We start from the raw sequence: 72,089 nt of genomic DNA, 5'->3' as shown, positions 1-72,089 counted from the left end.
GAGAATACAGAGGAGCTGGGTTGAAATTAAACTGTCCATTCCATCCATGTTCCTAATGTGTAGTTCCTTAGCATGTTAATGATGAATCAACGGGAATTAGCGTGGATTAGCTTTTGACAGTCTTCCCAGGGGTGAGCTCCAGCTTGAAATAAAAGTCAAAAATCCCAGCTTCTGGCTGACCATTGCCACCAACTAGTTGCAGTTGACTACAGATAAGTCGTTTCACCTCTCTGAACATGGGTGTACACCTTAACTAGGGAAATAACGCTGCCCCCTGTAGATGTTGGGGAGTCAACCCATCCATTCCTTCACTACCAGTGTTTGTTGAGTGCCTGGTATACACTGCAGGGCTGGGCACGCAGCCAGAGGGATAAGCAGAACCAAGACCCATCAGCCCTTGATCTTGCCTTGGGCAGGGACCTTCTTTATCTCGTCCACTGCTTGTCTTTGTTTACATTTTCCCAGAAGCAGATCCTGACGGGAGGATTTGGTGGTCATCATGGGAAACACTGGAGAAGTGGAGAAATGGGGAATGAGACAGGGATAGGAAGGAGCCAATGGAGTGTGATACCATACAAGTTACTGCTGTGGGCAATCGGGGCTCAGTATGGCTGGGGAATGCCAGGAGATAGTGTAGACCACACCCCAGAGATGTTCCACCTGAGGAGCCAGGAAGTGGGGCTACTTATCCACCCCACCCCCAGTCCTTATTGACCAAGAACTTATTAACTGGGTGGGGAATGGGAAGAGAGAAGCAGCTGCTTGCAGCAAGAAGCTCTTGGCAGAGGTGAGTACCAAAGGGGTATGGAAGGAACCACAACAGTGTCTTCTCCGCAACTGTGACCCTGATACGATGCCTGCACAGAGTAGAGGCTCAGGAACTATATGTTCCGTAAATATTGTTAAGTGAATTATAGGATCACAAAGTTCCTAAGAGTGAGGGGGTGTTTACTGAAAGGGGACCCCTTCTGTTCCCACCCTCCCAAAATTCAATATTTGCTTTGGCCTCTAGATAACGTACTTTTCAATGTGTAGGGTTGGCCTGGCCTGAGCCCAAGCCTTTCCTTCCGCTGTGCCCCTTGTCCTCCCACGGCCACCCCCGGCTGTGCTGTGGAGACTTCCCTTTGACCGCACACCCCTTTGAGCCCAGGAGTCACCCACCCTCCACCAGGCTGGCTAGGGCTAGTCGGCCTCCTCCCCCTCCCAGGTGGTGGCCAGCCTCTCCAGACACTGCTGCAGCCTGCGGACCCTCTCCTTCACCCCACTGGGCCTCATCAGGGTGTTTCAGCCTTGCCCTCTGCCTAGCTGTGTCTGGAAAAAATCCAGAACCCCCACCAGGACTAGATGGACAGGGAATGCCTGTGGGGAGAGCAAGGGGTTTCCCCCAGGCTCAGAGGCAGGCTCCTGCTGCCTGGGGCTGCCAATCACACAGCCCCCCAGCAGCCCCCAGAGATCCCAGCTCACAGTCCAGCTGACAGGCCACAGCTGTTCGGTGTCAGGGACCAGGCTAGAGCCTGGGGAGCAGGTCCCTGCTGTCCCCCATGTGACAGGCCATTGAGGGGCTCTCACAGGTAAACAGGTAACTGCAACCCTGTGGGTGATGTGATCCTAGGGAGAGGCCCAAGCTAATGGGGGTGGAGGGGTGGGCAGAAGGAGGGACAGTGGAGACGGGAAGGAGAAGTGGGAGTTAGCCACCAAAAGTGGGGGGAGGTTGCACCTGGGAGGGGAACTGGGGGCAGAGTAATGGTTGTATGAGACAGCCTGGCCCACGGGAGACAACCATGCATTGTTGCATATTGCCCAAGTCTGGCAGCCCTACAAGAGATGCTAAAGAGGGTTCTGCAGGTTGAAAGGAAAGGACAATAGACAGTAGATCAGAGCCACATGAAGAAATAAAGATCTTCAGTACGGATAATAACAGGGGTAAATAGAAATGCTAGGAATATTGTATTTTTGGTTTGCAACTCCACTTTTTACTTCCTGCAGGATAGAAAAGGCAAGTGTGTAAAATGCCACTAGTGGTTTGGGACTCGTAACGTATAAACATGTGATTTGTGACAGGAACTACATAAAGGCTGAGGGAAGAGGAGTGCAGGAGCATAGTTTGTGTACACTATTTTAGTTAAGTTGGTATCAAAGCAAATGAGAGTGTTTATAGATTTAGGGTGTTAAATTTAAGCCTCATGGTAACTACGAAAAAATATAGGCAAATATGCAACTCACAGAGATAGAAAATAGAGTACAGGCTTTGGGGAGGGGGCAGGGGCAGGGGGAATGGGGAGTTAATGCATAATAGGTATAGGGTTTCTGTCTGGGGAGATGGGAAAGTTTTAGTAATGGAAGGTGGTGAGGTTACCTCAATATTGTGAATGTGATTAATCCCATAAAATGGAATGCCTGGGAGTGGTTACAATGGGAAATTTATGCTGTATACATGTTCCCACAATTAAAAAAAAAGAAAAAAAGAAAGAGTAACTGAAGAGACAATGATGATTAAATGCAGTACATGATCCTGGATGGGATTTAACAAGGGAGGAGAAAAGACTCAAAGGGGCACTTTTGGGACATATGAAAAAATCAGAATGTACACTATAAGCTTTATATCAATGTTAAATGTCTTAAACTTGATAACTGCACTTAAGGTGGTTACGTAAGTGAATATCCTTGTTCTCAGAAGTAATAAATGTTCAAGGAGCTTGTTGTATACAGCCTACACTCAAGTGTTCAGAAAATGGATTGACAATAGACAGGTGAGTAGATAGATGAATGGATAGATAGAATGATATGGCAAATGTGGCAAAATGTTAAAATTTGTGGATCTGGGTATCTGAGGGCAGGGTGTAAAGGTATGTTGGAGTTCTCTGTATGGAGTTTGTATTATATTTGCAACTGTCCTATAAGTTTGAAAGTATTTCAAAATAAAAAGTTTTAAAAAGGATGTATTAGATTTTACATGTGTACTAAGTAAGACATAAGAGTATTCATATTCAAAAAAATTGAACAGGAAAGAATAATTACCAAGTGTGGTCCATTCGCACACAACAGTGCTTTGCTTTTCTGTTACTAAATTGCAAATATTATTTTAAATGAGCAGCAGAAAGGCAGGAATATATTACATCAAACAGTTTAAAAAGAGGTTTTGCTTTATCAACAGCTATGAAAAGGTGACAAATGGCAAACAGGATAAAATGTAATGCAAAAAAAGTATCCATAACAATATATAAAATTTTTAGGTCTTATCATTTGCCAGGCCCTGTTGGCAATGCCCTACACACATGCAAAATTACTTAACCCTCATAACAACTCTTGATAGGGATGTAAGTTATTTTCTGTTTCTGAATGACCTATCCATTGTCTTAGGGCCAGTAAGAGGTGGAGCGGTTGTCCCCTGCTTCCATGTGGGAGACACTGCCCCCGGTGCCAGGTCTTGCAAGGTTTGCTGTACAAGTCGAAGGGGTTTGAGTCTAACCTGGTGGTGGTGACAGGAGTGGGAGGTGCAGGAGGGGTGTTAAGGAGGAGAAGTCAGGGAGACCAGGAGTGTGAGGGAGAGGAAGGAGCCACCTGTGAGCCCAGTGTCTGAGCATGGTGTTGTCACCACTGGGGCAGGACATGCAAGAGAATGGACAGGTGGGAGACAGGACTTGGGGGAAAGGGGTGTTGTCTTCTGTTTTGATGTCTTGAATTCAAGGAGACTGAGGGAAGTCCAGGTGGAGGTACTGTTTCTGTGGGTCTGAAGCTCAGGGGTTGGGGCCTGGGTCGTGAGAGTTTGGAAACCTCAGCATGCTGGTGAAGGATCAAACCCCAAGGGTGGCGGCAATGACACACATCACACAGAGCTGGGAGCTGTGTGTGGGTGGGGACAGGATAAAGCCAGCACTTGAGTCTTTGACAGAGAAAGGAAAACCAATAGAAGAGTCTGTATCAATCAGCTTCTACTGCGTAACAACCACTCCAAAATGCAGTGGCTTAAAACCAGTCATTTATTGTGAGAGCTCACACATCTGTGGGGCAGCTGAGGGCTTGCCCGATCTTGGCCAGCTCACTCATCGAGTCTTTAGGTGGGCAGAGGGCTCACCTCCAGTCTGGGTACAACTGGGGCACCTTAGAAACTCTGCTCCATTTGGCTCTCCCAGCCTCCTGGGATCAGTGAACCGGTGGAGGCATTTCCTTCTCATGGCACTGGACGAAGCAAAAAAAAACAGGCAGCAACATGCAAGGCTTCTTGAGGCCTAGGCTCAGGGCTGTGTCACCTCCACCTCATTCAAAGCACATCATGTGGGCAAGCACAGATTCAAGGGATGGGGAATTTCTAGGTGGTATGAAGAAATGGCACCAGGGATGCAATCCACCACTGAGTCCAAGAAGGAAAAGTAGAAAAGGCAAACCAGGACAGGATGGGATCAGGGAAGGGACAGAGTTTCAAGAAGTGGGGACTAACAAGGACTGTTAAATGCAGCCTGAAAATCCAGCAAGATAAAGACTAAACAGTATGTGCTGAATGTGGCAACTCAGAAGTCTCTGGGAACCTCGGGGCAATGGTTCCAGTGGAGGAGATGGGCAGTGAGGTGGCTCCCAGATTGCGGGGGGCTAAGAAATGAATGAAAGGGGATGAAGTAGAAGCAACATGTACCCTGCAGATATTTGCTCTGTACCTACTATGAGTCAGTTAATATTCCTAGGTACTGGGGCAGACAGTGTTTTCTTCCTGGAGGTAACATTACAGAGGGGAGAGAGACAGTAGGCCAGTCAACCAATAAACAAGGAAGATGAGTTAAAATGATGCAAAGGGCTATGAGGAAAAGAGAGCGGGGACACGTGATGGACAGGGCCAGGGCATTTGGGGATAGAGAGCACAGCAGATATAAAGACAAAGCTTTCTCTCTGGGGAGAGGGCAACTGCGCTGAGACTTAAACGACAAGAGAATACTGATTTTTGTCTCAGGCAGAAGGAAGAGTAAGTGCAAATATCCTGGGGTAGGGAAGAGCTTAGCAGCTGGATCCAGGAGCAAAAAAATAGTCTGTGTGGGTGGAGCTCAAGAAAGAAGGGAAAGGTGTGGGATCAGTGAAGCAGGAAGGTTCTAGATTAGGGTAGACGTTGTGACGTGATGTGAAGCCTCGGGAGTGGGGGACTTCAAGCTGGGGAGGAATGCAATTTGATCTGCATTTTACAAGACCACTTTGGCATTTGTGTGCAGAATAGATTGGACAGTGCAGTAGAGGATTTGGGGGTACCAGTTAGGAGGCTGTTGCAAAGTTCCAGGCAAGATACGATTGATGTTGTGCTGGCTCTAGGAGGTGGGAGGTGGGGAGCTCCCTGATTTGTAGCATTTGCCAATTTCTATGGTGTAAATATTCCCATCATGGCTGACTGCAAGTTACTTAGACATTGTACACAGAGGTGGGAAGAAAAGGGCTGTAGTAGCACACTAATATGTGGTCTTTCCACCATACAGCATGCAGATGCAATAGTCGTAAATAACCTCAAGCACTTAGATCATAGTAAAATGTAGCAAGATATTTAGGAAGAGATGCGTTTTGAGTATTTATTACTTCTGTGTTCTTTTGGAGCAAGTAATTTTTTACGTTTTTTTTTTTTTTTTTTTTACAAATACACTGGAGATTTAATGTCATTTATTCAACTGTAAGTTTATATCATTTAATTTTTAATAATGGCTGTGTTTAATGACCAGCTGGCAACATTTCTGAAAATGTAACAATCAACTCCCATGAGCCGACTTGCTCCACCTTACCATGTAATAGTCATCTAGACCAGAGTGGAGGTTTAGTTTTGGGGGGGTGTGTGTATATGTGCATGTGTGTGTGTGTGTGTGTGTGTAAAACCAACAGGATTTGAAAATGTCAGAAAAATTAAATATTGTACACGATCGTGTTGATATTTCTACACACACGTCTCTGTCTGAACCGTGGACGCACTGGGGTCAGTGGCTCTATGGGATGCATTGTGATATCCCCTGAGCATCTAGCTCAGTGCCTTGAGTCTGGTCAAACCTGGAGTTAGGTTGGGTCTTCCCAAAAGCAGACTCTGAGAAAAAGATTTGAGTGGAAACAATTTGTTTGGAAGGTGATGCCAGGAATCACCAGGAGGGTAAGTGAAACAGGGGAGGAAGACAGCCAAGAAACAGTCGAACTACAGCAAATTCCCACTGTAGGCAACTGAAACTTAATCCACTTAGGAAAAGGTTGCCGGTGTTTGTCATGAGAATCTGTTGATGTGCACAGGTATTGCAGAGGGGATAAGAGTAGGGCGCCAATAGTGTCTGCTCCAAAACTCATAAAAACTTCTCTTTCTTTTCTTTTTTTTTTTTTTTTTTGGCTTTTTTTCAGATTGAGGTGAAATTCACAAGATAGCATTAACCATTTTAAAGTAAACAATTCGGTGGCATTGGGTGCATTCTCAGTGAGTGCAACCACCAGCTCTTTCCAGTTCCAAAATGTTTTCATCACCCCAAGAGGAAATTCCATATCCATTAAGCAGTTGCTCTCCTTTCTCCCCTGCCCCTCCCACCCCCCACCTAAAACCCTGGCAACCCCCAATCTGCTCTCCATCTCCATCAATTTACATATTCTGGATCTGTCATATAAAGGGAGTAATACACTGCGGAACCTTTGGTGTCTGGCTTCTTTCACTTAGCATGATGTTTTTGAGGTTCATCCACCATGTAGCATGTACCATTCCTCTTTATGTCTGAACCACACTCTATTGTGTGGATATACCTCATTTTGATTATCTATTCATACAGCGATGGACATTGGGGCTATTTCTATCTTTTGGCTGCTGTGAAATGCTCTGTTATGAACATGCACGTACATGTGTTTGTTTAAAATCCCTGTTTTCAGTTCTTTGGAGAATATACCTAGGAGTGGATTTACTGGGTCATATGGTAATTCTATATTTAGCTGTTTGAGAAACCACCAAATGTTTTCCACAGTTCTATATTTAGCTCTTTGAGAAACCACCAAATGTTTTCTATTTTTTTACATTCCCACCAGGAATGTATGGGTTTCAATTGCTCTACCTCCTCATCAACTCTTGTTAGTTTCCCTTTTTTAAAAAAATTATTACAACCATCCTAGTGGGTGGGAAGTGTATCTCATTGTGGTTTCAGTCTGCATTTCCCTAATCACTAATGATGTGAAGCATCTTTTCATGTGTTCGTTGGCTATTTGCCTATCTTCTTGGAGAAAGGTCTATTCAAGTTCTTTGCCCATTTTTTAATTGGGTTGTCTTTTTGTTGTTGAGTTGTAGGGGTTCTTTATATATTCTAAATATTAAACTCTGATTAGATATATAGTTTCCAAATATTTTCTCCTATTCCATAGGTTGTCTTTTCATTTTGTTGATAATGTCCTTTGATGCACAAGTTTTCAATTTTGAAGAAATCCAATTTATCTATTTTTTCTTTCGTTACTCATGTTTTCGGTATCATATCTAAGAATCCATTGCCAAATCCAAGGCCATGAAGACTCACTCCTACATTTTCTTATTTCTACATTTACATATTTCTTATTCATTGTTTTATGGTTTTAGCTTTTATATTTAGGTTGTTGATCTGTTTTGAATTAATTTTGTGTATGTTATAAAGTAGAGGTCCAGTATCATTCTTTCACTTGGAAATATCCAGCAGTTCCATCACCATTATTGAAGAAACTGTTCTTTTCCCATTGAATGGTCTTCATACGCTTACTGAAAATCAACAGGCCATAGAGGTATGGGTTGATTTCTAGACTCTCAGTTGTGTTCCATTTGGCTAAATGTCTATCCATACTCTTGATTGCTGTAGATTTGTAGTAAGTTCTGAAATTGGGATGTGTGATTCCTCCAACTGTGTTCTTCCTTTTCAATATTGTTTTGGCTGTTTTGGGTCCCTTGCAATTCCATAAGAATTTGAGGTTGGCTTTTACATCTCTGCAAAAAGGGCCACTGGGATTTTGATAGGGATTACATTGAATCTATAGATTGCTTTGGGTAGTATTGCCATCTTAACACTATAAAGTCTTCCAATCCATGAACCTAGGATGTCTTTCCATTTATTTAGGTTTTCATTAATTTCTTTCAGCAATGTTTTATAGTTTTCAATGTACAAGTCTTTCACCTCCTTGGCTAAGTCTATTTCTAGGTATTTTATTCTTTGGGGTGTTATTGTAAATGCAATTGTTTTCTTAATTTCCTTTTCAGATTGTTTATTGCTGGTGTATAAAAATGCAAATGATTTTTGAGTGTTGCTCTTATACCCTGCAAGTTTCCTGATTTCTTTCTTTTTTTTTTTTTAGCTCTAGTAGTCTTTTTGTGGATTATCTGATGAATTCTTTTATGAATTCTTTGGGATCCATAATCATGTCATCTGTGAATAGAGATGGTTTCACTTCTTCCTTTCCAATATGGATGCCTCATTTCTTTTTCTTGCCCAATTCCTCTTGTTAGAACTTCCAGTACCATGTTGAATAGCAGTGGTGAAAGTGGCCATTCTTGTCTTGTTCCTGATTTTTAGGAGAAAGTTTTCAGTCTTTCACCATCGAATATGATGTTAGCTGTGGATTTTTCAGAAATGCCTTTTATCATGTTAACACAAATATTTCTCAAATGAATGAATGAATGAATGAATGAATGATCTCAGGACCCTTTGAGCTCCTTCAAACACAAGTCTGGCATTTAAAAGTTTTAAAACACAATGGATATTCTTCTGTTTCATAGCCAGCACAATTATTATATACTTGTGTGAAATCTACAGCAGAGGACTATGACATCACAGATGATTTAAATTCTGCAATAGTGTTACTCAAAACCAGAGTAATGTTGTTATACACCGAAAGAAGGAAAAAACCTCTGCGGAACATAGTGATTATTGAAAGAAAAATAAAACTTACCCAAAGAACATAGATGGTAAGTGTTGTACCCTGAACCCAAATTACCAATTTTTGTGGTTGCTAGTGGTAATAAAAGATAACTTAAATAAGAATATTTGGTTTATTATGTGGTTGAAGTTGGAAGGGAGCTTAGAGGTAGGGCCTTTACAAAACTGACAATTATTGACCCAGTAACTGGCCATAAGAAAATGAGGAAAAACAAAATAATGGATGAAAGATGTTTGTCTGGCAATTTACTGTTTCTAAAGTGCTTTGTAAATGACCCTTACTACAACCCTGGGAGGGGAGCATCATTAGTTTGACCTGCAGTTGATAAACGAGGCAATTGAGATTCATAGACGTGAAGTAGCTTGCCCAAGCCTACACGCTTGTAAATGACAATGTTAAATAAGATAGATGGTGGTGATGGTAGCAGGACATTGTGAATGTAATTACTACCACTGAATTATATTCTCGAATTCAGTTAAAATGGCACATTTAGTGTATATATGTTACCACAATAAAATTTTTTTTAAATTAAATAAGCCTTCTGGACTCCAAAAATGGCATCTTTCTACAATATGTCTCTCTGCCTCCCCCACAGAACTCCAATGGAGAAAGGCACAGGGAACAGATCTATATGAATTCATGAAACTTTTCTCCTTTCCACTGTTTTTCCAGGACTCCATGCATGTCTCTTTTATCCACTCCTTAATAACAAGGAGCACTTTGTATGTTGCCAGCAATGTTTTAATTAAACTGAAGACACTGTTGGGTTGTTCTGTCCAGCCATGATGATCTAGAGATTCTGGAACAATACCTCCACCTCCACCCACCCCCACCCCTCACCCACCATGCCTATCTCAGATGGAGGCACCGGACCCAAAGTCAGCGTGAAGCCAGCCTGGTGTGGGGAGCCTCACACTAGGCATCTTGGGCCAAAACCCAAGGGTCTTTGGGTTGGAAGGCACGATGGGGGTTCATCTTTCTCTCCCCAAGCAGAAAGTATCCTTAGCTAGCCTCACTAGCTAGGCATCTTGTCTCTTCTCTAAGATTACCAGAGGTAGAAAGCTCAGGACTTCAACCTCTGGTCCAGAACATCATCCCCTCATTCCTGAATTCACCAGCAAACAAGATGAATCGGACCCCTGGCCTCAGTGAGCTAGTGGGGGTGGAGGGGTGGACAGTTTGATGCAACAGACTGATGTCCAGCTTGTGGAAAGTGGTTCCAAAGGAAACAGATAGGGTGAAGTGATGGAGAGGAGCTCGTGAAGGACCTGGCTGTCTTTTTTTTTTCTCTTTCTCCGCTCACCATTAGTAAACTTACCCTTTTCCCCTCAGGGGCCTAAAATGGCTCCTGCCACATCAGGTCTCCGTTCCTCTGCCTGACTTGGGTGGAGCCCCATGAACTAAATTTGCCAAGCTCCACCACTTCCTGCCTATGCCCAAAGCCCACTCTCCCCAACTGTCCAAGTTTGGATGTATTATGTCCCCCAAACCACCACATTCTTTAATGCAGTCTTGTGGAGGCCAACGTATTAGCATTGATTAGGTTGGAGTCTTTGGATTAGGCTGTTTCCATGGAGATGTGACCCACCCAACAGTGGGTAATACCTTTGATTAGATTATTTCCATGGAGGTGTAGCCCCGCCCATTCAGCAAGGGTCTTGATTAGTTTACTAGAGCACTATATAAGCTCACAAGCAGAGGGACCTCAGAGAAGCTCAAAGAAACATTTGGAGATGGCCACTGAAAGCTGACACTTTGGGGATGCTAGCCCACTGTTTCCTCCGGAGAAGCTAAGAGAGGACAAAACGCCCCAAGAGCAACATTTTGAAGAAAGCAGGAGCTGTGAGAGATGCTGAAATATAACCCAGGATCAGCAGATGCCAGCCACGTGCCTTCCCAGCTAACAGAGGTTTTCTGGAAGTCATTGGCCTTCCTTTGGTGAAGGTATACCCGTGTTGACGCCTTAGCTTGGACACTTTCATGGCCTTAAGACTGTAACAGTGTAACCAAATAAACCCCCTATAAAAGCTAATCCATTTCTGGTATTTTGCAAATGGAAGCATTAGCAAACCAGAACATCAACCATGAGCATCGTTTTCCACCCGCTCTGCTTGCTCCAGTGCTGCCTTGGGTCATTCATTCTGTAAACGGCATTCAAGTTTGCCAGGCACCCTCTTGTTGGTGGGGCATGCAAAACTAGACAGAACTTGGCTTCTCTCTGTGCTTGAAGAGCCCCCAGAACTGCTTTCTCCATAAAACCTCTGACCACATTTCTTTAATGAAGCACTGGCTCCATTTAGAGGCCACCCACACGATTGAGTCCCAGTGCTTGCTGGTAGATTCTATATACAGAAAACATGACTCTGCAGCAGTGATAAAAGCTCACAAAAGGCCTGAGTCATTCTTTTTTCTTCTGAATTCCCTATGATTTCCCATTCTGCACTGACTTGCTTTTGGCTTCAGGAAGTCCTTCCTTACGTCTATCTTAAATTTCTCCTGCTTCACTGAATACTTATTTCTCAAAGTCTTATTCTTTGAGGCTTTAGGGCAGAGCTAAGGCTTGATGCTGAGTCTCTGCTAAGCATTCACGCAGTGCCAGAGCCTGGTACTTAAAAAACGTTCAATTCCCTCCTCCAGGATCTTCCCTCCAGACTTAAAAACTGCAGGCCCTTGAACCTTTCTTCCACATCTTTTTTTCCCAATTACTTAATCATTGTGTGGCTCTTCTCAAAGTCTGTTTATCAAGTTAAAAAAAAAAAAATAGTGAGAGTTTTGAAGAAGATCCTTAAACCAGAAGCAAAAAACAAAGTATAATAAATTCCAGGAAGGTGCCACTCTGGCAATTGAGTTAAGCTCTCTGTGCTTGGCCAGGCAAACTCTTCAGCCAGGTCACATGTCCAACAGACTGCCCAGCTCAGCAGAATCAGCCCAGCCTGCCATCTGAAGGTACACTTCTTGAGAACTTAGCCTGTCCCCATAGGCCCTCTTCTTCAGACAGCTGATGGTCAACTGCGGTCGGAAAAATCCAGGCCTGGGCAGAATTTAGTTAGCTGGTTTTATTTAGACAACGTTCATTCCTCTTTCCAGTGGCACTTCCTTGTGAGGCCCCAGATTCTCACGGAGTTTTTGCTGCCATCTGTTGTGTGTGTGTGTCTGTGTGTGTGTGTGTGTGTGTGTGTGTAAGAGACAGGGAGACAAACTTAGACTAATGCACGCTACAGTTTTACTGACTTACCATGCAACGCCTCTCAAACATTTTCACCAAACTGCATCTAATATTGGGGGGCACGGAGGAAAGGTGTGTGGCTGGTATTGTTGACCCTGCGGATGGGGTCGGTCTCCAGCCTCCAAACCATCTGTCCCAGAAAGGAGTCAGGTTTATGTTAAACATTCACAAGAATTTTATATTTTTCTCCAAAATATATCTCCACATAGGTGGGTTTTCTCAAAATGGAAATAGTTTTGTTACTTTTGTGACATAAAAGTAATATACATGAATATATAATGCAGATAATGCTGGAAAAGTTATAAAGAAAAATGTAAAAACGTCACCCCCCTAATACGGCATTTGGTAATTCTAACCTTCTACACTATTTTCTGTTTACAAATACAACTGTAAATTTTGTTTTAATATAATATAGTGTTTTAAATTATTACTATTGCGTAGAAAGATTCTGGCTATTTATCTGAGAGCACCAGGTCCAGATATTGGGTAACTGGACCGCTGTTTTCCAGTCTGAAAAGCAGGGACTCAAGTGTGAACCCTCCAGTAATCGTGTATATTTCAGAAGAGGAGGGAAGAGAGATGGCAGAAGAACTTTCTGCAGATGTACTGCGTGGGCCCTTTGGGGGGGGGGGGGAGTGGTTCCTGCCTCTGCTCACATCCCAGAGGCCAGTGGGGCCCTGGCACGACCCCGCAGGTGTGGACGTCACCTGGAGGGGCTACCCGCAGGCCTGTACGTATCTTGCAGCGTGCTGCTCCTTCCCGGAATGACCCACCTCCCAACCGAGATTAATCTTCCTTGCAGGGAGGCCTCGCCCAGCTCCAGCAGAGCCCTAAACGTGCCAGTTCCTAAAGAAGAGTTTTCTTTCTTTCAGGCACGAAAATTAATGAGCTCCATCTTTGGCACGGGTTAGAAAATTCTGCCCTGACATTGGCAGGGCTAACACGGGCACCAGAACCTTAAAGAAAAACCACATTGAAAGCTCCGAGGAATAAAGGTGAGGCCAGCTGGCCTGATTTCCTTGCTCACCATTGGGAAAAAGAAACGGGGAGAGAAGAAAGGGAACAGAGCGCTGGGCTGGGAGAGGTGTGCCCAGCGGAGGAGAAGGGCCCTTCCCAAGCGGGTCTAGTTTTACCTGGGCCTTTGCGGGCAGCACAAAGCCCTCCTTCTTCCCCATAGCCTCCGCGGCTGAAGCCCAGACCTGCCACCGTTGGGGCATCTTGGGCTGATCCCCTCAGTGGCCAGGGTGGGTCCCCACTCAGCAGGGGTGGGAACAAGCAGTATTTCTCTCTCCATCTCTTTTTTTTTTCAAAACAGTTGGCAGACCGAACTGAAAAAATACAAGTTGCCGATTTATCAGTGAGTATTTGTTCATTTATTCAGTAAATATTTTCTGAGCTCCTACTGGGCTCCAGGGACCATGGATACAGCAGTGAAGGGACAGGGACTCTTTACAGATAGATTCAGAAAGGGGGGTGCATGATCAGCACCTCACAAAGAAACAAGGTAATGTCAGGTGTAAATAAAATGGGTGATGGGATAGAAAGTGATACTGGAGATGGGGAGGTGCTTAGGGAAACCCTCAAGTGACAATTGAGCTATATATATACACACACACACACGCATATATCATACATCTTTACATATACAAATACAGTGTGTCGGTTTGGATCTATTATGTCCCCCAGAAAAGCCATGTTCTTTAATGCAATCTCGTGGGGGCAGACTTATTAGTCTTTTGATTAGGATGGGAATTTTTGATTAGGTCGTTTCCATGGAGATGTGACCCACCCAACTGTAGGTGAGACATTTTGATTAGATCATTTCCATGGAGGTGTGGACCCCGCCCATTCGAGGTGGGTCTTGATTAGTTCACTGGAGTCCTTAAGAGAGCTGAGAGCCCAGAGAGACCTAGATGCTTGGAGATGCTGGGAGATGCAGACAGAAGGATATTTGGAGATGCTAAGCTAAGAAATGAAGCCCAGAGTTTGTCCTAGAGAAGCTAAGGGAGGACTCCCAGATGCTTAGAGAGAAATGCCCCAGGAGAACCAAGCAGAGAGCTGAGAGAACATAAGAGAGACAAAAGCCCAGAGACATTTTGGAGAAAGCCATTTTGAAACACAGCCCAGGAGCAAAGGACCAGCAGACACCAGCCATGAGACTTCCTAGCTGACAGAGGTGTTCCGGAGCCCGTTGGCCTTTCTTTAGTGAAGGTATCCTCTTGTTGATGCCTTAGTTTGGATACTTTTATGGCTTTAGAACTGTAAATTTGTAACCTAATAAACCCCCTTTATAAAAGCCAATACACAACTATATAATGGTGTTCTAATTTGCTAATGCTGCCAGAATGCAAAACACCAGAGAAGGATTGGCTTTCATAAAAGGGGGTTTATTTGGTTACAGAGTTACAGTTTTAAGGCCATAAAGTGTCCAAGGTAGCACATCAGCAACCAGTTACCTGCACTGGAGGATGGCCAATGGTGTCTGGAAAACCTGTTTTAGCTGAGAAGGCTAAAAGTTCCAAAGTTCTGGTTTCAAAATGGCTTTCTCCCAGGATGTTCCTCTCTAGGCTGCAGTTCCTCAAAAATGTCACTCTTAGTTGCACTTGGGGTATTTGTCCTCTCTTAGCTTCTCTGGAGCAAGAGTCTGCTTTCAAAGGCCATCTTCAAACTGTCTCTCATCTGCAGCTCCTGTGCTTTCTTCGAAGTGTCCCTCTTGGCTGCTGCTCCTCTTCAAAATGCCACTCACAGCTGCACTGAGTTCCCTCTGCCCATCAGCTCATTTATATGGCTCCACTAATCAAGGCCCACCCTGAATGGGTGGGGCCACACCTCCACGGAAATATCAGAGTTATCACCTGCAGTTGGGTGGGGCACATTCCCATGCAAATCTATTCAGCACCAAAATGTCTGCCCCGCAAGACTGCATCAAAGAATATGGCTTTTTCTGGGGGACATAATACATTCAAACTGGCACAAATGGTACTGTGAAGAATTGATTGTACACCATGGATGATTGTGTGGTATGGGAATATAGCTCAATAAAATTGAATAAATAAAATTAAAAAAATTTTTAAAAAACAATCCATTTCTGGTATTTTGCGTAATGGCAGCTTTAGCAAACCAGAACATATGGTATATATACATATATAAATCAACTTTATTGAGGTGTAATTTTCATACCCTAAAATTCACCCATTTCTGTGGTACTGTGTTAACATATATAAAACACAAAATTCCTATTTTAACTACTTTTAAGAGTAATATTACAATCAATATTGTACCATCATCACCACCATTTATTCTCTTTTCACCACCCCAATCAGAAGCCTTATAATCATTAAGCAGCAACTCCCCAATCCCTGCTCCCATAACCCGTAATCTACTTTCTATCTCTAGGAATTTGCATATTCTAGGTATTCATAGAAGTGAGATCAAATAATAATTGTCTTTGTGTCTGGCTTATTTCACTCAACACAATGTCTTCAAGGTTCATCCATGTTGTAACAAGCCTCAGAATGTCATTCCTTTTTACAGCTGAATGGTATTCCATTGTGTGGATACACCACATTTTGTTTATCCCTTTATCTGTTGATGGACACTTGAGTTGCTTCCACCTTTGGACTATTGTGAATAATGTAATCACTGAATTTTTCTGTAAGCCTAGATTAGTTTTTCTTATTCCACAACTTCATATAAATGGAATCATGTGTGTATTCTCTTCTCTCGGGCCTCTCTTGCTTAGCATCATGCTTTTGAAGCTTATCATGTTATCATGTGTAGCAGTCATTTGTTCCTTTTGTTGCTGACTAATGTTACGTTGTAAGAAAATCCGGCAATTTGTTTATCCATTTACCCATTGATGGACGTTTGAGTTGTTTCTGGTTTGGAGCCATTATGAATAAAGCTTCTTGTACAAGTCTTTTTGTGGACATGCTTTAATTTTTCTTGCAATTGCTGGGCCATAGGGTAGGTGTATATGTTTAACTTTATAAGAAACTGTCAAACAATTTTTCAAAGTGATTGTATGGTTTCAAAATGCCTAAGAATTCTAGCTGCTCCACACCCTTGCCAACACTTAGGATTTTTTTTTTAACATTTAATTTTTAAAATTTAATTATTTAATTTTTAAATTGACTTTTTAACTTTAGCCATTCTAGTGGTTTTAATCTGCATTTCTCTGATCACTAATGATGCTGAACATTTTTTCAACAGGCAACTTTTATCATAGTTATAATTCTTTATATTCTCTGTTTTTAAAATGTATGCTTAATTTTAATATTCTTCTATATTGCCCCATAGTTTTCATAACCATTATATTAATGGCTTCTAATATTCCAGCAGGAGAATGCTCTACAATTTATTTAATCGTTCCTATATTAGCCACTTAAATTTCCAATTTCCCACAATTATAAATAACACTGAAATTAACATCTTAGTGCATGTATATTCCCCCATATTTTAGATTATCTCTTATAATTGATCATGAAAACAAAACTGCCAGGCGAAAGGCATTTTTTTATGGCTTTACACTTGGAAGTATAACATGTGAGGGGGGGACATGTCACCTTAGCACGAGCTAAGCTTCCTTCCTTCAACTCTTAGCTTCATCCTAACCTCCTGAGGGTGCGTCTCGTAAATAAGATCCTTTTGTCTGGAGGCAGAGCTTATGCCTGTGTCATGGCTAAATATTTTTTGAGTGCTGAGTGCTGCTGAAAAGGCTAATGCTGTTAGTGACACAACCGTCCAGTGAAACAGGTTTCCTTCTCCCTCTAGACAAATTGACATGTGGGAGAGAAGAGAGCCTCAGAAGCCTTGAACCCCAAGAATGATCTGGGAAGGTGCCGTGCCAAGCAGCGATTGGGTCCATTTGCTGACAGTTCCAGAAGTTCAGGACATGAAGTGTCCAGTTGGAGGGGGCTGAGGAGTAGATTTGACCAGGTGCAGTGTTCTCATTTGGATCGTGTGTTTGTTTGGTTGATGATGGGGGCTGACGATGATGATGATGATGATGATGATGATGATGGAGCAGAGGCAGGTAGGGATAGGATCACATCCCATTGCGCAGACAATGGAAGAATAGGCTTCACCATAGTTGAGTGTGGGGCTGGGCATAGCCTTGGCATTGGGCGGGACACCTAGGAGAGCTCGTTAATCCTATCAGGTCAGAGGCTCTGTTAATCCTATCAGGCTGAGAATCTGAGAGTTCCCCAAAGAGTGAACAAGAGCCATATTCTATATGGTGCCAGGTCTGCTTCCATATTCATATTTCAAGAGGAATGGTCCAGAGAGGTGGAAAAGAGGAGGAATCTGCTTGGCAAATCCATTTCTGCAGTTACCAGAGTGTGGGAGTAAAGGCTGTCTGTCTGGGTTGCCCGGCCTTCTGCTGCCCGGCTGGACTCACCCTGAGAAAATTAGCAGCGTGTTTCCACAAGGCATCCTTGATAAGACCCGAAGGTCAACCACTGGGACGCCTCCATCCACCCTGAGACCTCACACTCACTAGCGATTCCAAGAAGCTTCTAGATGTGCTAAGTCCATGTGTATACCTTTCCCCCTCTAAATATGAGCTTGTGAAGGACAAAAACCATCCCTTATTCATCCTGTTTGGGTTCCCCTAAGGCAGCCCCTGAAACAAGGGCTCAAGTGCAAGTAGTTTATTTGGGGGTAGGGGAGAGACCCCAAGAAACACCAGTAGGGGGTGAGGGAGTGAGATGGGCATGGGAAGGCTGCAATAATAAGAGTATGTGGTCAAGCCAGTTATCACGGTGGGCAACTGAGCCTCAGTCCTGCTGGGGACTTCTGGGAGCTCCTCACATTATCCCAGCCAAGGGGACAGGGAGCTAACAACCACTAACAGTCACTGATTGAAGGCCATTCCCGGAGGATTTAATTCCTGGCGCTTTTGGCTGATCTGTATGCAGGCAGGGTGGACTCCAGCAGCTGGAGGAAGCCCTCAAGCAAAGAGACACAGGTGCTGGCAGGTGGAAGTCAGGTTACCTTTGTGCCTGGAAGGGGTAAATCCAAGAGGAGACGGGCAGGACACTCACGGTGTCAGCTCCAACACCTGGCTCAGGGCTGGCAATGAATGGATCTTCAATAAAGCATGTTGGTGAACTAAGAGGGTCCAGCCAGCTTGGACCTCAAAGCTGTAGCTCCTATTTGCTCTCCAGTGGCCTTCTGACTGCTGCCGTCAGTTGGCTGCACTATCTTAGGACCAAACCTAGGAGACCGACTCCCCTTATATTTTAGGGCAAAGATTTTCAAAGTGTGGTCCCTGGACCAGAAGCATCAACATCACCTGGGGAACTTGTTAGAAATACAAAATCTTAGGCCTTATCCCAGCACTCTGGGAATAGGACCCGAGGATCTGCATTTTAACATGCCCTCCAAGTGATTCTAATGCACCCTAAGTTTGAGAACCACTGTTTTAGAATTTGAAATTTAGAGCAACTCAACGGCCAAGGTGAAGCCATCTGCTCTTTGGTTAGAAGGTTCCCCAACGACCCCAGGTGCCAGAGACAAAGGGTGGGCCCTCTAGAAACCTCTTCTTAAAATCATTAAATGTAAATTGCACCTCATTATCAATTACCTCCAATGGAAGTAGCCCAGGCATATAGACTATGGAAGATAAACTGAAAGCCATCTTTGTTGGATTTAACTAAAGAAAGAAAAAAACCATTTATGTTCCTGTTCCTTTTTCCTGAGCTAATATTTAAATTCTTTTGCTTTCCCTGAGGGCACCCAAGGTGGGCCTATCAGGGGTATACCAGGAAGAAGAAGCTGCTTTGAAATTATAAATCAATCACAGAAAATATGCAAAGGGGATAGCTAAGAGATGGGTGCACCCGCTTAAGTCAGTTTGGGTGGGAAACTTTCATAAAGGATGGGCTTGGTTTAACTGAGTTGACCCACACCCAGGCAGGGGGTGGGAGCGGTGTCAGCAAATGGCATTAGCTGGTCTTACACGATATTCTCTAGCAGGATAGACGCCTCCCTGCTTCTCTAGCAGTGCTGACGGAGAACATCCCCCTATGTTGTTCGTTTCTTCAGGAGGGGCACTCACTTCTTACCCTGGGCTGTCCCCAGACCCCTTCCTGCAGGACCCCCTCCCCAGGGGTGTGATGTCACAATGTAGGCCTTTCAGTGTCTTGGACCTGATTTGCCCCATGGGTCCGGGGATGTGTGCTCGGCCTCCAGTTATAGATCCAAGGCGAGCAAGACAAGCCCGCCTGCTGCACCGAGGTGTCCACGCTGTCACATACGGTGCCGAGCTGTCACACACCGCTGGTGAGTACACAGACCTTCTCAGAGCTCCTTGGAAGGAGATACAGGCAACCACGGGCTAGATTAGTGCTTTGGGATCTCTTACTCACAACAGGATCGGGTGAGTGGGACTGGGGTTCAGGGGGGTGCCTGGGGCCGAGCCGACTCACCTGGGGCTCGCACCCCTTGCTCGATCCTTAGACTGCCAGTTAACCGTCTGCTGGAAGCGCTAGGCTGATCGCAGCTCAGGCTTGGCTTGCCACCTGCCCCAACGGCCTGGGTAAAGGTCACCTGCGCTCCTGATAACAGCCCCCAGGGCAGAGAGGCCGGGTCTCAGACGGCCAATGGGCTAGAGCCACAGGCAGCCGCTGGCCAAATGGCACATCTTCCCGAGAGCAGAGGTAGCTTTGTGCTGGCGCAAGGGATGCTGACACCACCTCCCCTTCCAAAATGCTTCCGATGCCCTTCCATTCTGTAGATGTCGCCTGCTCTCTTTGATGTTTTTAAATCCATTTTCCCGAGATCCTCCAGGGCAGCACTCTCTCCCCCACCCCACCCCCACCCTTTTTTTAAACTTTTTATTATAGTAACACGTGTATACATCTAAAAATGTCCTATTTTCATCACTTTCAAGTGTACAGCTCAGTGGTATTAATGACATTTGTAATAATGTGCTACATCATCAACATCCCTGACTCCAACTTTTTCATCACCTCAGACAGAAGCCCTGCACCCATTAAACAATAAGTCCCTCTGCCCAGCCCCCTCCACCCCCGGCCCCTGGTAACCCGTAATCTGTCCCTACGAAATTCACTTTTTCTTGTTGTTTCATATAATCAAGATCATACAGTATCTACCATTTCATGTCTGGCGTATTTTACTCGACATGATGTCTTCAGATTTATTCCATGCTGTTAGCAGGTGTCAGAACTTCATCCCTGTTTATGATCGAATACTATTGGATCAGATGACTATACCATATGTGGTTTGTCCGTTCTTCTGTTGATGGATGTTTGGGTTGCTTCCACTTTGGGAACTGTGAATAATGCCATGGTGAACACTAGTATTTTTCCTTCCTTTTGGGACATCTGTGGCAGTGAGAGAGCTTTGGGATGATGGTGGAAATTGAGTTGCTGGATTAGGATCCTGGAAAAGGAGCCAAAATTGTGGAAGATGGTGGGGATATGGCAGGCACTGAAGGCAAATTTCTGAGAGCATGTGGGCTTCACCCAGCTGGCCCACCAGCAGGAGGCGGAGGGGGGCTTGAGGTCTAAGGACCTTCTACGATAGACAGCTGGGAACCAGCTTGAGGGGCACGGGGAGACAGAGCCAGCTTCCCTGCCATATCCTGCTCTCCCTCTCCCAGTCTGTCTATCCATCAGCCCCAGGCATCCAATGAGCCAGTCGCCATTTGCAAATGCCAAAATATCTACACAGCAGCAGCGGCAGCTCACCTTCTCGCCCATGGAGGTTGTTTTGCTTGGGGGGCCCCATGATTTTGAGGAGGTCCTGGTGTTACCTGACTGTGTAAGGCAGAAAGAGAGGTGGGTAGTGGTTTGAAGCTGTATGTACCCTAGAAAAACATGTTCTTAATCTAATCTTTTCCTGTGGGTGTGAACCCATTGTAAGTAGGACCTTTGGAAGAGGCTACTTGAGATAAAAAGGTGTGGCCCTCCTCAATCAGGATAGGTCTTAATCCTATTACTGGAGTCCTTTATAAGGGAATGAAATTCAGAGGTAGAAAGCCACAGGAAGCAAGAAGTTACATCAGTGGAACCCGGAAGAGAAGGAAGAGACCAGGAGATGTGCCACGTGACAGAGGCAGCAAGGATCACCAGCAGCCAGCCCCAGAATGCTGCCGTCTTAGGGAGAAAGCATCGCCTTGGTGATGCCTTGATTTGGACATTTTCCTGGCCTCAAAACCGTGAGTGAATAAACTGCCGTTGTTTAAGCCGAACCGTTTCATGGTATTTGCTTGAGCAGCCCAGGAAACTAGAACAGATGGTCAGAGAAGTCTTTTACCCTTAGGCTTTGCCATTCCTCCTTGTCTTATGAACAAAGGATGTGTTGGGCTGAAATTGACCCCTACTTCAAACATGAGAGTCCAAGATGCCAGTGGTCACCGAACCTGCTGACAAAAGCTTAGCTCCATCTTAGGCCCCACTGAAAGAAAAGAAGTAGGGGGGCCAAAGCTAGAGGGCCTGCCCAGGTCCTCATTTGCAGAGGAGGAAGGGAGCAAGAACTGATAAAGCACCTACTATGAACCAGACATGCTACCAACGCTATTGCTCTTAAGTCTTACCCCAGCTCTGCAAGGCAGGTGCTCATTTTGCAGCTAGGGAGACGGAAAGCTGTGTTCTGTGTTGGGTGCCACATTTAAAAAGGGTCACTGATCTAGAGTTTGTATATACTGCATGTACAGACAAGCGTCCTGTTCCTATTTGCTAATGCCGCCATCATGCAAAACACCAGAAATGGATTGGCTTTTACAAAGGGGGTTTATTTGGTTACACAGTTACAGTCTTAAGGCCATAAAGTGTCCAAGATAAGGTGTCAACAATTGGGTACCTTCACTGGAGGATGGCCAATGGCATCTGGTAAACCTCTGTTAGCTGGGAAGGCATATGGCTGGTGTCTGCTCCAGAGTTCTGGTTTCAAAATGGCTTTCTCCCAGGATGTTCCTCTCTTAGCTGCAGCTCCTCTTCAAAACATCACTCTCAGTTGCTCTTGGGGCATTTGTCCTCTTTTAGCTTCTCTGGAACAAAAGTCTGCTTTCAAAGGCATCTCCAAAATGTCTCTGTGAGCTGCAGCTCCTCTCTCAGCTCCTGTGCATTCTTCGGAGTGTCCCTCTTGGCTGTAGCAAGCTTGCTCCTTCTGTTTGAGCTGATATAGGGCTCTAGTAAACTAATCAAGGCCCAAGCTGAATGGGCGGGGCCACACCTCCATGGAAATTATCTAATAAGAGTTATCACCTAACAGTTGGGTGGGTCACATCTCCATGGAAACATTAATCAAAGAATTATAATCTAATCAACACATTACATCTGCCCCACAAGATTGCATCAAAGAACATGGCATTTTGGGGGACACAATACATCCAAACTGGCACAGTCCCCAACATCAGAGAGCTCTGAAAGAGGATGGGCTGCTTTACCAGACAGTGAGTGTGAGTTTAGAAGTGTCCAGGCAAGCTCCGAGTAGGGCTGGGGCAGAATTCTTGCAGCCAGTCGGGAGCTGGACCCCAAAGCCTTCCAAGGCCCTTTCCAATTCCAGGACTGCAGGAGTCTGGGTCTCAATTTCCTGCTAACCCTCTGCTTTTGAACTCCAATGGGCCAGACCTTCCAAGGTGACTGTGAACTTTACATTAGGAAGTGAGAGCTGGAAGGAAACTGCCCAGGTAGGAAAAGGCAGTCCGGGCTGGGTGAGGGTGTCACCCAATGCCACAGATTCAATTCACAGAATAAATCACTGTTCAATGAATGAATGAATGAATGAATGGCAGAGCCAGGAGGAGAACCAGGCCTGAATGCTAATCAATGTCTATCAGGCTTCCTCTCCAAAGACCTTTTCATCTGGAGATTATGAGCCAGTTAACATTTATTGAGCACCTACTGTGTGCCAGGTGCGTTCACCGAGTTCATGTGACCTGCCCTCACCCTGACAGGTTGGGCCGACTGTCCCATTTCTGGGACAAGGACCATTAGGCAACTTCTCAAGAGGTCAGGAAACTTGTGGGGATTTCACAGACACTGAAAGACAGAGCAGGTCCTGCCAACTCCATGGAGAACACGCGTCTCCATCTGCTGCCTTCCAGTATGCATGCGGAAGCATTATTTTTCCTTGGCCTTTTCCCAAAACAAACTGCCAGGGACTTGCCCGGTTCCACGGCAGCTACTTCAAGCTCCTCCTAGAATTTTTTCCTGGTTGATGCTGGGCTCCCCGTGGGCCCACCTGGTTCACTGTCCCTGCTTCTCACTCCGACAGGACAACACGGAGCAGCTGTTTCCACACCAACAGATGTTAGGTGACACGGAAGAAAATATGCTAATCGAAATCAGCTTCGGCTAATTGAAGCAATTTCTCTTCTGCATGTTACCTGAAATAGTAGCCACGCTGTGTTCTTTCTTCACATCAGGGAGCCCCAAATTGGCAGCCTAAATGAGGTTGCAAAGGAGTCGGTTAAACAAACCTCTTTGCTGCCAGTTCCTACGGATGAGTCCTTGAACAGACTTTCTGGGTAAGACCCGGATTCAACCATTTGTCGATGTGGCATCTCTCAGGGGGTAATTTGGATCCACTGTGGGGCTGGAAGAGTCTCATTTAACCCCAGAAAGAACAGGGGCCTCGAGGGATTTAATGAAGTGCCAAGCCCAAGAGCACACAGCCTAACTTTGAACCCCAATCCTGGTTAACTCCTGATTTGTTCTTTAACCAGCCCCAGCCAACAGAACTTTCTGTGATGATGGAATATCCAATATCTGTGCTTACACAGTAGCCACTAGCCACATGTGGCTGCTGAGCCCTTGAAGTGGGCTACTGCAACTGAGGAGTAGAAATTTAAATTTTATTTAATTTTAATTAATTTAAGTTTAGATACCAATAGCCGTGTGTGGCTAGCAGCTGTCAAACCGGGCAGCTCAGCTCTAGCCCCTGCTGACTTTTCCCCTCCCCTCTTTGTTCCCCCCATCTCACTGTAATAGCCTCTCAGACCCTCTGTCCATCCTTAAACAAGCTGAGTGTTCCGTTCCTCAGGCCCTTTGCACTTGGTCTTCCTTTTACCTGGGTCACCGTTTCCTCCCACCATTTTGTGGTTTGTCCCTGTTCAACATTAGGGTTTCAGATCAAGTGCGTCTCTTTAGAGAGACCTACCTTATTTCATCTAATATCACCCCCCTTACCACTCCACATCACTCTTTATCCCCCTGAAATTATCTTGCATGTGGTTTTTTTGTCGGTTGCTTCCTCCCCTGCCAAGAACATCAGCTCTACAAGATCAAGAACTGATCTCTATAAGATCAGTGCCATTACCTCATCCACTCCATCTCCATCCCATGGCTGGAATGTGCAGAAAGAGTGAGTACCCCGCAGATCGTCCGTGATCATTTCTCTGCTCTTTAGTGAGGGGCAAAGAGAGCTGCTGTATCAGTTATCTTTTGCTGTGTAACAAACTAGCCCCAAAACGTAGTGGCTTAAAACAGCAATGATTTATTTTATGTCTCACAATACTATGGGTCAGAAATTTGGGTGGTGCTCAGTTCCATGTGACATCAGTCAGCGTCACTCACCCTGCTGCATTCAGCTGGTGGCTGCTAAGAAGACTTCATGAACGGCAGAGCCAGGAGGGGAACCAGGCCTGAATGCTAATCAATGTCTATCAGGCTTCCTCTCCAAAGACCTTTTCATGGAGTGGACGAGGATGGAGTGGACGAGGTAATGGCACTGATCTTGTAGAGATCAGTTCTTGATCTTGTAGAGCTGATGTTCTTGGCGGGGGAGGAGGCAACCAACAAAAAAAACCACACGCAAGATAATTTCAGGGAGATAAAGAGCAGTGTGGAGTGGCAAGGGGGGTGATATTAGATGAAATAAGGTAGGTCTCTCTAAAGAGACGCACTTGATCTGAGACCCTAATGTTGAACAGGGTTTTAGTTTTCTTTGCTGCTGCTGCACATACCATGTAATGGGTTAGTTTCAACAGGAATTTATTAGCTGATGGTTCTGAGGCTGGGAGAAAGTCTAAATCAAGGCATCATCAAGGTGATTCTTTCTTCCCAAAGACTGGAATTCTGGGGCTGGTTTCCAGTGATCCTTGGTCCTGGGCTCCTCTGTCACATGGGAAGGCACATGGTGGCCTCTCCTGGCCTCTCCCTTCTCTTCTGGGTTCCATTAAATTTCAGCTTCTTGCTGCTCCCTGTGGCTCTTCCTCTGTCTGAATTTCATTCTGCTTACAAAGGACTGCAGTAATAGGATTGAAACCCATCCTGACTGAGGTGGGCTACATCTTAACCGAAGTAGCCTCTTCTGAAAGTCCTACTTACGATGAATTCACACCCACAGGAGTGGATTAAGTTTAAGAACTTTTTTTTTCCTGAGGTCTACACAGCCCTAAACCACCACATCTGGCATCTCAGAAGTCCTCCCTGGTATCTCCATGTGGCTAGCTTGGGCTTCCTGACAGCTTGGAGGTCTCGGGGTGGTTTGACTTTTTATATGGCAGCTGGCGTCTGAGAAGGGGCCAGACCTGGGAGTGCCACTGGTTCCATATTCTATTGGTCAAAGCAAGTCTTGGGGCCGGGGCAGATGAGAGAGGAGGGGAACTGTCCCACCTCTTGATGGGAGCAGCATGCACAGACCCAGAGGTGAGGAACTGATGGGTGCCACCTTTGCAGTTCCCAATAGCCACTTCAAATAACCCTGCAGTGCTGCTTCCCAAATCTAACGTGTACACATGTCACGGGGGATCTTGTTAAAATGCAGATTTTGATTCAGAAGGTCTGGGGTGAGGCCTGAGACTCTGTATTCCTAGCAGGCTCCCAGGAGAGGCCAAGATTGCAGGTCTGGAAACCATATTTGAAGTAGCAAGGCCATATTAGAGTATATCCTGTTGGGGCTGACCCTGTGTTTGGGTTCAGCATCTCAAATTCCACCACTGGTGCAGCATTCCATTGAGTTAAGCCTTGCCCCCTTCTAGAGTTCTCAAAAATGTAAGAATGCCACTCTTGCTGAGTTTGCATGATCAGTCCCTTCTTCTCGGCTCCTGGGCTCGGGTCCACATCATGCCAACCCACACCACCTCCCGAAAAGTTTCCACACATAGTCTCGCCAAGCTCTACAGCCCCTGCCTTCTTTTCTTTAACATTTGATTCTCTTTGTGCCCACTCTAAGATTGGTGGGGTGGGCTGTGGCTCTTTCCATTACAGTGTTTGAAAGCAAACTCAAACTAGTTTAAGAGACAAACATGGCTTCAGCATTGGCTGGATCCAGGCCCTTAAGTGATGTTGTCAAGTAACTACTTGTTGCCATCTTCAGCTCTGCCTTCCCCCAGGTTGGCTTCACTATCTGGCTGGCTCTTACCTAGTGGAGGGAAAGACAATCATCAGCAACACCAGGCTTTCTTTCCAACCATTTAGCAACCACAGAAGAAAGGAGGTGCCATTTTTTCCTCTAGTCTTTCCAGCATAAGTGCCAGGGTTATCTCAGGTTGGCCCAGCTGGGGTCATGTGCCAGTGCCTGAACTGATCAGTATGGCCAGGAGGGTGGGTTACCCTCGTTAGCCAGGCCTGGTCATGTGTCTACCCCTGGAGACGGGTGGTGAGAGCAGCTCCACCCAAGCCACATGGGATGAGTGTAGGAAAGGAGTGATTCTCTGAAAAATTGCGAAAAACAAAAAACAACTGCAGTTGGCTGTGAGAACAGGTGTTGGTGTCCTCCTGTGATGGCTGAGGAAGTAGAAAGCAGGGGCCTTGTAACTTCTGGAGACCCCCAACTAATCAGGCCTCCTGACCCCAGCATGGACTCAGATGGCTGTTGAGCTAAAGAAGAACTTCAGCACCAGAAGAGACTTGAAAATTATCCAAGGCATTTTCTACAGAGTACGGGTCCAGGGAATATTAACTGACAGTATTTAAAGGCTGTGTGGTCAAGAAGGTTAGGCAACAATGGGTTAGCCAAGCCCCCACCTCTCTGACTGTGCAGGACTTCTCAGAGCCTTAAATATGTTGATGCGCGCTGTGACTCCCCAAGAGTGGAAGAAGATTGGGGGGGCTATTGTTCTGTTGAAAACACTTTGGAAAATTATTAACCTAACTCTGTTTCACCCATTTTATCAATGAAGCCACTGAGGCAGGTCTAGACAGAGAAAGTTGGGCAAAATCATGCAACTGATTAGTACCAGGATTATCCCACCCGCTGTAACAGTGATATGCATGACGGCTTAAAAAAGCATCGCCTTGATCTCAGAGCACCTCTGTCTCTCAGACACATGGTGTTTCTTCTGTCTGGAGGGAGTTTGCTTGCTGCCTTGCAGACATCCTCACCCTGTGGCTCCCTGGCTTCCACGGCCCAAAGTGCCTGACCCCTGCCTGGAACATGCTGTACCCTCCTGGGGGCCCGAAAACAACTACTGAAAAGTGCAGAACCCCCATGGGCCTGGAATTTGGGAAACGTGCCCCCCCCCCCCAACTGGCATGGAGGTGGCACCAGAGAAGTTGAAGAGGCTTGAGGCCTGGCCAAGCATGGAAGAACCATCAGGGAGGGGGCCTGGAGGGAAAAGAACATTCCTGGAGCCAAGCACCCACTTTCTGTCCAGACAGATTTGCGTCAGGGCTGTGGAGTGCTGCCATGAGCATAATAGGTATAACAATGTCCCTCTTGGGGACCCACTTCGATGTGTGTTCATTCAAAGCCACTCAATGACTGGGCGGTCAACACCATGATCCACATTTATAAAGAAAAGCAGCCATTGGTTAATTGGCTGAACACACAGGTATTAGTTAATCATGACAGATTCAAGCTCCAGCTAATCTTCTTGCCGGTTGTACCTTCTCAGGTGTGTTATTAAACTCTCTAAACCTCTACTTCCTCATCTGTCAAATGGGACTAAACTGAGTGCCTGCCTGTAGGCTCGTTATAAGGATCAAGTAAGATAATGTCTGTGCAATAGCAGGGTGCCTAGCCTGCCCATGGTAAGGGCTGTATAAACAGTGGTGGGAGTGGAGAGGTGGGATTGGCTTGGTGGTCCAGGTGTACAGCTAGGAAGGGGCAAGGCCAAGATCAGACACAGGTTCAGCCGATGCCCTGATGTAGCTCCTTCCTGCCCCTGCACTGCCCCCCAGGGAGAAGCAGCATGCAATGAGCAGGCAGTGGTGCTCGGAGCACATGCTTCCTCTGTCAAACAGAAGGGGTGGTTTATGTGTCTTTTCCATCCCTTCCAGGTGACTGTCACAGCCAGATGGAGAAGCAGGTGTGGTGAACAGGGTGGGGCTCCAGAGCAGAGCCACACCGAGGATGACTTCGTGTGGGCATCTGTCGTCCATGCTCCCAGGCCACCCAGAGGGAGGGGACAGAGGACCCAGCTTTGCATTTCAGCCATGCTTGTGTGTACTAGAAATCAAGCCTTTGCCTGAGGATGCTTTTGAGATGAAAATCCCAGCTTTCAGGAAAGATGCTGGGGGTGGTGTCAGGCCACCGAGTGGGAAGATGGAAATGGAGGCAAGACGGATAGTAGACAGTCTTCATAGGGAGAGTCAAAACATGTCCATGGGAACCACATCCGCAGTTGAAAATGAGAACCACTTGACTCAAGATGAAGGCTTCCCGAGTTGATAACAGAAGTCCTTAACCTGGGGTCCCCAGTACATGACCCCCTGAAATTTGAGGCAAATTTTATTTATATATGCCAGTGGGCGTTTTTCTGGAAGGAAGGTCTATAGCAGGAGATGCAAATTGGTGGCATGGCTTTGTTTTATTGGGTCTGCATAGTATTACAGATATTTGAATGGATGCCTAATGTGTAAAAATTAGGGACTTGCACATAAAAATCTAAATGTTTGGCTTCTCTTGGAAAAAAACTTGCAAGATCTGGCCACCTGGGACTCACATTCTACAGTTGAGAGGGGCTATCCCCTTTAAATAGGGTGTGGAATCCCCATTTGCCCTAGTCCACGTCACCTTCATTACCTCCCCAACGGAGGCCAAATGTCAATCCTAGTTCCACTGTCCTTGCCCAGTTGCCCCTCACTGATTCATCTCCTTGCCTGGTCCCTCTGGCTTTTGAGTTCGTAACCCCTGATCTGAACTTTTAATAGATGCTCCAAAGGGTACCTGATTCAAAAAGGCCATTGAAACCAAGGTCCCTTCCACCTTAAATTCTTCCCTGACAATCCTTAGCTGGAGCAAAATGCCACCCTACCCACCCAGGCAAGAAAACACAGATTCTTTTCCCTCCAAAGAATGTGTTTATGTTCTGCGTCCAAGGGTCTGTTTACAAACAGGCGGGCTTATCTTCTACTGACTACAGACCATCAAAGGCCTGTCCAAAACACCCAGAGGTATGCAGAAATCACTGGAACTCTTTCTTAGCCTCTCTGCCAGAGACTTATTGGCAATGCAAGTAGTTTATTGTCTGCTCAGATGAGAATGCATTACATGGGAACAATGGCAATCTTTGGAAAATCCTTTCTTGATGGCCTTGAGAACCTGGCTTTGGATGCAGACAGATGAGGAAGATAGAAGGACTGGTTCTCCCTTGCTTGAGGCTGCTTTTCTGAAGACAGAGTCAGCAAGGCTAACCATTTTCTTAAAGGGTCTTAAGTAGGTCCTTGCATTTGGAAAGATCTGACAAGTCACTTCAGCTGATTTCTGAACTAAGCCCCACCGAACACACATACTCATCCTCTCACAGCTTGAGACTTTGTGGAATTGGAGGAACTGAACTGCCTTGGTAGTTAGATGTCATCAGCACGGCTGTGTTGGGGCTCAGCAGGCAATGGCAGGATGCATGCAACATGAATGTGGAAGGAATAAGGAAAAGTTGAATTTTGGGCTAGGTATTGTGTCTGGCAAAGAACAAGCAGAAGGACAGTCTTCAATATTTTATGAATGGAATGAATGAAATGCCTACAACACCACTCAATTGTGTAGTTACACCCAAACCACAAGATGTTCCCTTGCTAGCCAACAGCCCCAGATTGTACTTGTACCCAAGTAGAGGAATTCAGTCCAGAGCTAGAAGGAGAGAAAACCATTGCCCAGAAATCCAGTGTAAGTCTTTCTTAATAACTTAATGATGGAGGACAGAGATTAGTCTGAGGCACACTTGGGTTTAAGGCCTGGATCTACCAGGGGATCAGTTAATGTACCCTCATCTGAAAAATGAGGATGATAATAGAAATGATCTCAACGCACTGAGGAGCAGATTAAATGAAATGATGTGTGTGAGCTTAGCATAGTGCCTTGGTAAGCCTCGATAACCATTAGCTGCTCTCTTAGGTTGGGTTTGCCACACACCAGCCTTGAGACTCTAACTTAAGTGCAAGCAGTGATTTGAGAAGACATCCCAGGTTGCACAAGTAGTGGAGAAGTGGGGAAGTGAGGTAGGAAAGGAAGAGCCACCCACAACTGTGTAGCAGGTTATCACTATGGGCAATCAAGGCTCAGTCCCACTGGGGACCTCTGGGAGATGATGTGGAGCACACCTCAGAACTGTCCCCACTTAACGGTATGGGGTCTGGGTATTTATCCACCTCCTCGTGTGTCTCTGGCTGGGGACTGTTCCCTGGGGTATCTCATCCCCAGAGCACACCCAGCCCAGTCCACTCCAGGACAGAGGTCCCAGGTGCTTGCAGCAGGAACTGTGGGTGTTGAGGGGGACATGGGCAGGGCAGCGTCTGCTAAAATTGCAGTCGTTGCTCTAGTTCATATCCAGGCGAGGCATGAGCATGGGCTTTGGAGACACACAGGTCTAAGCTTATATCCCATTGCTACCTTTTCCTGGACTCACACTCTCTTTGTCTCTCTGGGCCTCAGTTTACTCATCTGTACAAAAAGGAACAATTATCCGGTGCTGCTGAATGAACATTGAGGACTTGGTGCAGGATAAAGAGGGAGGCACGTAGTAGAGGCTCAACAAACATGAGCCCCCTTACTGGCCAGTGCAATTTGGTTTAGGTGCTCCCACTTGCCCACGATCCTGCTTCTGTTCCCAGGCCCGGGGTGAGGCCAGGCTGGCACCAGACGTTCTTTCCAGATGAGCAGGCACATGAGGACATGCAAACTAGTGTTTGCCTCCAAGGCGGCTTCTGAGCGACATGTTGTTCCACTGCAATTATCTCCTTAGCTGTGTATTATCGTGCTGTTTCCCTTCTAGCTTCGAGCTCTGTGGGTCTGTGGTTTTCATCCCATCCGGGGAGGGAGGAAAGAGCAGCTGGCCTGAAGGAAGCCAGGCCGAGAGCAAAATCCCAACAGGAAGACTTTCCAAATCCCTGCAGCTCACCTGGCAGCCCAGGGTTGGGGCTCTGGGCAGATCTAGAGGCTTCCACTGAGCCCGATGGTCTGGGATACAGTTGCTAGAAAAAGTACAGGATGCCTGGTTAGATTTAAATTTTAGAACAGACAACAAATAATTTTTTTTTTAGTATAGGTACATCCTGTGAAATACTGGGAGCATACTTGTACCAAAAAGTTTATTGAAATGCAGATTTGACTGGGGTCTATATTTTTATTTCCTAAATCTGGCAACTCTAGTCCAGCAGGACCCAGGAACACAGCCACCATCCAGAATGGCCAGCTGCCACCGATGTTCTCTCCTGCAACCTCCTCCAGGCCTCAGTTCCCTCCTTAGAGCTGCATTTGCCCTTAGATATTGTTAAACTGTATAGAGGAGTCGGACACAAGTGCACATCTCACAACACTTCGATGTGCAAAGACAACACACACTCCACTATTCCTAGGCACCTCCTCCCTACAGAACACAGGACGCTAGTTGATGACACTTCGGTGTGTCAGGTTGGGTTCCCTAAAAGCAGAGCCTGCCGGGGCCAGGATTCAGGTGCATGGGGTTTATGGAGGAAACGCTCCCAGGAGAAAGGGAGGGAGGGAGGTGGGCCAGGCAGGAGCTGGGCCAAGATCCCTAGGGGTCCCTGGAGTAGGAAAGCACCCGAGAGTTGGTCCTACCTGGAGACTAGAGGAAGGGCTGTGCACTGTGGTGTCAGCAGGTTCCTGGCTGCTCCCAGGAGGGAGGGGATGGGCCACGTAGTCTCCCAGGTATCCCCAGGTGTGGCAGCTTCTGTTGCCAAGGCCAGACTGCAGAGCAGGCCACAGCTGGGAGTTGGGAGCTGAGGCCCTTATCGTCTTCGGGGGGTAACTCAGCACCTGCTGCTGGAGTCTGTGGCTTGTTCATCTGCCCCTGGCATGAGGTCCCCACTCGCAGGAGCCTCTTCATTCTAACTCCAGGCTTGGGGTCATCCATCAGCCCTTGAAGCATCTTCTGCCTGGTCTTGTCTGGGTCACGGGAATTTGTGCAATGCCAAGGGTGCGCCCTCGGGCCCACCTATCTCGCCGTGTTCCTGGCTTCTGCCCAACTACCCCACATTGCGGAGGTGGCCCCGTGGTTGCCGGCTCCTGGGACGCCCAGGGAAGCCAGCTGCTGAGCCCCAGGCACACCCCACGGCCCAGCCGGGCGAGAGGCAAACCCCCGATCAGTGGGTCTGCCCATTCTGGGATTGTTGTCCCAGCGAGGGAAGCTCAAGTCCCCTGTCCCTAGTACCTGCTTCTCAAACATCCATTTTTTCTCTTCTGTCTTCCCCTTGGGGAGCTGATGATGGGGTGAGCTTTCTCCTTCCTCCTTCTAGAATCTGTGGGGCAGGAGAGGAAGACGTTCCTTTCTTGTTCTCTCTTCTGCGGAAACTCCTTCTTCCCAAGATGACATTGCTTTCCCCTTCTCTCCACAGAAGGGACAGTAAATCAAGAGGTTGAAAAATATAATTTGTGAGTGAGCCTCCATGTAAACTATGGACTATAGTCAATAGTATAATTATAATAATAATGTTTCATCGGTTGTAACAAAAGTACCATACTAATGCAAAATATTATAATAATAGGGAAAACTGTGGGAGGTAGCTATTTGGGAACCCTGTGCTTTCTGCATGATTTTTCTGTAAACTTACAACTGTTCTAATTTTTTTTAATTTTAATTTTTTTAAATGCAATTTTATTGAGATATATTCACATAACATACAATCCTCCAAAGTGTACAATTAGTTGTTCATAATATCATCATATAGTTGTGCATTCATCACCACAATCAATCTTTGAATATTTTCATTACTCAAAAAAATAAAATAAAAAAATGAAAAAGAACATCCAAAACATTCCATTCCCCTCCTCCCCCCATTGTTCATTTACTTATTTATTTTTTTAACAATCATTGTTTTTAAACTTTATCAAAAAAATAAAAAGCAAACATTAAAAAAACATTTCAAACAAAACCAAAACAAAGGAAAAAGAAAAAACAAATAACCTAAAATAACTATACATTGCTTCCATCCAACATGTTCCTACCATACCCAAAGAAAATTAACAAACCATAACCAAACAAAAGAATAAGAAAAACAAACAACCTAAAATAACTACATTGCTTCCAACTTGTTCCTACCATATCCCTCCAAAATTAACAAACCATAGTCGTTCCTGAGCATTCCCATAACTATTTTTTTTTAATGAATAGGTATATATATCTGCTACAAATGCAGATGTCTTGTCCATGGAGAGCAACACATACACTCATCTGTTCTTTATATGATTTATTTTAGTAGCTTCCGCTCCTGCTCCTCTGCAGAGGGCAGGACCCCAAAGGGAAGGAAATAATTTCATGAAGGAAAGATGCAAGTGGAAACAGTCACAGTTAGAACCACCCTAGTCAAGGGGTATCCAGTCCAGGCAGGATTTTACAAAAAGGGGACAACTGTCCAGTGGGAAGGGAGTTGGGGGATGATAGAGTCCTGCACCAGGCAAGGGTGAGTGTGCAGGAGCCGGGTAGACCAGCTGGCCTGGTTCCCAGGGGGCCTGAGTTGCAAGCACAGTGAGTCTAGTCCAGGCCTGTAAAACCTTACTCAAAAGGGCCAGGAGTTTTGTGGAATTCAGATTTTTTTTTTTTTGGAATTTCAGAAAGGCAATTTGGTGCCTATTCTGTATGTCACAGAACAACCCCAGTGGGGTCTGGCTCAGCGACATATAAACAAACCCATTAATATTTGCTGCCAAATAAATTTTTTAAAAATATCTTCTGGTTTTCAGAGCTCTTTTGGAGAATGGTAGAATAGAGACCTTGATGAACTTTGAACCATCTAAAGATTGTCAATTAATAAAGACACGGACTCCTAAAAGGGACTAGAATGATGTGTTCCAGCGAATGCAACACTCTGGTTTTATCAATGGCAAAACAGAGGCTCGGAAAGGGCAGCGACTTGCCCAAGGCCCCACAGCTTGCCATGGTCTGGGTGGAGTCTGACCCAGGTCTCCTGGCCTTGCTCCAGCATGTTCCAGCAGGCACCAGCAGCCACCTTCAGGTCCAGATCGCCTTTGGGGTAGAATCTGGAGTCCAAGTTCAACAACCCTCCCTCTCATTCCTAGTCCCTTGCAGAAGTGACCACTTACTTATGGGGATGGCCCCTTTATAGCTGAGAACAATCTGCAATGGGTTGGTTAAGTTTTCTGTGGGAAAAAGCATCCATAGAAGGCCTTGTCCTACAGGTTTATAATCCCAACTCAAATACCTTGCATATAGATTGTTCTAGTTTGCTAATGCTGCTGGAATGCAAAACACCAGAGATGGATTGGCTTTTATAAAAGGGGGTTTATTTGGTCACACAGTCACAGTCTTAAGGCCATAAAGTGTCCAAGGTAACACATCAGCAATCAGGCACCTTCACTGGAGGATGGCCAATGGTGTCCGGAAAATCTCTGTTAGCTGGGAAGACACGTGGCTGGCATCTACTCCAAAGTTCTGGTTTCAAAATGGCTTTTTCCCAGGATGTTCCTCTCTAGGCTGCAGTTCCTCAAAAATGTCACTCTTAGTTGCACTTGGGATATCTGTCCTCTCTCAGCTTCTCTGGAGCAAGAGTTTGCTTTCAATGGGCATCTTCAAAATGTCTCTCATCCGCAGCTCCTGTGCTTTCTTCAAAGTGTCCCTCTTGGCTGTAGCTCCTCTTCAAAATGTCTCTCTCAGCTGCACTGTAGCAAGCTCGCTCCTTCTATCTGATCTTATATAGTACACCAGTAATTTAATTCAGACCCACCCAATGGGCAGCCAACACCTCCATGGAAATTATCCAATCAGAGTCATCACCCACAGCTGGGTGGGGCACATTCCAAAGAAACACTCAAAGAATTACAATCTAATCAACACTGATAATGTCTGCCCACACAAGATTGCATCAAGGATAATGGCGTTTGGGGGACACAATATTTTCAAACTGGCACATAGATGGTGTCCAGTAAGGGTCTGAGCAATTGTGGAATTTATTTAGGTATTTATCACTTGTAGACTGATCAGGAGAAAGCGTTATAATTAAAGGGTCATGTGTAAAAGAGTCAACATGGAGCATTGGAAGAAAAGACCTTGTCGAATGGGAGCTATGGGCAAAGAGGGGATATACCTTTACTTTTGAAAGATGAGCATTTATGGTCATTGAAAAATGAGTTCTTCTATGCCTGATGCTTCAGACATAGGAGTGATTCTACCACAGATGTCTGGGTGGAATGAAGATGCTTTTGTGCCTAGCACAGTGCTTGGCACATAAATAGGTTCATTCCTTGTTGAAGGAATGAACAAGTGAGTGAATTAATTAATGTGAGGAGGTGTTAGTTAGGACTCTGTTACAAATGCAAAATCACAACTTAAACTGAATTAAGAGAAGGGAGACTATTGCCTGACAAGACTGAAAAGTCCAAAAGTAGGTGCCTTCAGGTATGGCTAGATCCAGGTGCACACATGATTTAATGGGAATCTCTCTCAGATCTGCTTTCCTCCACATTGGCTTCCTTCTCAGGCAGGATCTCCACAAGTAGTGGCAAAGATAGCTGCCAGCTATCTGCATCCTACTAGCTGAACGATCTTGGCAGAGAAAGGTAGTCTTTTTACCTGTAATTCCAACAGAAGTCCCAGACTTGGCTCTTAAGGGCCTGAGCCAGGTCACATGCCCATTTCTGAATTAATCACTGTGGTCAAAGTGATGTGATAATTTCATTGGCCAGGCCTGAACATGGTTGCCTCCTGAAGCCAAGGTGTTGGATGGATAGGGAAGTAATGGGGCTGATCCCAGAGATAGAGATAGTGGGTGCTGAGCAGGTAGACAAACATCTTTTCACCTACAGGGGGTGGATGCAGAAGGTGCATGAAAAACACATTAAGCTCATGTATTAGCAGGTATGAAAGGGCTTAGAAGCAATACAAATCAATTTGATCATATAAGCATAGAGAATTGCTTGATAGGCATGGAAAATAATTAAACACAGCCCAACACACACCAGCTGTGCTGGTTTGTATGTATTATGTCCCCCAGAAAAAGCCATATTCTCTAGTGCAATCTTGTGGGGACAGACGTATTAGTGTTGTTTATGTTGGAACCTTCTGATAGAGTGTTTCCATGGAGATGTGACCCAACCAACGGTGTGACATCGTTGATTATGGTGTGACCTCTTGATTGAGTGTTTCCATGGAAATGTGGCCCCGCCCACTCCTGGTGGCTCTTGATTAGTTCACTGGTGTCCTATAAAAAGAGCTCACAAAGGGACCTCAGAGCAACTGAGAGACACATTTTGAAGACAGCTGTTGGAAGCTGACACTTTGAAGAGGAGCTACAGCTAAGAGAGGACAAAACGCCCCAAGAGCAACATTTTAGAGAATGCCATTTTGAAACGCAACCTGGGAGCAAGCCACGTGCCTTCTGAGCTAACAGAGGTTTTCCGGAAGCCATTGGCCTTTCTCCAGTGAAGGTACCCGATTGTTGATGCCTTAACTTGTGCACTTCATGGCCTTAAGACTGTAACTTTGTAACCAAATAAACCCCTTTATAAAAGTCAATTCATTTCTGCTGTTTAGCACACCAGAACACCAGCTAGCACATAATAAGTGCTTGCTCTTTTCCAGACATTGAGCTAAACGTTTTACTTTCAGTTAATTCATTGGCTCTGTACAACCATCCTATGGAGAGGTGACATGAATTGTCCCCACTTTACAGATGAGAAAATTCAGTCTTGGGTTCAGGCATTTGCTCAAGTTCTTCCAATAAATGGAGAGGCAGATGTTTCAACCCACCTATTTCTGACTCCCCAGTCTGGACATTTCTTCTGTCCATCTGGTTCGCTGGAGGCTTCTGTCTCTCAGTCTGCTTTCCTCCACATTAGCTTCTTGCTCAGGTGGACTCTCCACAGGTGGCGGCAAGATGGCTGCCAGTAGCTTAGATTACACCAGCTAAGCAATCCTCCCAGGGGCGTGGCCTCAGGAGGTGGGGAGTGATCTTAGTCTAGGATGCTCTGGTGAGACGCTACATCCTGAAAAATAATCCTTGAATTGACTAGACAAGACGGAAGCCCCATGTATTGAGTCTACGAGCTGATATCCAAAAACATGGCGGCACTTCTCCTTCTAATCAATGAGGACGACCTAAAGAGTCTCCTCAGACCCTAAATCTATGGGAGAGGGGCCTCCTCAGAGGTAGACCTCAATGTCACAGAAACAGGGGCCTCCTTCTTTTCATTCTTTCTCTATGAAAGACTGGGGAGGACCAGAGGTAGTCATTGGAATGGAGAAGATGTAGCTTTGAGAAGTGGGGGCAGAGGCACAGAGAACCAGGATGTGGGATTACCCAGCCATTCATCTTAGATACTGATGGGGAGAGAAGTGTGTGAGCTTTTCTGTACCCTCCTGTTCCAATTCATTGGTGCAAACTTCCCACCATACTCATCCCGGAGACCCAGGGCATGCCAGACATCTGTAGGGCAATGCTGAGTTCTCTTTCTCACTCTCATTTTCTTCCCTCACCCTGGTAGCTACAAGGCTCCAAAGTTTTGAGGGCATAGGGATGGATTCTGAAATTCCTCATGAATCTGCTTGGTTTAGGAATTCTTTATAATCTCCATATCTTTGAGCATATAGTGAAAGAGCTTATAAGAAAGGGTGCATGTATTTTGAGTACATGTATATATGCTCTAAAGATAATGAAGACACTGAAGAGAAGAAGCAAAAATGATAACCACGAAGGGCAGGAAGTATTAATCCATGCTCATATCTCTCTGGGGTCATATTTAGCTCAGGGCTTCCTAGTAGGCCAAGTAAAAAGGGAAATGTGATGAGTTACAAATGATTTTATTCAAAAAGATGGAAATAGGCCTATTTTTAAAGGCATACCTTTTTCTTAGCATTACATTCCAAGAGAAAATATACCATGTGGGACATTTAATAGGCGAAAATGCGGGCAGCAGCATCTTCAATGACAATGTTAGGAGATATGCAGATTTTTCCTCTGGTATATTCCACCCTCTGTAAAAAGTGAGGACAAAACATTAGGTATTAACATCTCAGTTCCCTGGGTAGACAATAAATACTATTTGTACCTAAATTGAAAGCAAACATGAAAATAAGATAATCCCTGATTTTCTCAGTGAGTAAATCCCCACAATTTATAAATATATGTTTTGCCATTTGAATATTTAAGCTTTTAGGAAGGTAGATAACATAGTCAAATATGCCATTTCACTTTTTAACTTATTACGTATAAAATCACATACACATAAAATAGTATATTTAGAAATATTGCTTTCTTTCCATTCACATTTCAAGAAAACATTCTTCTAACTATATTCATGCCTCATCCACGCCAGTTTCTTCATCATGCAAATTACTGCTTGAGTCACCTCCTACAGTTTTCAGAGAATAATGACTTCACTTCCAGCTAATTGTTGTCATTATGCCATTTTTTGAACTCATATAACGCTTCCACTGGAAATTGTATCTTAAGCTCCAAATACCCATTTGCATGACGTTAAAGCACTCTTCCCCTTCCCATTTATTGATAAGGGTGCATGTGTGATTGCCTCCTCATAAACACTTATGCTATAGGTTTAAAAACTGATAGCAAACATTTGCAGCAGGGAGTTCATTCTTTCAGGAATCATGATGACATCCCATTGCCTCCTTTATTCCTTATTTAAACAGGTGGCTTCTCTTAGCAGCTAAAACCCAAATTGATTGAGGTCATTTCCTGCCAGTGCATTTTCCCCAAGAGTGCTTTGTGGTTCAAAATAAGGTAATTGGGAGAACACCCTGTCATACAAGAATCTTTTAAAGGACCGTACTGTGTTGCGGCATTTGTGGTCGTTCTGTCATGTGGCAGCCGAGTGCTTCCTCTGACGATGATGAAGCCAGCCCTGAAGCTCGCCCAGGAAATGCTGCACAATCTAGCAGAGGACAGTGCATGGGGAGACCCAGAGGCAGGCCAAGCTTTGCTAGATGCATGGTCTTCTGCAAACCGCTTAAGTTCTTGGGCCTCGGTTTTCTTTTGGGGGACACCCAGGGGGTCAGTGGAGTTGCCTCTGGAGCATGGGGGCATGGTTAGTGTCATGACCTCATTCAAGTTCAACAGAATCATTCTGCTTTGATCTATTTTATATACAAAGATAAAATTTCTTTTGAAGTTTAAGGATGCTTTCTCTAATTAGAAAAAAAAAAAAAAAAAAGTAGTAGGTCATTATTGAGCTCTGCCTGCTCCGAAGTTCTCAGACTTTGAAGCCATCAGGCCATCATGGTTAAATCTTCCCGGGATGAGAGGTGGATAGGACAGGTCTAGTGATGCTGGGGTAGACACTGCACGTGAGCTGATAAGCAAGGTCCTATGGCCTCACAGACACTACTGTCTGTACAGTTCCACTTAGCTGCAATCCCATCCTCCTAGAAAACCCGCCAGTAATTGTATGAGACAGCAGCAAATGACAGGAAGCAAATGTTGCTCAGGGATTTGTTTTTAAAATCAACTTCTAAGGTAACCTCTTAAGGCTAATGAGCCCAGCCTAATTTCCTCTAAGCCTTCAGTCACGGCAATAAAAACGGATGGTCACTTGGATGGCCATCAGACTACAGTCCAAGGGAGCGTCCTAGGAAAGGAAAGGAAGAATAAACGAATTTAGACATACATTTAATGTTGAGTACATTTTAATATATTTTTATTCTTTGAACATTGGCCTGCCCTAGCTAGGAATTCAATAAATACGTTTCATTATCTGGAACATTCCCGTTCATTTGCAAAATCAGGTTATGGTAAAGAATCCTCGGCTAGTCTTGAAGTCAGCCAGAATAATATATTTTTCAAAATAAAATAAAGTGCAAGTGTGTTTTAGTTTCCTTGGCTACTCAAGAAAATACCATGAAGTGTGTGGGGTTTAACAAAGGGAATTTATTAGCTCACAGTTTTGAGGCTAAAAGAAAATCTGGATCAAGGTGTCAAGGTGATGCTTTCTCCCCAAAGACCAGTATCTTGGACTGGCTGCCGGTGATCCTTGGCTCCTCTGGCACATGGCAAGGCACATGGCGGCATCTCCTGGACTTTCTTTTCTCTTCTGGTTCTGGGGAATCTCAGATTCTTGCTTCTGTGTCTTTCTCTTCTCTGTCTGAATTTCATTCCACTGATAAAGGATTTCAGTAATAGGATTAGGACTCATTCTGATTGAGTAGGGCCACATCTTAGGGCTCATTGGAAATGCAGCATCTCAGGCCCATCCCAGACCTGCTGAACCAGAACCTTCATTTTATCAAGATCCCCAGGTGGTCCATGCACACATTAAACAATGAGAAGTGCTAGGGTAATGGACTGAATACTAGTTCTGGGCTTAGAAAATGCACCAGACACCTAAGCACCCATTTCCTCTCTTCCTACTTCTTAACAGCACCCCAGGAATAGCAACCTCCCCCACTCCCAGGTGGTCCCACATTCTGGCCGGTGACTGGCCTGTGGCCTGGTTGTGGCCAATGAAACTGGGAGAGTTTGTCTGAAGAGGTTCTGGGGAAGAAAGAACCCCCAAGAAGAAATGCTCTCTCCTTCTGGAAGTTTTCTTATTGGGGTGGGACCCAAGCAAATTCTGGTGGCACTTGGGGACCTCGGGACCCAGCTAGCCTGGTCCTCGCAAACACTGAGCCACTAAGGAGAAATCCTGGGCCCCCCTCACCAAAGGATTTCTGGTTCTGCGAGATTAGAAATTTATTTGTTGTTTAAGACCATTTGAGTTAAGGTTTTCTTTTTTCACTTGCAGCCAAGTTTCTCAACTTCAGGTGATTAATTCTATGTTCTGGGGAGCGGTCCTGAGCCTTGCAGGCTGTTTAGCAGCATCCCTGGTCTCCTCTAACCCCCCAAGCTGTGACAATCATAGCCATCTCCAGACTTTGCCACCTGTACCCTGGAGGGAAAATTCACCCACAGTTGATTTGCATCCCAATGAATGCAAAGAGCTTGCATCAGATTCCGATCCCTGGTTCTGCTAGTCACTGACTGCCAGTTCTTCAGAGGAGAAAATCCCTGCAGATACACCAGAGGTATTTTCAGGATCAAAGTGAGATCCTGTGAGTGAGAAAAGCAGACAGAAACAAGGTGTTACTAACCATTACCAGGCTTTGATGCTGCTCGGAGCTGTGTTGATAACAATGATTGATGACGATGGTGTAGTTTCCATTTACTCTTTAACAGCAGAGATGTTTGACTTAACAGATGGCCAGCATGGATAGGAAATGGAATTTTCCTTCGGCAAAGTTGGTAAGGCGGAGTCAGCACTCTCAGGTTTCCCCCTGCTCTGTAATCCTGCTCCCTTCCATCCCGGCCCTGTCCTGGCCCCACTCATCATCCCATAAGGTGCCCAAGGAGCTCGCCCATGAAGGCTGGCGTCAAAGCCCGTTTTGCCTCCAGGAAAAATATTTTCACAGATAAACACCTTCCTATTTAGCTGCTGAAGAGAGAAATCTGTGCCTCTCCGTACAATAGTGTGTGCGAGGCCCGTGCAGTTGGGGAATGCCGAACAACTCCCCCGCCTCGTGCTTCCCTTTCTAGAATCAGCATCCAGACCACCTTCCTTAGGAGCCCCTGACTTCTAAAATCAGGGCCTTCGATTCATCTCTTCTTGCCGAGTTTAAGTTCATCCCGAAGGTTACAAAAGGTCACCAGGGCAAGAAGACTGTCAAGGGGAAGGCTTACGAGGGGGAGCTCAACCTTATGGAAAGTTCTGGAGGAGAATTGGGAGGTTGGGGACAGGTGGGGGGGGTGTTATGGATTGAATTGAGCCTCCCCAAAGCCCCCCAAACATATGTTCAAGTCCTAACCCTGGTCCTGTGGATATGAACCTCTTTGGAAATAGGGTCTTTGAAGATGCTATGAGCTAAGATTGAGGCCAAACCAGATTACGGTAGGTCCAAATCCAATATCAGTGGGGTCCTTATAAGGAGAGGAAATTTGGGCACCGTTAGCAGGCGACATATACAGAGAGAAGATGGCCACGTAACAGAGGCAGAGATCACGTTAAACCATGGGTTGCTGGCAAGTCACCACCTGAACCCCAAATAATACAGAGGAAATGTGGGCCTGTCAATGCCTTGAATTCAGGCTTCTGGCTTCCAGAGCTCAGAGACAAGAAATTTCTGATGTTTTAGGCCTCTGAGTTTTGGGTACTTTGTTATAGGGCAAATGCCAAGGAAAGAAGGCATTTGAAAGCAATGACTGCCTCCAACCATCATAGGGGGACAGGGCAAAGCCATGAGGTGGTGGCCGTGGCCCTCGGAGCCTCGTGATCCACTGGGGACTATGGGGTGGACATCAAGGCTGCTCTTCTAACATTGCTCCATATCATGCATTGTCCTGTATCATGGTGACCATCTGAATTTTTGTCTTCTCTGCTCCCACCCATGCCACCCATGAGTTTGGAGGGCCAGTGACCCCGTTTCAGAGCCTAGAGATAGGACATGCAGATCAGACCCTAGTTGTAGAGGTTGGCATATGATAATTTGGACCAATGAGACTGAAAAGGCATTTGTTGTGGCCATGTGGGCAAAAATGCACTGTGTTTTCCTTTGGGGGAAGAGGGGTGTGGTTTGTAAACATGATGCCAAGAACTGCTATAGCCTGTTTATTTCCATGAAGGAGTTAAACTGAGGATTAAGCTGACACATAAAGCCAAAATCAAGATAGGTCCTTGATCAAACCACACCTGATGCACTTCTGGACTTTTTGGTAGCTGAGTTAGTAAAACCTCCTTGTTGTGTAAGCCAATTTGAAGTGGGTTTTTTGTTAACTTGTAATATAAAATGTCCAAACTGATGCAGAATTGGGTACCAGGAGGGGAGTGCTGCAATGAACAAAACTTAAACATGAGATTGGCCAACCAAGAAGGGATGCTTGACAGAAAGCAGCAAGATTGTCTTTACTATTTTTCTAGTGATCCTAGTTCAGCAAAATGGTTATGTTGGGCCAGTTTACCTTGGGATACAGTCTTATGCTTATGGAGAACATGACATTTGGATATTTGACAGGAAATATTCTGGATGTTGGTTACTCTGGCTCTCATCATTAAGGTCCTTTAACAGTTGAATTTAGGGGGAAGGTGACCCTTTTGAAAGTGGAGAGGGATGAAAATACAGCTTTGCTGGGAGAGGGCCTCTCTGCCCGTGGCTTACAATCTAAAGCAAATGGAAATGGAAAAGCAAGTCTTGCTGGGTTTGAAAAGCTGACTTAACTAGTGTGATGGTTGGGTTCATGTGTCAACTTGGCTAGGTGGCCTAGCTGTCTGGTCAAGCGGGCACTGGCCTGACGATTGCTGTGAGGCTATTTGAGGCTGGTTGGTTTGTCGGATCATCAGTCAATTGACTGCAGCTGACTGATGACTCATCAAGGGGCGTGCTTCCACAGTGAGAGAATGCAATAGGCTGGATTTGGTCCGGGTGATCAGTTGGAGGCTTATAAGCCGGATGGTTAGAGAACCTGCACTTCTTCTTCAGCTGCTCAGTGAAGCTTTTCCTGGGGAGCTTGTCGAAGTTGCCAGTTCGTTTCCTGAGGAGTTCGTCAAAGTTGCCGGTTTTTTTCCTGAGGAGTTCATCAAAGTTGTCGGTTCGTTTCCCGAGGAGTTCATCGGACGTCTTCCTTGGAGTTGACAGCTTGTTGACGGCCCTGCAGAATTTGGACTCGTGCGCTCCCGCAGTTGCGTGAGTCACTTTTACAATTTGATAATAAGAGACATCTCTCATTGATTCTGTTTCCAAGGAGAACCCTAACTAATACAACTACAGTTAGAGAAAAGATTGGGGACTTGGATAAACATCACCTCAAATTCCTAGGTTTCTCCCAAGCATCTTGTCTTAAGGATGCCATGCTTAATAAAGGTGACAATTGACTTATTGTGAAGATTCATCTGGGGTACAGCCAGGGGGCAAGGAGCAAATTTGGGGTGACTCCCCACTTCAGAGATGAAAGAAGAGGCCACTAAGCTGAGGACCAGGGTGGTAGACAAGGCAGAGAGGCTAGTGGCCAGCTCAAGGATTATGACCTGAGATGATCTCCAGCTCCACCAGCCCATGTACTTAAATAGAAGAAACCCATTACATTTTTAAGGGAGCTGAATTGGTGGTCTGAGATTACTCCTCCCTCAGGACAATCCCTGAACTTGTACCCACAAGAAAGAGGGTGCTAAAACCATGACTCTCCCATCCTCCCCATGCCCACACAAATGTTAGCAAGGCAGTGAAAGGGAGATGCACCCAGCTGCCATTTTGTCCAACCAAGGGACTCAATTTACCACTGGGGCAGGGAATCCTCAAAATTTCCATCCAGCAGGATATCGCGTATACTATTGACCAATGACAATGGAATGTGTTCCCCATTCTCTCCTTCCCCAACTGGAAATTCCTATTGCAGTCATCTTTTTTCTTTCCACCATTGTTGGCTATGTTGGTGGTAGTAAACTTGAGGATTTAGTTCATAGGTTCCCAGGCCTTGAGTAGCTCCCTGGAGAGTAAGGTACATTTCCCAGAAAATATGAGCTTGGATCTGGACCAGTCACTGGATGAATCACTGGCTGTCAGCCTTTGGGGCGGGGGTGAGTCTCTTTTAGCAAGTCTGGGTACTTCTGGTAATTGCATAAGGGAAGGAGAGTGTATGGATGTTGGATAGCCAAAGGGGTGGACCTCAGAGGGACATTGGGGTTGCTGCTTTAACACCTATCGCCCCTTCTCTGGATAAGAATCCTGATTTTGTTCTGGTAACTTCACCCAAATGCACAACTCATACAGTTTAGGAAAAGCTAATTCCATTCCCAGACCTAGGACAGGCATCTGACTCACACCTAAGCCCCCACAGGTGAGCCAGTGCAGACCTTAGAGACTGGAGGAGGCACCTTCTTGGAATTTCTGAGAGAGGAGTTCTCTCTCTTTTTCTCCTTTTGGATGGAGTTGTTGGGGAATCAGAGCTGGACTAGCCATTTCACCACCATGAAGGAAACCAACCAAGGATGGATGAAGCATCCAACCATCCATGAAGGATGGTTCATCCAACCAAGGATGAAGCCAACCCAAGGAGGAAAGTTGAATTACGAAGAAATGGAGTTGCAACCCTGAGTGTACCATACCTTAATCCCATCTCACTCCTTGATTTTGGAGTTACAAAATACCTTCTTTAATATTTGAGCTGGTTTGAAGGCATTTCTGTTACTTACAACCAACCATTATAGAGTGTGGTAAATGCTAAAATAAAGGTATGAAAAATGTGCTGGTTAAGAGAGAAAGTAGGTAGGTCTCTCAGAGACAATATATTTCTCTAAGCATTTAGGGTGGGAAGATCTGGAAAGGAATGAATTGCAGTTCTTAATCTTAAGCAAACCCTTTTCATGGAGATTCCTTTGGCTTGTGTTTGTGGTGATCACTTTGCTTCTCTTGGTCCATCCATGTGGGAATGGAGGCATAAAGACCTTCAGCACAGGGGGTTGCATCTGGCCCCTGAAAGTCCCCAGTGAGGGGTGGATGCTGGAAGGAAGCCTGCCATCTGTTGCCACCATCCCTCTGTAGGCTGAGGGAGACCCCAAGGTCCACTCACGGTGTGAGCAGCCAGGTACCTCCTAATCCTTTCTCCCCTGCTGCTGTTGCAGAAGATGGAAAACATGTCCCCCAAGCTGAGAGCCTTCCTCTCTGAACCCATCGGAGAAAAGGATGTTGGCCAGGTGGATGGGATCAGCTGCGAGCTTGCAGTCAGTTTGGTCACCAAAGGTTTCAACAAGGTAATTCATTCTTTCTTACTTCTCCAAAGCCTCTTCCCAACCTCTTCCCCCAGTTTTGCAAGATGACAGCACCTGCCACATATCCCTGAGGGACCATCAGTGAGCAAAGCTGCCACTTGGTTGGGTGCCCAAGTTTCAGGGCTACTGACCCACAGGTTTGGGCCCACTGACGATGGTCAAATGGAATTGCTTCAGCTCAGAGCAGCTGGGCTGGGCATGGTCCCCTCATTGTTTAAACACCCAGGGGTCAACAGATGTGAGCCAGCTGCCTTTCAGGATGGGCAATTTGAGTCCATGCCACATTCTCATGAAAGAGCACCTGTGGGGTCTTGCTTGCCCCATCAAGCACCTGTCTGGCATTAGCAGGTGGGGTAATGGCAGCCCATGGTCTACATCAGAGTAAGGGGATGTATGAGTTGTTCTAAGATTCATTCCCAGCCCAAGACTGGCTTCATTGATAGCCAAGAGAGTCTGAACAGTCTTTCTTGTGTAACTATTTGTTTTTATGGGGTTATTAAAAGGCTGCTTGGAAACTTAGGAGAGAATGGGAGAACCCAGAGAGAGTGAGTATGTGAAAGGAGGCTGGGGACCCACGCAGAGCACTGCACACTCTATCACAAAAGGGAAGTCGGTCTACACCGCAGGACAGGATGATGTAGAAACACCCCAGGAGCTGCTAACCAGTTTGATCAGTACAGGTACAGGCCACGGGATGTTTCCAGGTGACATCTGGTCTGATTGGGCCTGGGTTTTTCTAATTGACAAGCTGCTCTGTACCAGTTGTTCAATATTCTGGAACATCACCCCTATCTACAAGCCAACTTCATACCCAATAGATGGTACCTTCGGGACCTGGAGCGCCACAGTCAAGCTAGATTTGATTCTTTCCTCCCAGATAAGGGAGCTAGAACCATTCATTGTAGAAAAGTCTGATTAGGTAAGAAATTTTAAAATAAAAGTTTTTTTTTTTTTTAAAGAAATTATTCATTTTACTTTTCTATGGTGGTATACCATACTTAGAGTAAAGTGTCTCAAGTGTATTAATATTCAGTATTTGGCTTAATATACCCATCACGTACCCCTACCCAGATCTAGCTATTGAATACTTCCGGAATTCCAGGTGGTTTCCTCATGCCTCTTTCCAGTCCCTGCCACCCCCGCCCCAAAGACTGATTTCTGGCTTTTAACACCCTTGATTTAATGCTTCTGTAATTGTAGGTTTTTTTGAGTTACTGTTGTTCAGGTATAATCATCTATTTTTTCCTATTTTAAGGTATAATTTATCTACAGTAGATGTCATTTTTTAAGTACATAGTTCTGTGAGTTTTGACAAATGTATACAGTCATGTAGACACTAACACAATCAAGATATAGAACAACTTCATCACCCCAAATCATCCCACTGTGCCCTTTACATTCACCATCCCCAGCCCCCGGCAACCATCGATTTGTTTTCTATTCCTGTAGTTTTGCCTTTACCAGTTTAACTGTGGGTTTTTATTTTTTTTCCTAGTTCAGTTTTATTGAGATATATTCACATACCCTGCAGTCATACACAGTGTATAATCAGTTGTTCACAGTACCATCATATAGTTATGCATTCATCACCCCAATCTATTTTTGAACATCTTCATTACTCCAAAAATAAAAAAATTAAAATAAGGATAAAAATACAGGTAAAAAAGAATACCCAAAACATCCTGTACTGGTTTGTATATATTATGTCCCCCAGAAAAAGCCATGTTCTTTGATGCAATCTTGTGGGGGCAGATGTATTAGTGTTGATTAGGTTGGAACCTTTGGATTAGGTTGTTTCCATGGAGATGTGATCCACCCAAATGTGAGTGACAACTTGATTAGGGTGTGACCTCTTGATTGAATGTTTCCATGGAAATGTGGCCCCATCCATTCAGGGTGGATCTTGATTAGTTCACTGAAGTCCTGTAAAAAGAGCTCACAAACAGAGGGACCTCAGAGCAACTGAGAGTGACATTTTGAAGAGGAGCTACCGCTAGGAGAGGACAAAACACCCCAAGAGCGACACTTTGGAGAATGCCATTTTGAAATGCAACCTGGGAGCAAGCAGATGCCAGCCATGTACCTTCCCAGCTAACAGAGGTTTTCCAGACGCGATTGGCCATCCTTCAGTGAAGGTACCCTGGTATTGATGCATTACCTTGGACACTTTATGGCCTTAAGACTGTAACTTTGTAACCAAATACATCCCCTTTATAAAACCCAATCCATTTCTGGTGTTCTGCAAAACAGCAGCATTAGCAAACCAGAACACATCCCATCTCCTCATTCCCCCTATTATTCATTTAATTTTTGTTCCCATTTTTCTACTCATCTGTCCATACACTGAATAGAGGGTTTCACAATCACACAGTCACACTGTGTAAGCTACCTAGTTATAAAGAAGCTTTAGGAGAAGATTACAGGTGCACGTTTAAGACAAAGGAATGAATGAATAATGGGAAATTTTCAGGCATCTGAGACTTGCCTAAAAAGAGTCAGGGCTGTGCGGCAGAAGGCTCTGTTTTGCTGGTTCCTAGAGAGGTCCCCCTCTGTGCTCAAGACCCCCTGGCTAGCGCTGTGAGCAGCTCTGAGCTCTAGGCCCTCCTTGTTGTGCAAGCTGCTAATTTCAAGTGCTGGCTCTGGGGTTTCCCCTTCATCCTTTGCTTTGAGCTCCTCACCCACCCATGACGTGGATGAGGGTTGCCATCTCCATCCCCCAGAAGATCCAGGAGTTAGCATCTTGACTGAGGTCCTGAGTGAGGTAGAGGATGGCCATGGATTATATGGCCGTAAACCACACAAAAAGCTCCAGGATCAGGTGTGTACACCCTGCAGGGAGGGGACTAAGGCTGACTCAGTGGCCGGGGGACTGGCTGGGCCTGCAGGGCATCCAGGAGGATACCCAGAGGTGGCACTTACAAGACGAACGAGCGCTTCAGGGTGAGGACCTGTCTATGGGCAGAGCCAATGACAAGAGAGTCTGGGTCAGGCAAATCCTAGCAGGGTAGTGTCAGATCTAGCAAACAAAAATGCAGGGTCCTGTGTTTTCATTGGGTTAATCTGGCCACCTGGCCTGGGGGGACAGAGGATCTAAGCCTGGCATAAGGGAGGGACATCTTCTTGGACCTCATGCCATCCTCCGTCTCTGACGGTCCCTCTGAGATATAGCTGGTCCCATAGATGGGCTCAGCCTCAGTTTCTTGGCCATGAGCAACCACCATGTCAGGTTCCCACCATTGCTTATTGCAGCTTCCTTGGCCTTGTCCTGTGGGTGCTGGCTTGCCCAGCTCTTGCTGCATCCTTCCTGAGGTCCCGCTAGGATGCAGAACCTGCCTGAGCTCCTCACTCAGCCCCTGGCCCTCTCCTCAGATGCCAGCACATGGATGTTTGATGGGGCGATGAGGCAATGGCCCCCGGCCCGGGGCCCCTCCAGTATATCTGGGTCTCTGTCACCTCTCTAGGGCTGGGCCTTGAATGGAGGGCAAGCATGGAAGTGCCTTCAGATAAGCAACGGATAATTTTTAGCAGAAGTATGTCCCAGGGACGTGAAAGAAAGGTGGAGGGGCAAGCCCTGCGTTGGATCGAGTGTTTATGCTACAGATACAGAGAGGTTGCCACCAGCTACTAACAGACTTAAGGTTTAAGAACCAGCATCCAGTTAGAGAAGAGCAGAGAAAGGTGTGACTTGCCTGGCACACTCCCGCAGCACTGAGGAGGTGGGAATTGAGGCTGAGGGGAAGCATAAGAAGCGTGAGAATAAGAAAATGCTGAGACAGCTTCTCTGAGTGAGCAGGCCAGGGGTCACGGCGAAGACTGAAAAATGGAATTACTGCAAACCGGGTCTAGCTGCCCCATTCACAGGGCCCACTGCAAAATGAAAACGCAGGGCCCTTGTTCAAAAGTATTAGGAATTTCAAGATGGCGGCCGAGGGCCCTGTCTGAGCCCGGGGCCGTGCACCCAAATCGCTGCTGCTCAGCCACGGCCAGCCCCAGGGTGTTTCAGACCCTGCTGTGGGCAAACCCCTGGGCTGAGCGTCACAGTTCGTACTTACAGTTGGGTGGAGGGGGTGAGGCATGAGAAGTTTGCCCCAAGCCAGCCTCCTGCCACCCGGGCAAGGACTGCTGTAGAGAGAAAAAGAAGCCCCTGGCCTTGCAATGGCCTCTGTCCAGGCCGATGGGGAGGTGGGGACGTCAGCTTCTGCTTCTTGTCACCTTCCCTGCAGCTTCGGCTTAAGGAGGGTTACGGGCACAGTCCCTCTCCTCCCCAGTTCAGCCCAGAGGTCATGCATCAGCAGGCCCACGAGCAAGCCCGCTTCCTGCAGGCGCCAGGCCATCTCCCCGGGATGAAGGACAAGGATGCCAGCTTTCCTCCCCACGGCTGGACGGCTGGCAGGGGGAGACGGAGGAAAAGCAGAGCAGGGAGCATCGGGTTGCAACTTGGCTCTGGAGGCTGCAAGCTGAGACCCTCTTTCCTGTGACGTTCCTGGAAAGTTTGCCTTGGGCCATGCGAGGTGCACATTCCCCGGCTTCCTGGCTGCTGGCCCCGGTGGGGACGTGGAGGCTCCGATGACCGGGGTCAGGGGATGCCAGCTGCTCGGGCTCTGATGTGGGCAGAGGATGCCTCAACCACCAGGCCAGACTGCAGACGGTCGGGATATGCAGGCACCAGCAGGGAAAGACGGGGGGCAAACTCTGATTCCTGGTGGCTCCATTTGTAAAACGGAGTTGGGGATAGATGGGAGAATTCGATGGATTAAAATAGGCCAAGTATCTGCGGGCAGTGCCTGGCATGTTGTGAGTACCCCAAGTGCCGCTTACTATTAACTATTAGTATTAATTATTATCGTCATTAATGGTCTCTCTTTGGGCAAAGTTCTGTGCTTTTTGATCCCGTTACATTCACCTCTGTATCTCCCACACCTAGGACAGCATCCGGCTCAATTAGCAATTAATAAATGTTCATTTAAAACATTATTTCATTAAAAATGTCTCAGTAAAATCCACCATTGAAAATATAGGGCTACACACATAAAGTAGAAGTGAGATAATTTTAAGCCATGATACTGCCTTTTGAAAAAGGCGATTAAAATAGCAGTTTAAAATCACTGTGAAATCCTGGCTTCTTTTTTTTTTTCTTTTCTTTTCTTTTCAACAGCTGGACCATGACTAAAAATAAAAACCCCAGAACTACAACGCTTGGGTACACTTGATGACCGGGATCCAGTTTTTATTTGACTTCTTTTTTTAAAACTGTGTTCCCCTTGTTAACATGAAGTTTGCTTTGTTTTATGTAACTGAAAGTAAATAGACACCAGCGAGTTTTCCTGGAAAGGACCCAGGGCTTGGAGGCGTGGGCACTGGCTGCTGCTGTCCATTCCCAGCTGGAGAGCCCCCAACAGGCCCCAAGAAATGGGTGCTTGATGTGACCATAAATCTCCACAATCCACCATTTAGCAGCTCAGCCCTCGAAAGTCCCTTTCTCCCATGGTCCTTGATTCTGGTCATTTTATTGTGATAATATTGTATAGGAAAATGAAAAGCCATGGGGGACAAATCTTTAGGAAACTATAGAATACCATAGGACTCCTGGTGTAACAATGTTTACTTTACATTTGTTTTTAATCCCAGAGAGACTCTTCGGAAGGGAAGGATGAGCAAGAGTTGGTGTGTTTTATACCGTCTGCGTTCCCCTAATGGGGCTGCAGATTGCACTGCAAGAGGAATTTGCATTTCTCTAATGCTTTCACATTTAATCCACTTAATTTACAGAGCAGGGCAGGGCCACGTTATTTGCCAGATGGGCGATGAAGAAACTGAGACCCAGGATCTTGCAGTTCTCACTTCGGGTGGAACGAGTGGCCTGAGATCACACAGCTGGTTTGCAAAAGCAAACTGGGCTGAGATGCCCTGTCCTTGCCAGCTCCGCAGGCAGTAGTTCTTGATAGAGGGCACCTTTGCTTCCCAGGAGACATTTGTTGGTGCCTGGAGACCGTTATGATTGTCACACCTTGGGCAAGCCTCAACACTCTGCAAGCCCAGGGCAGCCCCCACCATAACCCTGAGATCGTGAAGCCACGTGCTAGATACAACCGAGAAGGAAGTGGGGTGGCAGCGTCTCTAACTCCTTCTGTGCTTGCTTTATAGAGAGCAATACTAAATCACAGGCCTTGATCGAAGGGTGTCCAGGCCCTCACTGGTCAGCAGGTGGTCCCTGGACTGGAAGCATCGGTTCCGCCTGGGAGCTGGTTAGGGATGCAGATTCTCAGGCCCCACCCCAGACCTGCTGGTCAGAACCTGCATCTTAACAAGGCCCCCGGGTGATTCATGTACTCATTAAAGTTTGAGAAGGGCAGCTTCTAGTCCATTCCAGACTGGACAGCTCCCCCACCCCCAAACCAGCCCTGTGAGATGGACATTTGACTTGGTCATGAGTCTCACCTAGCGGGTCTGTCCCCTCGTCCTCATCGCTCAGGTCAGGGCTTCAGGGACTGGCCATTTTCCCTCGTACCAGACCCGTGTCCCTCCTCCTCGGAGTTTAATGTGATGCATCACGCCTGGGGGAGGAAGAGCACATCGGGACGTTTTATTATAACCTTTCCCGCTTTCCTCCTCGCCTTGCCCCCTCCCGCCAGGCCTACATCCTGCTGGGACAGTTCCTTCTGATGCACAAGAACGAAGCCGAGTTTCAGAGGTGGATCATGCACTGTTGTGGAGCCACCGTGGTCGAGGCCCGAGAGAGCGCTCGCTGCCTGAAGGAGTGGTGCTCCTGCTTTCTGTGATCACATACCACCCCACGAAGCCTGATTAAATGACACCTCCTTACACCAAGATCCAGGCTGCGAGTACTCATTTGTTTTATTTTTTAATTTTAATTTTAATACTACATGCTCATTATCAAAAGTAGTTCAAGAATATAAACAAGTACAAACACGAGAAAAATGACCCCAAATTCCCGGAAACAGCCACCTTGGGTGAATATTATGACAAGGATCTTCTCAGCATACATATATATGAAGGAATGGATAGATGACTTTATAAAAAATGGGAGTTATTCTATACAAGCTTAAATTTTTAAAGTCAGTGTATTAGTTATCCATTGCTGCATAACAAATAGCCTCCAAACTTAGCAGCTTGTTTGGAGGGGCAGGAGTCTGAGAGGTTGGGGTGGGGTGTGTCCTGGGTCTGTCAAACAACTGGCTGGGGCAGCGGTCAGCTGAAGCTGAGCTGGTGCCAGAGAATCTGCTTCCATAATGGCTGACTCACTGGGCTGTTGGCAGGAGGCCTCAGTTACTCCCCCCATGGGCCTTTCCAAGGGGCTGCTCATGGCATGGCATCTGGCTTCCCCCAAAGTGAATTGTCTTAGTTGCCAGGGCTGCCACCACCCAGTACCGCAGGCTAGTTGGCTTAGACAACAGAAATTTACTGTCTCACGGTTTGGGAGCCAGGAAGCCCCCAAATCAAGTTGTTGGCAGGGTCACACTTCTTCTGAAGTCTGTAGGGTTCTGGCCATGGCTTGTTGGAAATGCTGGTTATGCCTCATCACGTGGCCGTCCACTCCTACTAACTGTGCCCAAACTCCTCTCCTTACCGGGACCTAAGTCACATTGCATTAGAACCCATCTCAACCCAACTTGGCCTCCTCCTAACTAACAGCATACTCAAGGATCCCATTTCCAAATAAATAGTCATAGGATGAGGGGTTAGGACTCAAACATCTTTATGAGGACACAATTCAATTAGAGAGAGCGAGAGAGCAAGCAGAAAGCCACGGTGCCTTTTATCACCATGTCTCTGAGTCCTACCACATCACTTCTGCCTTATTTTAGTCATTAGAAGCACATCCTGATGTCCTCAAGGGGAGAACTGAGCTCCATTTCTTGATTTAGCAAATGACATGTGGGCATGTTTTTAAAACCATCAGTCAGGTTTTTGGGGTATAAATTACATATGATAAAAACTCACCTTTTTTTTGGTATGTAGCTATATGAATTTTGATGGATGCAGAGTCAGTCATCCACCACCACGATCGAGATGCAGAGCAATTCTACTACCTTGGACGGCTCCCTGGAGCCTCTCTGCTATCACCCCCAGCGATGGCAGCCACCCCTCTTTTTTTCTGCCCTTAGAGTTTTGCCTTTTCCAGGATGTCACATACATGGAATCATGTAGTATTTGGCCTTTCGAGGTTGGCTTCCTCCACTAAGCATAATTCATGTGAGATAAATCCATTATACAGGTTTTTTAAATGTCAGTGGTTGTTGGAGACGCTGTTGGTGCCCAGCCATATCCTGTTGACACTCACTGTTCTCGAAGAAGCCAGTGATCCCCCCCAACCCACCCCGCCTTAGCAAGCACCAGAATTCTCTGGCTGCAGGTGTGGGATCAGCTGACGCACAGGGCAGGGGACGTGCCAGGGAGTTAACAACCCCAGAAGCATCCCTCGATGGTGGGTGCAGACAGATGCATCGAGGGACAGCTCGGAGGGGGCCGTCTGGAGCTCCCTATGGGATGGAGCCGCCGTGGCCTGCGGCGGTTGCCTGCTGTACAACGCCCCTGTGTTTGCTTCCTTCCCTTCCCTGTCTTGCTTCCCCATTGCCTTACAAGTGTTTCCTGGGTTCACCTCTCCTCCTAATGAAATACTCAAATTTTAGTCTCAGGATCTGCTTCTGGGAGAACCCCTGATTAATCTCACCAAATCTCAATTTCCTCACCTGTAAGTGGGGGGGGTGAGGGGGTGGGGGTGGGTGATAGTCTTACCTTGCCAGGTGGATCCATCAAGGGGCACAGTAGGAGCACAATGAATGGCCATTGCTATTTCCATTCTTAGAGCTCTCCTCCGAGCCGGGCCTCCTGGGTCAGCTCGTGGCACCTGGGAGAGCTCACGGCTGGGTACTGGAAGGGTGCCCGGATATCAGCTTGTCCAATCTGGCCCAAGTGTGTCCTAACACAGGAGCACTGGACACTGTATACCTGCTGGAGACTCACACATTCTTTCGTGGGTGGATAAGACAGGAGAGCTGGTGGAAATCTAATTCTTGCCGGTTTTGATTGTGATCTTGCAGGGACCACATTAGCCCACCAAGCCTTGAGGGCATTTGAAAGGACAGGCCAGTGGGGCCGGCTTGCACATACGTGCTCAGCCTGGCCAGTGAAGCATCTTCTCCTTGGCAGGCTGTTGTTTCTGAGATGTAGGAAAGGGTTAGTACCTGAGAATACTTACCTAATGTCACTCATTTAACCAGGTTCTTTATTGGGAGCCAAAATGTCTGCAAGAAAGAGGTGCTGGGCACCCACTCTTGAATCAGTCTTGGTGGTATCGTGAATCAATTGGTGGCCTCAATTAGTATTTATGGCATGTCTAAGGTTTTAAGAGGCAGGGGAATAAAATATGAGTTCCTCTGGAGCTTACAACTTCCTAAGGAGTGACTGGGAGAAGGGAAGCAGACCCAGAAACAAGGATTTGTGTGGAAGCTTATTTGGGTCACACTCCCAGGAAATGCAGCAGGATCTAAAAGCATGGCCAGGAGGGGAAAGCAGCCGATACAGGTGTGCTCTGAGGCAGGTTACAGGGGGAGCAGCTGGAGCTCAAGCCTGCCGGGGACCCCTGGGAGCTGGTGTAGAGCACGCACGTAGCGCTGTGCCCACGCTGGGGCATCTGAACCCCACCCTCATTGGCCGTCTGTTGAGGGGCCTAGTAACTTCCTGAGTAACAGGAAGTTAATTCCCCAGCCTTTGAGCTGCCACATGGGGGAAATGAGCCTCACTGAGAAAGTGCTCAGGCCCTGGCAGCTGGAAGTGGGGCCAGGCGCGTGCACCGAAGCAGGGAGGGTGCAGGGACGGACAGACCAGCTGCAGCTCCTGCCACAAGGTGGGTTTGGTTGCACAGGCCTGGCTTTGAACACAGAATCTGCCTGTGCTGCTTTGAATGTATTATGTTCCCCAGAAAAAGCCATATTCTTTGATGTAATCTTGTGTGGGCAGATGTATCAGTGTTAATTAGATTGTAATTCTTTGAGTGTTTCCACGGAGATGCGACCCACCCAACTGTGGGTGATGACTCCGACTGGATAATTTCCATGGAGATGTGGCCCCATACATTCAGCATGGGCCTTGATTAGTTTACTAGAGGACTATATAAGCTCAGACAGAAGGAACGAGCTTGCTACAGCCAAGAGGCACACTTTGAAGAAAGCACAGAAGCTGCAGATGAGAGACATCTTGAAGAAAGCCGTTGAAAGCAGACTCTTCCTCCAGAGAAGCTAAGCAAGGACAAATACCCCAAGTGCAACCAAGAGTGACGTTTTTGAGGAACTGCAGCCTAACAAGGAATGTCCTGGGAGAAAGCCATTTTGAAACCAGAACTTTGGAGCAGACGCCAGCCACGTGCCTTCCCAGCTAACAGAAGTTTTGCAGACACCATTGGCCATCCTCCAGTGAAGGTACCTGATTGTTGATGTGTTACCTTGGACACTTTGTGGCTTTAAGACTGTAACTGTGTAACCAAATAAACCCCCTTTATAAAAGCCAATCCATTTCTGGTGTTTTGCATTCCGGCAGCATTAGCAAACTAGAACACCACCCCTTGCCGCCAAGTCAGCCTCTCGGCTCAGCCATCCGGCTATAAAATAGTGATCCTAATGGTGTCTGCTCAAGCACTGGGAGGATTCAAATTCTTAGTGCCTGGGAGAGCTTCATGAGAGGCAGCTCTAAAACCCCAATTAATAAAATGTGCAGCACTGACAGTGTACTGCTGTTTCAAGAAGGGAGAGGTGGGTAGGGACCAGAGGTCAGGAAAGGCTTCTAGAAGGAGGTGACATTTGAGCCTGGTGTTAAAAGGGTAGTCAAGGGTTGGATAAGTTGAAGAGGGGAGAAGGGAAGGAGAAGAAGAAGGGGGAAAGGGAGCAAAGGGATGCAAAGAAGCTAAGAGGGGAAAGACAAACCCAATTGACCTAGAGAGAGAGCGGATGAGGGAAACTTTAGGAACAGGTAAGGAGTGGGGCTGGATTCTATATGGCCAGGAGGCTTCCTCCCCATTTCCCCCAAACAGAAGCTGAAGTGGGCTGGTAGCTGGCCCCATTTCAGGAAGCCAGTCATTGCAGAATCTCCTTCCAGAGAAAGGTTCATGCCCAATAGCAGTCAGGGACTAGGACCCCGTAGGTGCTGATAACCTGGAATATGACAGCCCTGCTCCCAGAAAGCTCCATAGTAACTGATTAAAAAATATACCTGCAACCCTTCACTCCTCCTGCATCCACCCCCTTCACATGACTTCGTAGCAACACCCACCAAAAGGTGGAGTCTCTTTCCCTTCCTCTTGAATCTAGGCTAAACTTGCCATTTGCTTTTGCCAAAAGAATATGGCAGAGGCGACACTGGGACAATTCCAAGCCCTGACTTCTGCTCACTCTCTTATTCCTTGGGACCACCATGTGAACAAGCCAGGACTAACCTGCTGGAGGATAAGAGACACAGGGCCCGGTTGTCTCCACTGTCTTGGCCAATAGCCAGCCAACCTGAAGACATGTGAATGAGGACATTCTACACTAGCTGGTCCACCAGCTGACTGCAGACCCATGAGGGAGTCCAGTTGAGATCAGCTGTGTCTGGCCCACACTAGAAAAAACACCCAACTTAACCTAAAACTCATATAATTAAGTGCTTAGTGTTTTAAGTCACTAAGTGTGGGGGGAGGGCTTTGTTATGCAGCTACAGCTAACTGGTACAATTCTCATGTGTGTCTTCTAGAGTGTGGGGTATCTCCAGGCATAAAATGGAAACCCTCTGCTTTAATTCTTAGAGAGCATCCTGTGTGATAATCTGGTTTAGGGTGATGATGAGTGGGATCACCCCAGCTCACAAATAAAAACCAAGCAACTGTGTTGGAGGTTGGGAGTGGGTTGGGGAGAACAGTGGAAGCTAAGCATTGAACAGAGTATTTTTTACAAAGCATGACTCAGAGCTGGTAAGGACAAAACCATGACTAAATCTCCAAGACAAGAGTTGTCAATTGTGTGACCAGTCGTGGGTGGCCTGGAGTGATTTATCCCTGGAAACCTCTGAAAGAAAAAGCTGACTCACCAAGATAAACCTTTTAGCAAGTGTTTCTGGAAATATAATTTTTGAATGTTTGTTTGCTGCTCTAAAGCATTATGAGCAGAAATACAAATGGTTTAGCCAGCACACACTACACCAGACCCTTTACTAATGTCCCCCAATTCTTACCAGGGGTGGGGTGGGCAATATTTTCTCTGTTTTACAGATGGGGAAAGTGAGGACCAAAGAGGTTAAGTAACATGGCCAAGATGATTTGGCTAGTGGTTTCCATGCAGGATGGCCTGATATTAAAACTGTGCTCATTGCCGCAAAGCCCTCTTCTGCAGTTGGAGTTGCGGCATATTCGGTTATTTAGAAATGCTCTCAGGGAATCACAAGTAGCACCTTCCAGAGACAGAGGGGCATTTAAAGGGATGAGGGAGACCTATTTAAACTGTTATGGAAAGATGACCAAGATGTGTTAAGAGGAGAAAGCAGGTTACTTGAATTATTCAACAAATCCTTACTGAGCATCTTCTATGTCCCAGGCAAAATTCTAAGTGCAGCAGAGGATGAAATAGACAATACTGGCTGCCCTCATGAAGCTGACATTCTACTGGGAATGGGGGACAGAAAACAAAGGTTATTAAGTAAATATATATTAATTTGGACCATATGAAATTGTTGGGATCTTTAGGTCAAAAGTGGTTGACTTCTCTTGTTTTTGATGACCTTCACAGGTTTGAGGAGTAGTGATCAGATATTTGATAGAATATCCCTCAGTTGGATTTGTCTGATGTTTAGCTCATGAATGGACTTGGGGTTATGTTTTCTTTCTTAAAAATAACTTACTGAAGCAAAATTCACTTAACATAAGATTAACCATGATAAAGTGAACACGTCAGTGGCATTTAGTCCATTCACAGGGTGTGCAACCACCACCTCTGGGATTTTTTTTTTTTTTTTTTTTTGAGCTGGAAGTAATAACAGTATTTTTGCATGCTGTGCCCAAGATCCAAGAGAGAGGGCAACTCTGATGATGCAGGAGAGAGGGAAGAGCTGATGGACTTGTGTAGGTGACAGAGGATGGGGTCCGGGGCTCAGGAGGAAGGACTGGCCTTAGCTGGGAGCACAACTGGTTCACCTCTAGTCCCAGGAAGGAAGACAGCTCATGGCTCTGATGCAGGCAGGTGGGTGGCAGCGGTGGTGGGATATGGTGGATTTCCCCTTCTGATGGCATCTGTTTTCCCAGCATGATAGGAAACAAGATGGCAGGCTGTGAATGAGAATAGGGAGTGGAGATAAAGCACAAGTTAGGACAGTGGAAGGGTAGATGGATTTAATACAAAGAAAGATTCATTTTTATAAAAATATGTTGATAGATGATTAGATAGATGATAGAGATGAATGATAGATATAGATAACAGATGGTAGATGACATAGATAGATAGGTCAATAGAGCGATTGATTGACAGATAGATAATAAACTATCTTATGATACATGCATTGAAAGAAGTCTGGAAAGAGACTGAATTGTCAGCAGCAGTTACCCTTGAGGGCTGGGATAAAGAAGCTCCTTTACTTTCCACTTTATATGGTGGGCCATCATTTGAATTTTTAAGAATTATTACTTTTGTAAATCAGAAAAAAAAAAACAATAATAAAAGATATTTTCATTTTAGAACACAAAGAATTGGAGCTCTAGAGATGAGATGGGCTGTCGCCCTTAGGATAGTCTTTCTGTGTGGCTGACACCCTTACCTGCTCCCGGGGGCCTCCCGTTGCGTTGGTCTCGCTCCTGTGCTCCGTCTTTCTCAGCAGAGGTAAAGCACCTAGTAAAATTCCCCCGCTGGGAGACTTTGGGGCTTCCTTTCTTACTTCCCCCATTCTCTAGTTCTCCATCACCTTCCCAAGATCAAGTCACCATAGAGAAAGGGAAGAAAGTGGTTGTCCTTTATAGACCTTGTCTTCTTGTCCATTTCTTCTAGATTCTTCATAGCTATGCATTGCTCTCCCCTCTGTAGTTAAGTCTCTGGTTTCTTTTAAGGATAAACCTTATTACAAAACTACTCTGTTTTATTGCTTGGCCTGGGCCAGGGATTGAATCTTCTTGGATCAGATTGTGCTGTCACTGCAGTCAGAGAAGAGAGTTAGAAGATCTAGATAACGCTACTAAGAGAGCCTGCAACCATGGACAAATCACTTGATTTACCTGAGCTTCTGTCTCTGGGACTGTGAAATGGGGAAAATATCAGATTTCCCTATCTCCCAGTGTTCCGGTTTGCTAGAGTTGCTGTTATGCAAAATACCCGAAATGGATTGGCTTTTATAAAGGTGGCTTATTAGGTTACAAATCTACAGTCCTAAGGCCATAAAAGTGTCCAAACTAAGGCATCAACAAGAGGATACCGTCACTGAAGAATGGCTGATGGCATCAGGAACACCTGTCAGCTGGGATGGCACGTGGCTAGGGTCTGCTGGTCCTTTGCTCCAGGGTTCTGGTTTCAAAATGGCTTTCTCCAAAATGTCTCTGGGTTTCTTTTAGCTTCTCTCTCTCAGCTCCTATGCATCCTTGCTTGTTCTCCCAGGGCATTTCTCTCTAAATGTCTGGGGGTCCTCTCTTAGCTTCTCCAAGATAAACTCTGGGCTTCGTCTCTTGGCTTAGCATCTCCAAACATCCTTCTGTCTGCATCTCCAGGTGTCTCCAAGCTTCAGCAAGCATCTGGGTCTGTGTCGGCTCTTAGCTTCTCTCTTAAATACTCTAGTGAACTAATCAAGACCCATCCTGAATGGGCAGGGCCACACTTCCATGGAAATAATTCAATCAGAGTTTCCACCCTAAGCAACAGACTAATCAGTCTGGCCCCACAAGATTGCATTAAAGAACATGGCTTTTCAGGGGACACAATATATCCAAACTGGCACACCCAGCATTGTTTTGAAGAGAGCTCTAAAATAGACATACAGGCATTTTAAGAAGAAAATGAGGTGGCGTGCCCTAGAGCAATCTAATGTGTAGTGATGGCATTATTTTATTAGGGGCAGCTATTCCAGACAGCTGATGGTGGTGGGTAGAAGGGCCTCAGATGTCACTGTTGACAATGGCTAGGCATGCTTTGATGACAAAAACAAAACAAAATAAACCAAACTCAGTGGCTTAAAACAACCAAGCTTTATGTCTCACTCGCATTATGTGCTCTACTTGGGGCTGCTGAGAGTTCTGCTCTGTGTTCTCCTTGCTTTAGGATCTGAACTGGCAGAGCAGCCCCCACCTTGAACGTTTACAGGTTCCTTTGGTGGAAAGAAGGCTGTGGAGGGTCCCACACTGGCAATCAGATGCTCTGGCTCAGACATGATGGCACTTTCACCAATAAATCATTGACCAGCACTAGTCACTTTGTCCTACCCAATCACAGGGGGACCAGGGGCTTTGGGCTGCAAGAGGGGGAGAACTCACAAATCACTGCACAGTGAATCTTTCTTGAGCAGGGGAGGGACGGTGAGGTTCACAGAAGTTCCCCCAAGAAGCCTGTTCCACACCACTCTTGCCCTTTCCTTTGTCTTTTTGCAGGTTTATCACTATCACTGACACTTCAGAAAATATAAAAGATTATGTGGAAGAAAATGAGTGACTCCAAAAAAACCTCTACCATCCAATATTCCATCATTTTGCTTTCCAGTCTTTCTTCAATTGCATATGTGTACATTTTAACAGATGTTTGAGATCTGACTCATATACCATAAAATTCATCCTTTTAGAGTGTACAATTCAGCAGTTTTAGCATTTTCACAGAGTTTGCAACCAGCACCACTATCTGGTTTCAGAACATTTTCATCACCCAAAAAAGAAACTCCATTAGCAGTACTCATTAGCACTCACACCCCCTGTCCTCCACTCCCACCATCCCCAGGAAACCACGAATCTGCTTGCCGTTTCTATGGATTTGCCTATTCTGGACATTTCATATAAATAGAATTCTAGAATATGCGGCCTTTTGTGGCTGGCTGGTTTCCCTTAACCTGTTCTTCTCAAGGTTCATCCAGGTTGCATTATACACATGTGTGAATTTTAAAAAACAAATTGAGAGCATATTGAACAGCAGTTACCCTGTATTCTCCATTCCTGTTATGAACATTTTCCTGCATCATTAAATCTTCTTTGAAAAAAAATTGTTTTTAACAATTATATAACAACCCATCGCATTTATGTGCGATATGTTTAATCATGCCCCTCTCATTTTTAACAATTCTATTTTATTGAGATATATTCACATACCATACAATCATCCACACGGTACAATCAACTGTTTATATTCCCATCATATAGTTGTGCATTCATCACCTCAATCAATTTTTGAACATTTTCCTTACCCCCCCAAAAATAAAAATAAGAATAAAAACAAAAGTGAAAAAGAATACCCAAAGCATTTCAACCCCCCCCATCCCACCTTATTTTTCATTTAGTTTTTGTCCCCATTTTTCTACTCATCTGTTCATACGTTGGATAAAGGGAGTGTGAGCCATAAGGTATTCACAGTCACACGGTTACACCACGTAAGCTACATAGTTACACAATCGTCTTCAAGAACCAAGGCTATTGGGTTACAGTTCGACAGTTTCAGGTATTTCCTTCTAGCTATCCTAATACCCTAAAAACTAAAAAGGGTTATCTATATAGCGCATAAGAATGCCCTCCAGAGTGACCTCTTGACTCCATTTGAAATCTCTCAGCCACTGAAACTTTATTTTATTTCCTTTCGCATCCCCTTTTTGGTCAAGAAGATGTTCTCAATCCCATGAGGCCAGGTGCAGGCTCATTGCCGGGAGTCATGTCCCATGTTGCCAGGGAGATTTACACCCCTGGGAGTCAGGTCCCAACCCCCCACCCCACCCCACCCTCCATTTTTGAATGTTTAGGTGGCTTTCAGCTTTTTCACCATTAAAAACAAAACTTCAAGAAAAAAACAAAACTTTTTTTATTGGATTGATAAATGAATCCTTGAATATGAATCTTTGCAACATTTCTCATTCTTTCTTTATAGACTATTTGTAGAAACAGACTTAACTGGGTGAAAAACAAAAGAAAAAGAAACAAAAAGCAAAAAATAAACAAAAAACACCAGGGACATTTTTAGGGCTTTTGATTCTTACTGAAACTGCTTTTCTACAAAGGTTGAGCCAACCTACTTTCTGTGGCTTCAAGTCACTCATCACTGAGGCCTTTGAGTAAATACTGCAGTGACTCTCAATCCTGGTTCATATCAGAGTCATCTGGGAACCTTTAAAAATTTTAGATACTTGGGCCACCCTCAGATATTCTGAGCAACTTGGTCTGGGGTGGCTGCGGGGATGTTGGGATTTTTTCTGCAAGGTCTGCTGCTGGTTCTAAGATGCACCAGGGAAATCAGTGCAGAAGCTGACAGTCTCATCACAGCATGGCAGCCAACACAATCCTTCTAAAATGCCAGCTCACATCACTGCCTGCCTTCCCCCACCCGGAATTGTTGCAGTTGTTGCAATGGCCACAGTCTGAGCCCCAGGCCCTTCCAGAAAACCTCTCTATCTCTCTCTCTCTCTCTCTCTCTCTCTCTCTCTCACACACACACACACACACACACACACACACACCCTGCCTCTTTGCCCCAGCAACAACACCAGCCCTGCTCCCTGGAGGGAAGGTCACACAGCCTCCACACTGGCTGTTCCCTGTGTTGGAACACCCTTCCCCACACAGCTCGCGCCTTCTCATCTTTGCTTGCATGCCCCTTTCTCAGCAAGGCCTTCCCTAACATCACCTTCCATATTCGCCACCTCCTCTCTCTGCCTTATTTTTATTTTTCTCCATAGCACTTAATGCCTTCTAACATGCTATATAATTTCCTTATTTATTTTATTATCTCAAACCATGAGAATTAATCTTGAGAGCTTGCCTGGCGCCTGGCATGGGTAAGCGCTCCTTAAATAGGCGTGGGACTGCATGGCTCGTTAGCAGGGACAGTCCTCCACCCCCGGGCCACACCCACCTTCTCTCCCGGGCTCTGGAAATCTAACAGTCCCCCTGCCAGTTCTTCCTTGACTTCAACTCTGGAGCAAACTGCAAAAAGCTGTCTTAGCTGCCTTGAGGACTGTTTGTTCTGCCCTGCAGTAAAACCTGGAAGAGGTTGATCCTGACAGATAAGCCCGCTTGTGACCGGGGAGAACAAAGGTTGTTTCTGGAAGGATGGCAAACCCCAGGGCTCACATGGAGGGGAGCCTGGCCAGGGTCCCCGTGGCCCCCCACCCCAGCCTCCAGCCCCTGAGCTGCCCATCCGTGCAGACCCAGGTGCTGTGACCACACCAGGGCCTCCTGGGGAGCAAGCTCTCAGCCCTAAACAGGGTGAGCAGCCCCACTGGTCTCCCCAGAGTGCCTGTTTCCTGCACAGGACATGCCTGGGGGGCAGGAGAGGAAGAGCCGACAGGAAGCAGGGAAATCCCTTCTCAGGCAGAGTCTGGCAAAGCTTCAGGGCGTCCCCTTGGGGCACTGAGAAGGAGGCCATTGTGTCACATTTCCTGCCCAGCTCCTTGGGTTTCCAGGGCAGGCATGGGTGCAAAATTCCCAAACCCATGTGCTAAAGTTTTTAAAGTGTCGGTAGGTCAATGGACAATGTCCCCCCTAATTATGATCCCAGGTTTGGGCCCTCAGCAAAGCAGGCAAGTCCAGAAGTGGTTCAAATCACAGGCATTCTGAGTCACCTCCACCAGCCCACCTTGAGGACTACAGGATTTTCCCTTCCCGGTTCACTCCATAAGATCGTTGTCTGTCCAGTCCCATCATGGGGCCCAACCACTGAGGGGTTGGGGGTACCCACTCCTGGCTCAGAATGTTCCTAGAATTCCTCCTTGGGAAGGGCCACTAGAGTCCCAAATTGTTCTAATACTCCCAACATGGCAAAGCTCTGTCTTCTGAAGGTCCACTTGAATATGGTAAAGAATTAAAAATTATTAGCAGACACTTTCTGACTGTTCCACCTTCCCACAGGGGTATCTACCCTCCTGACATCCAGCAGCAGAGGCTGTTTTGCCTAGTTTTGTACTTTATATAAACAGGAGCATTCATGTACACCATTGTGCATGCTTTCTTTTAACGTTATATTTGTGAGATTCATCCACAATGGCATGGAAGGCATAATTCACTCTTTCTCATGGCAGTATAGTATTCTGGTGTATGGATAGACTATAATTATTGGCTATTACAAATAGTGTTCCTAAGAACATTCTGGTGCATGTCTTTCAGCGGACACATGCACTCAGCCTCTTGGGCCTGTACTTCGGAGCGGAATTGCTGGGGTAATAGGATATGTGTATGATTAGCCTTACTAGACATTGTCAAACAGATTTCCAATGTGGTTGTACCAATTTTCACTCCCTCCAACCATGTGTGAGAGTTCTGGTTGGTCCACGTGCTCACCCACAATTGGTATGTCAGTCTCTTTAATTTTATCCATTCTGGGGTAGCGATAGGGGTATCACACTGGTAGCTTTCATTGACATTGAGGATAATGGTCTTCGTTTTTAAAATCTTGGTGTATGGCTGTAAAGGAAGGAAATGGAGGCTCACACCGAGTCTGTGACAAGACCCCCAAAGGCGTGGGCTGGAGAGGAGTCTCCCAGGACCTGGAACCAGGGTGGTGTGGTGGTGAGAAGTGTCCCTCAGTCTACTCATCTGGGAGCAGACACAATATCATTAGTACACCTGTCCCGGGACCATTCACGCTTTATTCAACAACTCCAGATCATGGGGACTTCCAGGGAGGGACAAGTAAGGACAAGCCCTGCGGTCTGTTGAAGTCACCTTTCCAAGGATCTGCAGACCTTCAGGCTACGCTAACTCAAGTGTTCATCAAGGGGCTGGAGGCTGCCGAGGGGGCATGAAGTATACCTCACGAGGGCATTCCAGAATCCCTAGAAGTAATTTCTCCTACTACCCATCTCTCCCTCAACCCTTAAGGTGCTAGAGGAAAGCCTGCCTCCTGGTTAAGAGAGTCTGCGTGATGGCGAAGGTCTTGCCTCCCTCAGGTGGGTTGGAAACCACCATCCTGATCTCCTAGGAAGGCCATGGGTGGTGACAAGTGACAGCTCCTTGGTGGGACGTTACCAACAGCTCAGCCCAGAAGGACCATGTTTGCTGGACCCCACGTGTGTGGTCTCCCCTTCCCTCACCCTCACATCCAGTTCGTCATCAGTCCTGCCAACTCCAACTCCAACTTCCGCAATTTTCCCACTAGGTGAGCTTCACCCCACACCTATTGCTCTTATCTGCCTCCCTGCTGGTCCACCCACTTCCACGCCTTCCCATGGCCTATTCCCTGCCAGCAGCCAGGAGGATTCTTTAAAAGCATGGATCAGATTAGTACAGTCACATCCTTAAAATCGCAATACCCTTTCCTAGCTCTTAGAATAAACTTCAAACTCTCTGGGATCTCCAGGGTTCCATGTGACCAGCCCTCTTCTCCCTCTCAGGCCTTGCCCTGTTCTCTCTCCCTTGGTTCTCATCCAAGCTTCTTTCCGTTCCTTAGTTGGACCAGTTTGCTCCTGCTTCAGGCTCTTTGCACATTCTGTTCCCTCCACCTGCAGTGCCCCTCTCACTCAGATTTGCATCCAGCTCAAATGTGATCACCCCTTCTAAAAGGCCTTTCCTCACCACGCAAACTCAAATAATCCCCTTCCCCAGTTCCTCTGTCACACCACCCTGCTTATTTTCCTCCAACTGATTATCACCTTCTAGAAAGATCTTGTTAGTTTATTGATTTGCTCCTAAAACGCCTGTCTCTCTGCCACCAGCATGTAGGTGGAATATTCCTAGCACTGCTCACAGGTTCCTTACTTAATGTCCCTAAATGCATGTTGGTACACTGACTTTTCCCACTTCTGTGGATGCAGCACCAGGAAGGTCAGCTGCCCTGCTCACATATTCCTGCAGTAAGACTGCAGAAGCCGGGGGAGCTGCTTCAGCCCTGCAGAGCCTGGCCTGTGACTATTACAGAGCTGGAACTGCCCAAGAGCAGATGAGGGGGTATTTATCCATCAACTGCCATTTCTTCTTGGCTGTAGGCTGCCCCTGGGGCAATAAATCCCCGACACTCTCAACCTGCCAAGTGTGCAAGCCGAGCAAGCTCTTGGAGAAGCAGAGAGCTGCAGTGTCAAATCATGGGGAGAGATTTGGGAGAGATTCTGTGAGCTGCCATCCCCCACCCCCTACCCCCAGGACTTGGGGGGAGAAACATGCTTGTGTGGGACGATGATAAAGTTCTGTTTGGACACATTGAGCTGGAGATGTCTGTGAAGCATCTGAGGGCCAATGTTTTACAAGCAGATGGTTCTATGGTTCTGGAAGTCGGAAGAGAATTCAGGATGCAGATGTAGCTTTGGGAATCATCAGATATGGCTGTGGATGATGTCGTCCATCGAGGAAGATGAGAAGAGTTAAGGACCCAGGTTCAGAATCTTGGGGAACAGAACAATTTCAGGGGTGAGAATGCACAGAAGGATGCACAAAGGATACCAAGAAGGAGCCATCAGAGAAGTAGGAGGGAAACCGTGAGAGAGCAGCTTCATGGCCCATCAGAGGAGGAGTTTCCAGAAGGCAGGATCAAATTCTTCAGAGAGGTCAAGCAAGAACATGACTGAAAAGTGACTGTGAGATTTGGCCACAAGGATGCCACTGGCGACCTTCGGTGAGAGCCACTTGAGTAGGGACAGAGGCAGATCAGAGCAGGGTGACAACAGTGAGAGGAGAGAGCTATAAAGAAGAGTAGGGGCTGGAAGCCGGGGGCTCTGAGCCTGAGCAGACCATGCCTCCATCCAGGAGGCTGCCTCCTTGGAAAGCTCCAAGCCAGTGGTCTTCCTGCTTTTAGCTCAACACCCAGGCACAGCAACGTGTTTTATGGGTATTTTTTCAATGTGTGTGCTTGTGTTGACCTCCTCCGCCTGACTAGGTCTAGGGAAGAACGCCTTCTCTCCATTACTCCTCCATCATCTTGAGTGCTCATCCCTGCTTACGAAGCGTGCATGCACACACATCATCCCTCCGTATCCAATTTCAGGCTTGTCTGAGTTCTTAACACTAGTTTCAAACCCTTGGGGAGTGGGGGAAGGAACAGAAGGGGGTCCATATCTTTCAGCTTTTCACTTTCTGCAAAGTCATCTAAAATGGCATGTGCCCACTAACAATAAATACCCATATGCTAGGGTCATTGGCGTGACCTCAGTCCTCTGGGACAGCCTGTGTTACACCTGCCTCCACATCTGGCTTGGGAGAAGCCAACACAAGCTACAAAGCTCATGTCTCATACTGCAGAAGGAAGTCAAGGGGTAAGAAAATTTAATGCAATGACTCATTCACTCATTTGTGCAGGTCTGAAGAGCAAGAAGCGAGCAGACAACAAGAAGAATTCTCTGTCCTAGCTGGCATGGAGAAAAATGTGTTTAACCCAAATTACTAGGGTTATCTGAATTTAGATTCATTTATTCATTCATTCAGAAACTATTTCGTCAAATGCAGATTTCTTCAAATGGCCACAAATTCATTTATACTCCTTCTCTCAAGAAACATGTCTAGATTCCCTTGCAACTACGTTGACCAACAGTATGGTGGAAATTCTGCTTTGTGACTTCTAAAGAGTTCACTGAAACTTATTTGCTAAGCCACCTAATAAGAAATCCTATAACCTGAGGTTGCCATGTTGGAGAGGCCACCTGTAGGTTCCAACCCATGTCCCAGCTGAGGCCTCCCCACCTTCCCAGCTCAGGTCCCAGACTTGTGAAAGAGGAGGCCCCTTTGGAGGTGGGCCCTCTAGCCACAGTGGTTCCAGCCCCAGCCCCTGCCCTTTGAATCACCCCCAGCCCATCCACTCTTCCCAGCTGAAGCCCCAGACATTGTGAAAGAGACAAGCCATCTCCACCAGGTCTTGTCCTAACCCACAGAATCTGTGTGCAGAATAACATGGTTGTTGTTCTATGCCACGAAGTTTGGGATGGCTATTATACACCAGGGACAGAACCAGTACGTATTCAGTGCTATTCTAGGCACTGCAAATAAGCAAGAAGAAAGGCAGGCAAGTTCCCTTCCTGGGAGGGGCCAACACTCCAACTGGGGAAGACATTGTATAAACAAACAGAACTCTCAGGCAGTGCTAAATTCTTTGAGAAAAACAAGGCCAGGGAATGTGATAGTGGCTGATGATAGGTTTATCCGGGAAGTGGTGCCTCAGTGAAGGTCTATCTAAGGAGGTGATATTTGGGCTGAAACTTGAATGACAGTTGGAGGCTCATGGGGAATAGCAAGTACAAAGGTGTACGGACGTGCAAGGAGCAGAGGGAAACCAGAGAGGGTGGAGAGTGTTGGGAAGGAGGTGAGGCCAGTTCAATCATGCAGGGCCTTGTGGGCCATGATGAGAAGACTGGAATATACCATAAGAGAAGTGGCAAGTGGCACTGTCTGTACTTTAAAAAGATGGTCTGACTAGTATTCATAGTGGCATTATTCACAATCGCCAAAAGATGGGAACCCAGGTGTCCCTCAACAGATGAATGGATAAACAAAATGTGGTATATTCATACAATGGAATATTATTCAGCAGTAAGAAGGAATGAAGTCCTGAAGCATGCGATGACATGGATGAACCTTGAGGACGTGAAGTGAAATCAGTCAGACATAAAAGAACAAATATTGTATGATCTCATTGAAATGAACTAATTATAATATGTCAACTCATAGACATAATGTATGTTACCAGGATATAGAATGAGGCTAAAGAATGGGAAGTGGTTGCTTGATATGTGCAGAACGTTTAACTAGGTTGAGCTTAAACATGTGGAAATGGACAGAAGTGATAGCACATTATTGTAAAAGTAAGTACCAGTATGAATGGTGTGTGAATGTGGTGGAAAGGGGAAATTTAGAGTCATGTATGTCACCAGAAGGAAAGCTGGAGGTTAAAACATGGGAATGTATAACAATGAATCTTGTGATGGGCAATGTCCATGATCAACTGTACAACTATACCAAAGTTCTTTCATGAACTAGAACAAGTATACAACGCTATCACAAGGAGTTAATATTAGAGAGGTATATGGGGGGAAAATGCACCTATTGTAAACTATGGACCATAGTTAACAGTAATATTTTAATACTTTTTCATCAAGAGTAACAAATATGCCAACTAATACTATGGGTCAATAATGGTGGGGGGGGTATAGGAAGATTTGAGTTTCCTTTTTTCTTTATATTTCTTTTCTGTAGTAATGAAAATGTTCTAAAATTGACCATGGGGATGTATGCACAGCTATGTGATGATACTGTGAGCCAACGGTAGTATACTTCAGTTGGTTTGTATGGTGTGTGAATATATCTCAATAAAGTTGCATAAAGAAAAAAGCTGGGTTTGGACACTATATAAATAATTAAATGCAGAGGAACAAGGATCAAAGCAGGGATACAAGTGAGGAGCCTCAGGTAGTAATCCAGGTCAGAGATGGTGGTGACTGGGACAAAGAGGTGGTAGTGGAGATGGTGAGAAGCAGATGGAACAAACTGTGTTTTTGAGGTAGAGTTGACAGGTCTCATGAACAGATCTATTGTACAAGGCAATCACCACAGAGAGGAACCAAGATGACTCTTAGGTTTTCCCTAGGCTAAATTATTTTAGATTATATTTTAGGTAATGAGGATGTTATTTTGCAGAGACTCTGGATTCTGTTATATTTTTCTGAAGAGTATTGATTTTTATCTCTTTGTTTTAGCAGGCAGTTAACTTGGCTGGACTCAAATTGCAAAACTCTGCTTCTTGAGCAGCAGTTCAAATCTCAGTTCCATTCTTTCAGTGTGGTTTGGGCTGTTGGAAATCTTTCCCATGCAGGCAAGAGTCAAGTCTCAGCCAGAGATTTGGAAAGAGTTAAAATGCAGATCCCCAGACTTCTCCTTCCTGGTCTTTACCTTTCTGGGGTTCTCTTCTCACTTTCCAGCATCTGTGGTTGCCCAGACTTTTGTCTTTTGGTTCTTCAAGTCAGAAAGATTGAAGGTTTGTTATTGGAGTTTCAAACACATGACGCTCCATGGGGTTCAGGCTGGGAACCACCCTCAGGCCAAAACCCATACAAATAAAAAATGGGAAACTCCCTATGCCATTCCTTCCTTCCAGTGCAGATAGTGCCCACCTCCCTTCCGCTTCTGCCTACTTTTTGTTCACTCTCCAGTGCCTTTAGTCAGTTGGGTTTTTTTTTTTTTCAATTAAACTTCTTATTTTGAGATAATTATAGATTCACATGCAATTGTATGAAATAACAGAGAGAGCTTGTGTATCCTTTATCCATCTTCACCAGTGGCAGCGTCTTGCAAAACACTGGTATAGTCAAGACACAGAGCATTTCCATCAGCATAAGGATCCTTCCTGCTGCCCTTTAAGCCATACTCCTTCCTAATCCCCTGGCAACCACTAATCTGTTCACCATTTCTAAAATTTTGTTATTTCCATAATGTTTTCTAAATGGCATCATGTAACCTTTTGGGATTGCCTTTTCTGCTTAGCATTATTTCCTGGAAATTCATCCACAAAGCTCCCTATCTCAAGAGTTCTTTCCTTGAATGCTGACTATTATTGTATGGTATGGATGCACCTCCATCTAACCATTTGCCTGTTGAAGGGCATCTGGATCAATTCCAGTTTTTGGCTATTACACATAAAGCTTCTATGAATTGTACAGGTTTTTATGTGGACATAAGTCTTCACTTCTCTGGGATAAATGCCCAGGAGTGCAATTGTTGGGCTGTATGGTATTTGCATGTTGGTTTGCTTTTTTTTAAAAAAAACAAACAACTACCAAAAAAACCAAAACCAAAAAAAGA

General features: G+C 45.9%; 1 protein-coding gene across 1 annotated transcript; it reads left to right on the top strand.

Moving 5' to 3' along the window:
* The first annotated feature begins 19,310 nt into the window (after positions 1–19,310).
* BANF2 (BANF family member 2) lies at positions 19,311–52,953 on the top strand. Its single transcript, XM_037812482.1, has 3 exons — positions 19,311–19,387; positions 46,028–46,156; positions 52,807–52,953. Exons 2-3 carry the CDS (start codon positions 46,031–46,033, stop codon positions 52,951–52,953), a joined length of 273 nt encoding a protein of 90 aa, XP_037668410.1. The 5' UTR covers positions 19,311–19,387; positions 46,028–46,030.
* The last annotated feature ends 19,136 nt before the right edge of the window (positions 52,954–72,089 follow it).

This window comes from Choloepus didactylus, chromosome 19 (genome assembly GCF_015220235.1).
Source record: "Choloepus didactylus isolate mChoDid1 chromosome 19, mChoDid1.pri, whole genome shotgun sequence".
Classification (NCBI taxonomy): Eukaryota; Metazoa; Chordata; class Mammalia; order Pilosa; family Megalonychidae; genus Choloepus; species Choloepus didactylus.
Note: the sequence above shows the minus strand (reverse complement) of the source record. Positions and strands in the feature narration are given on the sequence as shown.

Coding starts and splice junctions, on each gene's coding strand:
- BANF2 (XM_037812482.1), top strand. CDS start 46,031: ATGGAAAACATGTCCCCCAAGCTGAGAGCCTTCCTCTCTGAACCCATC. Junction 46,157..52,806: donor TCACCAAAGGTTTCAACAAG/GTAATTCATTCT, acceptor CCCTCCCGCCAG/GCCTACATCCTGCTGGGACA.